Consider the following 72,089-nt stretch of genomic DNA (forward strand, 5'->3'; position numbering starts at 1 on the left):
TCTTCGCCAAGGATGGACATATTCTCAACTTTCTGAGCCTTTGCCTTGGTATGCGGTGCCACCCAATGATGTTGCTCGAGATACATGCATGCTTTTTTATACGAACACCATACATGATAGTACACCTTGAAAGTCTCACTCCTGATTCAACAACACACCCTAGACCAATGGTAACGTCCGGTCCTATCAGACAGTCCTCTCCAATGACAGCACTCTCATTAACCAAAACATTTCCAACAATGTGGGAGCCAGAAGCTAATCTGGATGCCGATATCTTGCGTAGCAAATCCAAGTATAGTCTAAGGCCTGTAATATAATCCTTTGGTTGTACAATATCCATCCAAAATCCTAGTAAGACCATTGCATAGAGATTTTGCTTTGCTGCAATATTAGGGAAGACCTTTTTCTCGATTGATGTGGGTCTTAGTGAATCGATCAAAACGGATGGGCTCAGCAATTAAATCCGGCATTGATCTTGCTGCCCACAAAGATTTTTGGCTTTTCTACGAACCTCTCAACCTTCCCTGTTTCTTCTTCCATAACCACCACACCGTACTTTGAGGGCGTTAGGACCTGGGCACACCTGCCAGGCCTGGGCCTCCGCGCCCATAGGATAACTAGTACTGATATTGTCCCCCACTTAACCACCCATTGGGCTTGGGTCACATCTTGGCCATAGGTGTGGGGTTTTATCCTAAAAGGTCTCGGTACTAGTTAGTGAACTTTCCACTTTATCAACCCATGATGAACTCCTTTCTTGTTCAATATGGGACTATTCCTCTTTTCGGTCCACACACTCTAACAATCTCCACCTTGGACCGAACTCCAAGGGACTCCATTCATTCATCGTCAAGCACGATCCAATGCCAGAGCTCTGGTGTGTCTGGGCCTTTGAGGTCTGGGCCTCTAAGGGAGGTGGCTTTTACTCAACCCGAGAGCCTACTCCACCTCGAACATCATTCCATGTTGTTAGACTCACCTCTTTTACTCAACCCCAGAGCCTACTCCACCTCGAACATCATTCCATGTTGTTAGATTCACCTCGAGTTACACCCTTTTGAATTGAATCTCCACAACATCCATGGGGCACCAATCTTTGGTGTAATGGGCACACTTCGTTAAGCAACTCCACCTGAGTTGCGACCTTCACTGGCGCTTCCAGCTTGAATGATTTCATCTCTTGATTCTGCATGATCAGTGCCTTCATCCCTGCCGAGCCATCGGCTCTGATACTAGTTGTTAAGACCTGGGCACACTCGCCAAGCCTGGGCCTCCACACCCATGGGATAACTAGTACCAATATTGTCCCCCACTTAACCACCCATTGGGCTTGGGCCACATCTTGGCCATAGGTGTGGGGTTTTATCCTAAAAGGTCTCGGTACTAGTTAGTGAACTTCCCACTTTATCAACCCATGATGAACTCCTTTCTTGTTCAATATGGGACTATTCCTCTTTTCGGTCCACACACTCTAACAATCTCCACCTTGGACCGAACTCCAAGGGACTCCATTCATTCATCGTCAAGCACGATCCAATGCCAGAGCTCTGGTGTGTCTGGGCCTTTGAGGTCTGGGCCTCTAAGGGAGGTGGCTTTTACTCAACTTGAGAGCCTACTCCACCTCGAACATCATTCCATGTTGTTAGATTCACCTCTTTTACTCAACCCTAGAGCCTACTCCACCTCGAACATCATTCCATGTTGTTAGATTCACCTCGAGTTACACCCTTTCGAATTGAATCTCCACAACATCCATGGGGCACCAATCTTTGGTGTAATGGGCACACTTCGTTAAGCAACTCCACCTGAGTTGCGACCTTCACTGGCGCTTCCAGCTTGAATGATTTCATCTCTTGATTCTGCATGATCAGTGCCTTCGTCCCTGTCGAGCCATCGGCTCTGATACTAGTTGTTAGGACCTGGGCACACTCGCCAAGCCTGGGCCTCCACACCCATGGGATAACTAGTACCAATATTGTCCTCCACTTAACCACCCATTGGGCTTGGGCCACATCTTGGCCATGGGTATGAGGTTTTATCTTAAAAGGCCTCGGTACTAGTTAGTGAACTTCCCACTTTATCAACCCATGATGAACTCCTTTCTTGTTCAATGTGGGACTATTCCTCTTTTCGGTCCACACACTCTAACAGAGGGTTCATCCACCTGTCCAAGTCAAACATAATTTATCATCTCAGAGTTAACCTTACCTTGGGGAAACCAAGCATAAGAATGTAAGTTCTTCTATCTGATAAGGAAAATAGATAATGCTTAAAGACAAAAATTTACCTTGGTCACCATAATGGAAGCCTCTCCTCCATGAGATTTGTGGAACCTAATAATTTCATTGAAAGGGTATTCACTAATAACGTCACTGTTGAGGACGAAGAATGGCTCACCAGAGTCATCATTCAATTTGTCCCTTGCCAAAGCCAAAAGACCAGCAGTGCCAAGTGGCTCAGTCTCCTGTGAGCAGGTAATCTTGATCTCTAGCCTTGTCTCATATTCCATTAAGAAATTCAGCATTACCTGCACAACAATGTGTTCCATAAGTAACGATAACACTGATTTAAATAGTTGTCCCATTGCTACTAGAAATGGTGATGTGTCCTGTTTTACCTCTGGCTGGTAATTGATGGCCAAAATAACTCCGTCCTCCAATGACTTTGAGAGCTTCAATCGATAAACATTTGAGCCTTGATAAAAAATTTGAGCCAGCACATAGGAGAGGGTACAAATTTAGTACAATGAGGATTCGTTTAAATGATACTAAAACAGTTGACACAAAATAAAAAAAGAGCCACAATAACAACCATTAACTTATTGGCGATGGGCAAGAAATAGACAAGAAACTAATACAAAATAAGAATTTGTGAAGTAAAACCTGATTCAGAATCATTGGTTTATTAGCAAAATCGACGAAAGGCTTGGGTACACTGTTTGGACTAGAAATTCCCAAACACAGTTAGGGTTGTGAAGAGTGGATTGATTGATGAAGGAAATGAGACTGAACCTTAGAAGGCTGCCTACGCCCGGTCGAGGAAAGCGAGGGATCAAGTCTCGGCCAGTTTTTGCTTTGCGTAGTTACGAAAGTGAGAGCGGACTCTTTATAAGAAAGATCCGGATTCCAAGATCCGGATCCCACTCTAACCCCAAATCTCACGAAGATTTTGGTTTATCTTCTTTTCCTTTCTCTCTCGTTGACGGGTGCACATTTTTCTCTTTAAACACCGTGCGGATGCACTGTAAATATTTGGATCTGGACCTAGTTCGGAATCATGTTGGGTTGAATCTAGAATGTTGGGCCAGAGTCCGGAAAGGTGATGGGCCGGATCTGAGTCTGGGAACACACCGAAGGTGAGGCCCAAACATCGCCCCCTCTTTGTCATATGGATGAAAACCATGTGGCAAAGAACGAAAAAAAAACGCAAAAAAAACACTTTTGTAAAAAAATAAAATAAAATAAAATAAAAAAATAAAAAAAAAAATAAATTAAAAACCAATCCAGAGCAGACATTGTTTGACTAAAGGGCACAAAAAACACTGTTGTAATAAAAACAAAACCCAACATCTGAAACTAAGAAAGCCTTTTATCTTTCTTCTTGTTTATTATTTGAGAAATGGTAAATCTGACTGCAAGGCGATGGAAAGAAATCGGTGGCCAATTTCCTCGTGTCCGCGGGTGTCGAGAACTTTCTATATCAGCCATAAAAGCAAATTTTCAGCTTGGGGCAGACCTAAAACTCCGAAAGTTGAAAGATGTTGCCCAACCAGTTGGCATTGATGATGTTGCCATGTGTTACCACCAATTATGTTATGGGTTAGAGCTTCCAATGTCGATGACAAATACCAGAGTATTGTCAAATTGGGAGCTTGCACCTGGTCAAATGTATGTTGTATATTACATTGTGTTAAAAAGGATGCAAGTCTTAAAAGAAGTTTTCAAAATACCCTTTGGTTGTAACGAAATGATGGCTATCTGCAAGCCACAAAGGAGAAGAGCTGGGAACCGATGTTTTTATGGTTTGAGTTTTGTAGATCCAAAGATCCAATTTTTTGAAAAACCTGAAAGCTTTAAAAATTGGGAGAAACCAGCCTTTAAAGTCTCTGGCAGTTGGAGGCTCGAAAGTTTCGAGGTTCGCAACAACTTTGTGCGTAAGTTTTCTTTTTCAAAACCTCAACGTTTTCCAAACCGTATAGCCATACTTATACAAAATGATAATCTGAAAAATGGAAACAGGTATGAATGTGAAGATTAACCATCAACAATAGATACCCGATGAAGCAACGAAACAACACCTGAAGTTTTACTATGAGCTTTATAAAAAAGAGAAAAACCTTTTTAACTTGTCTTGTTTCGATACTATAGTTGGTGAAATCCACCAGAAAGCTGGTGAGAGAAAGATTTTGCAGAATGGAAAATTTGTAGATGTTGTCAATGTGGAAGATGAGCAAAATAGTGAGAATGGCGAGGAGAGTAAAGTGTCTGTTATGAACGCATCTCCAATCGCTGTCAGCTTTCCTAAAGAGCAATTCTTGGATCTTGAATATCGTGAAGAGGAAGGTGCTGAAGAGTTGGAGAGTCATGAATATATTCGAAATGAATGTGATGATCGCAATTTTTTTGCAGGTATGGATTATTGGGCAGATGGTATTCCGTATGAGTTTAAGTTTTCAGAAGAGGCTGTAATTATTGATAGTTATGGTAGAATTTGTATGCAAGACGTCAGTCTTATTGATTGTGCATCTGTTGTAGGGAATGTACCCGTGGCAACACGGAAGCGTAGACGAATGGTTTTATCTGATTCTGACGAAGAATATGAAGGTGTGAACGAAGCTTTGTCTGCACACAGCTCTGACTGTAACATAGACGCTGATAATGTGCGTACACCTGTTTCAACGCCTATAACCGACCTTATTTTTATAGCCGTAAAAGGTGATGTTGAGGAAGGTATGGATGAAACCGTTGGTTATGAAGAGGTAACATCTTTTGAGGAACCAAACTTGAACAATGATATCTGTGGTGTGAACAATGGCGAATGTATTCCAGCAACTTGCTGCCGGAATGCTGAGGAAAACATTATGAATCTTAACGCAAATGCTGTAGGTAAGCGCAAAGTAGGTGAATATGAAACAAGGAATGAAGGAGTTCTGGGAATTGAGTGTTCGAAAAGGCGTGAAACGGAACATGCTGTAGATAAACTATCTCTTTGTCCTTCAACAGTTGAACCGTCTAAGTGCCAAAGTGCTAAGAAGCATTTGTCAGGTGATAGAAGTCTATTAGATGCCAAGATAGATGAAGTTAGGCGTCAAGCAGCCATGGTTAGTACCTTGTTGTTTTATTTTTTTGTATCTTTCTGAAAAAATTGTTTGTGCTAATAAAAAAAAAATGTTGCGCGTAGGTTATGTGTGCCGCAGATGACTTGGTAAAGCTTCGTGCAGAGGAGTTAAGTATGCAAAATGCAAAAGAGATTGGCGACCAAGTCAGATTAGGTTGGTTGGCTAAAGAGTTGGAAAATCTTAAGTGTGTAAACCAAGGGTTGTTAGCTGAAATAGATTGTAACAGAAAAGCAATAGGAGAACTGGAATTGAAGTGTCACGAAGTTAAAGGTGAATTCGATGCTCTTGTTAAAGAGGATACTCAATTGAAGGAGAAAAACAAAGTTATGGAGATGAATTATAATCTAGTTGAAGCAGAGTATAAAGTGGCACTTGAAGACAATGGTAAGCTGTTTAAAGAGAAAACTGAGACTGAACTGGAACTGGGAAAAATTTCCATGGAATTGTATCGAGTTAAGAAAGCAAATGATGAGCTTAAGAAGGATTTCAAGCAGTTACGCGAAAAATATGTAGGAAAAGTTAGTGAGGTTCCTTGCTGTTAGAAAACTCTGTCAGAGGGATCATGGTAAAAAGTAAGGATATATTTGGAACCGGATGCTAAAAAAGCTTTGTAGCTTTGTTTGTTGTTTTTAGCAATTTGTAAGGTTAAGACCGAAACATATGAAGGAATATTTAAAACGCCATGTGTCAAGGTTAACAACATGCATGTGCTGATGCGTTTCAAACAAGGTGTGGTGTGTATGTTAAAAAACTAGACTATGAATATTTGAACTTGAGGTAATTATGTGAACACGAAGTTATACAGTGTATAAAACTAAAAAATGATAATGACTTATCTGTGAGCCATGGTAGTGTCAGAGAGCAAATACCACTTGCTTTGTTGTCTTCTCGAGTCCGAAATAAGTAGTATTCACTAAAATTGCTGAAACAGAATTATTATCAAGTCCATTTAAGCTGTTAAATTTGCCTTTGCAAACAGTGAAATTGTTATCCGGAAACAAAACAATTTGTGAGTGTTTATATTTGGCTGTATAGGTGCGCATAAGCATGTGCTAACACTTAGATTCTTGTCCGGAAACAAATTTATGATGCGAGTCTGCACTCAGCTGTTTAAGTGCTTTGCTACCACTTAATTTTTTGTCCGAAAACAAAACTTATCTTTGCGAAAGTAATGCGCACTTTCGGCTGTTTAAGTGCGCATTGCTAGCACTTAATTTTTTGTCCGGAAATAAACTTATGATGCGAGTTTCGTCACTCGGCTGTTTAAGTACACGTTTGCTAACACTTACAATTTTTTGTCCGGAAGCAAAACTTATCTTTGCGAAAGTATGCACTTTCACTCGTTTAAGTGCGCATTGCTAGCACTTAATTTTTTGTCCGGAAACAAACTTATGATGCGAGTGTCGTCACTCGGCCATTTAAGTGCGCATTGCTAACACTTACAATTTCGTCCGGAAACAAAATTGTTCTACAAGTGTCTGCACTTGGTGACTAAATACGGGTCAGTACACAGATGTCAACTTTGTTCTGAAAACAAATGTTAAAGGTTTGCGCCGAGGATTGCACTTGCTAGATGATGTAAAAAAGTATTAAGAAAAAATAAAGCATAGTAGATGGATAAATTTTATTATTAATGAAAATCAAAATAGAGTTAAATAAAGACTAGTGATAAAATTTACGAAGCCTTGTTGCATTCCAAGGCTTTGGAAGAAAATCTCCGGAAAGAGTTTTCAGTACATAATAACCCTTAGGCCCTGTTTTCTCCACAATAAAAGGACCTTCCCAAGCTTCGACGACTTACGATGGGTCATCCAATTTTCTCCGAAGTACCCAATCTCACGTTTGGAATGTTGTTTTGAGCGTTCTTGTCATAACTTTTTGACACTCTGTTGATACTTTTCCAAATGCCGGAGTGCCTCTTCTCTCTGCTCATTGATGAATTGTTTCTGGGACGACAAAAATTCTTCATTATCATCAGAAATGACATTTTCAGTTATTTGGGGGAGCCATGAGTTCAGTTGGCAAGGCCGCTTACATCCCATATGCCAGAGAGAAAGGAGTCATTCCTGTAGAAGTTTTGGGCGTGCTGCGGTATGCCCACAAAACAGCTGGTAATTCCTATACCCATTTTCCTTTTACTTCTTTAAGCCGCCTTTTCAAATTGGCTAGGAGAGACTTGTTAGTTGCTTCAGCTTGTCCATTCGCCTGTGGATGGTAAGGAGCCGAAAAATTATGTTGAATTTTGAAGGTGTCACAGAATTGACGAATTTCATCAGAATCAAACTGTTTTCCATTATCAGATACAATTACTGTTGGTATTCCATATCGACATATGATATCTCTCCAAATGAACTGTTTGACTTTGGATGATGGAGTCTGCACAAGCAGACTTGCCTCAACCCACTTTGTGAAATAATCAGTGGCTGCAAGGAGGAATCGAAAATTTCCTGGTGCTTTGAGCAAAGGTCCAGCAATATCTAGACCCCATTTAGCAAATGGCCAAGAACTTCGAGCTGGAAACAATTCATTGGGTAGATGGTTTGAGTTCGCATGCATTTGACATTGTACACAAGTTTGATCAGTATAACTTAGCTTGTTTACGCATTCCGGGCCACCAATAACCCCGAGTGAGTGCTCTATGTGCCATACCACCCTCAATATGATTGCATATAAAATGCCCTTATGCAACTCTTCTAGAATAAAGTGACCTTGTTCGGATGTAAAGGCAACGGAGCAATGGAGATAAATTATGCTTCCTATATAAGCTGGATCGTCACCGCCAATGGAAGAATGGAAAACTTGAATGATGTCCGGAGTATGTAATCAACAAGTTTCTTGTCTTCAGGGAGAGTCTGGTGTTGCAGGTACTCTATGTAAGGAACGCGCCAATCATTCATACTGAGAATATGCTCTACATCTATTAGGGATTGTTGTTGGTCAGGATCTAGCGATTCATCATGGTCTGGACTAATCATTTCACTGTCAATGTCGTCCCCAGTGATTTCTACTTCCCCGCGAATCCTTTTATTTGACCGGACTGCATAAGAGGCTTGTGCAGAGTACAATACTTGTAGTGCTAAACATTCATCAACATATATTTTTCTGTGGTTGAGAGTGGTGAAGTCGATGCTTGGTTGCTCCTGATATTCAACTTGTATCGTCCGTGCTTCCTTGCAATTTGTAGCTGCTGAAAGATAAGCTAAAGCATCTACATGCCTCACATCATGTCTTGATTTCTTTGTGATAGATACAGATCTTAATCTTCTTGCTAAAGAATGAATAACATCTAGATACGTGGACATTCTTTCATCCTTAGCTCTATATATACCTCCAAATTGGTTGGTGATTAATTTGGAGTCCGTGAAAAAATGGCAATATCGATTAGCCCCCAAATCAATATTTGTCTTCATACCGAAAATTGCGGCTTCATATTCGCTTCATTATTGGGCGCTTTAAATCCCCCTAACAGATTTTTTCTATCGTAAACCATTAGGACAGATAAGTACACATCCAATTCCAGATCCTGATTGATTTCGAGAACCGTCAGTGTAGATTTTCCAAGAAATATGCTTCGAGGATGGGTTTTCACCCCCGAGAGATGTTTCTTCAGTTTGAGTTGTGGCTGCAGCTCTATTTGGTCGGCCGGAATGATAGCAAAAGAAACATCATCATTTGGAAAGTCTGCAATTAAGGATGCGAGCATGTCCTTTTTCGCGGCGTGGTTCATATATGATCTCATATGCACTAAGATAAGGCGCCGGAGGGCAAGTCTGCTTGTGTCCTAAGCATTAGCTAGAGCTTTTCGAAGAGGGTGCTCTGTATGAACCCGGATGGTCCTACCCTGAAAATAAGGTTTCGGTCGTCTAGCAGCATGTACTAAAGCTAATGCTATTTTCTCAATATTACTGTATCGAGATTCCGGACCTGTTAAAGTCTTACTTATAAAAAAAATTGGCCTCTCTCCGGACTTTCAACGAAAAAAGCTGCTTTTTTCTTGCAATACCGATTTGCAGCAAGATATACTCCTACTTGGTGACCGGTTTTAGGACTTACCAATCTTGGCGGTGAGGGACGGATAAGTTTAAAAGGCTATCAAAAGCTCTTTGGCACTCGAAGTCCAAGTGGAGTTTGATTTAATCGTGATTGAAAAATGGACAACACTTATCCGAGAATTTAGAAATAAATCTCATTAAGGTCGCCAACCGCCCGGTAGAAGTCTTTGAATCTCCTTTTTGTTTTTTGAGTCGGCATGTCTAGTATGGCCCTTATCGATCGGGGGTTAGCTTCAATGCCTCTATGGGTCATAAGATAACCCAAAAATTTCCCGGAGGAAACTCCAAAAGAACATTTCTTTGGATTCAATTTGAGATTGAATTTTATTACCCTATCAAAGGTTGTCGAAGATCTAGAAGATGATCACTTGTTAACCATGACTTAGTGACCATGTCATCAATATAGATTTCCAATTATCACCTATTAGGCCTTCAAAGATTGTGTTGCCTAATTTCTGAAAAGTGGTGAGGCATTTTAAGGCCAAAAGGCATGGTTTGTAAAACAATAAATGCCTATATCTGTTATAAAGGTTGTATGTTCTTGGTCCGGACCATACAAAAGTATTTGGTAAAAACCTGAAGAAGCATCCATGAATGAAATTCTCTGATATCCTAAAGTAGCATCAACTAAATCATTTATCTTAGGCAAAGGGTAAGGATTAAGTGGGCAAACTTCATTAAGTTTAATGAAATCTATACACATTCTTAATTTGCCATTCTTCTTGGTAACTACAACTATGTTTGATAACCATTTAGGATATTCTACTGGTCGAATAAACTTAGCCTTGAAGAACGACTAACCTCTTTATTGACTTTTAGCCTTTTATCGGGTGCCATGCGCCTTGGTCTTGCACGGCGAGGTTTTCTTTGTATGATCCACATCAAGATGATGACATGCTATATGCGGGTGATGCGGTCATGTCATCATGCTCCATGCAAAAGTTGTGCTATTTTTCTTTAACAATTCTGTCATGTCTCTTTTCTCAACTTCGAAAGCTTAGTTGATATGAAAGTGGCATGTTCGGACTCATTCAATCTGAACTTCCTCAAGTTTATCAACGATTGGGAAGGTCCTTTTGTTTCTACTTTGAAATGGATGTGGAGGCATCTTGTAATTGCTACTTACGTGGAGTGTCTTGAATGACTCTATTGGCATGAATTCCGGAAGGTTTGTAGTCATCTAGTGCTTTGTCATGACATCGTGGGATTCCATCCGATCACTCCGGATTTTTCTGATTCCTTGACTACATGGAAACTTATTTGGTGGAAAGTAGATATAGCGCCTACATCGATGGATCAATCTCGCCCGAGAATTGCATTATATGGAGAGTGGCAATTCATGAGCAAAAATTGATTTCAACCCACTTGTTTCGATTTATTCTTGGTAGGCGTCACGACTCTATCGGAATAGTTCTTTGTTCCATCGAACCCAACAATAGGGTTTTCTTCGGAATGATAAGCTCCACGTGGCAACTTCATTTCTATATAAGCTCTAGAAAATAACACTTCTGAGGCTTCCGATTATCTAGCATAATTTTTGAACCCTCCACATTCCAATGAATGCTGATATCATAACAACATCATAATGTGGCTGAAATACTCCATATAAGTCACGATCACTGAAGGATAAGGGTTCAGGTTCATATATTTCTGCGTTGTCACCTTTAAGAAAATCAATGCCGTTGACTCTGTTCCAATCCATTAGAAAATTGAATTTTTGTTTTTTCTCAAACTTGCGCTGATTGTTTGAAATGGAATCTAGACGGGCATGTCCAGCCCTGATGACCATATGTTCGGCAAACTTCACTTGTGCAGCTTTCTGTATGAATCCATCCAACTTCTTGTCATCAACTAAGCGTTGAATAGCACTGCGAAGAATTCTGCAATCGTCAATAGTGTGGCCAAAATCATCATGAAATTTGCATCGTTTGGATTTATCTCTGATATTGGCTGTATCTTCAGGTAATGGCCTTGGCTTATAAAGAAGATTTCGCCCTTTTATTCTTTCGTAAACTTCAGAAAGTTTCATCGACAAAGGAGTGAAAATCTTTTCCTCTTTATTTGGCTGGGTAGGCTTAGAGTTCTGTCCGGACTGGAAGTTGTTCTGCTTGTTTTTGTCCTGTCCTTTATAGTTGTTGAAGTTCCGTCCGGGACTTTTTTTGTTTTGAAGATTTTTCTTCGAGAAGCTGCCTAGCTTTGAGATCATCCTCAACTTCGTGCAAACTCTTCAAAGACGATCAAGCATTTCGGACTTGGAGAAAAGTACATGTCTAGTGAGCGAATTGTATAGACCACTACGATCATAACCTATGGCATCTTTGAAAGCTTGGATGATAAACCGGGTCGTGAGGAGGGAGGATCGGTAACATTGAGTAAAGTTTGAAACCTTTTGCGAAAATCCACGATAGATTCTCGAATTTTTGTGAGATTAAATAAGGCAGCAGAATCTGTTTAATCTCGGCAGTTATCTTGATAGTGATCAACAAACTTCTTAGCTAATTCTGGGAAGTTTCTAATTGATTTGGAAGTAAGAGAGTTGAACCATACTAAAGCATCACCTTTGAGAGTGGCTGGAAACAACTTACAAAGTAGTGCATCATCATTTTCCATAGCCATTTGTGACCTGTAGTAAAACAGATGAGTGTATGGATCTCCATTCTCTTCATCATACATTTCGAAGTCGGGCTTCTTGAAGTTCGTAGGGCGACGATAGTTACGAATATAATCTGAAAATGGATAATGTTGAAAACCCATTACGGCTAAGTCTCTGATTTGGTCATTGCGAGTACTTCTTCCTCTGATTGCTCTTGCTACAATATCTTCGACAGTCCTTCGATCGAGTCCAGCATTACTTTCTTCCGGGAAATCATGTCGGTGTGAATGAGTAGGCCGATATCTGTGAGCATATGGGGGAGGAGTCAGAACTCGATGTCGATGACCGCGTGAATCAAAATTTACCCATCCGGAATGACGGGATAGGGAGTAGTCAGGAGTCCGGGCTCCATGTCCGGAATCTGTCCTTCTGGTTGAATGATGATCATGAGTCCGGACTTTGTCCTTCTGGGTGAACGATGATCATGAGTCCGGACTCCATGTCCGGACTCTGTCCTTCTGGTATTATGGCGAGAATCTAAACCTAATTTGTCCTATACATTGGATTGTGCTGGAGGAACTGGTTCTCGCCTATCATCAGTAGCATTTCGATGCCTTCGTGGTGCTGATGAATGTTGTTCAAAACTATTTGGAGAGGGAATTCTAGGCCTTTTCCCCCTAGCATTCCGGAGTCTTTCATTCTCTGCAATAAGCCTCAGGATTTCTAATTGGAGTTCATCCGGATTGGGTTGAACTTGTTGCGGATGGCGTGAAGATTCCGGAACATCCTGGACAACATTTTGTGGGATGTGATAAGAGCCCAAAACTGTAGTTTTAACTCTGTAACAGTCATACTTTTAGACCAATTATGTGAGTAATAATTAAGAGTTAATACTGATTACGTGTTTTTCTATGTTTCAGGCTTCAAAGTCAATTATGTGCAGAAATGTGCCACTTTGATGAGATAAATGAGCAATGGTTGGTTGCTAAGGAGTTCTGTGAGTAAAGGTCAAGATTCAAGAAGACAAAGCCTTTGTAAAGCCCGTTCAAAAGCTGAAAAGTCGACGCGGGCAGAAACAGCACACAAAGTCAGCAGAACTTCCGAAGGCCGTATCTTTGAACTAGAGCTCGGAATTGGGCCTACCTTATGTCAAAACGACCGGCTCGGAAAGAGCTTTCCAATGGTTTAAGCCTTGACCCAATCAGAGGAGCAAAAGTGGACGAAAAGTCTGTTGAAGCCAGCTGCAGCTGAAGAGGCCTTTTCAGACTGGAAAAATTAGGTTTTGGGCCTGATTCTCTGGCCCAAAACATGGCTCCAAGCCCATGTACAATTTTTGGATCTGAAAGTATAAAAACAAGAGCTTGACTCTTTGTTAATGGTAGATAGTTAGACCTAGATTAGTTAGCCTCCATTAATTAGTTTTAGAATTTCAATTAGTTAATTAATTAGTTTTTCATATCTTGTTTTAGATTTAGTTTCATGTTTAATTAATTACTTTAGAACAAAGTAGATTATTAATTTAGTATTTGAATCATTGTTTTATTATTCATTAGATTAATAAAATAGTGTTCTTGGTAATCTAGTTTCATTTTCTATTTACATATTTAGTTCAATTCTTAGATTCAATTATTGCATGAGTAGTTTTGAATTGAGTTTAAACAAGTAAAGTTCAAATCTTTATATCATGTATTGTTCAAATTTGATTGGGAATGATAGCGTGATGATTCTCGGCTAAACCTACATTAGAGGGGGTTGAGAAGCCTTGATGAAAGCTTGATTCTGATTATCGTAGAGTCGTCGTAATTTTCTTTCCACTCTAGAAATGATTAGTTCACCATGAGAATGGGTGTAATCGTTCACATGCTAGTTATGAATTGGTAGAAATGCTATGTGTAATTAGGGATTAGGAGTAACCAGATTGTTCTGCAAAGCAGTTCAATTCGGATTACAACGATTCTTTGTTAGTAGGATTAAGTCGAGTTAAGGTGGAATCAATCCCCCTCTAACTCCTTATCATAGAATCGACGTAGCATTCCCATAGTTGTTCAAATATTCGACTAGTTGCATCTTGTGGGTAGTTGCATCATAGTCTAGTTATCATTTCGTAATTCTCTCATTAGACTTTAAGTTAAGATTACTTATACGTAGAGAACATTACCATGCGGAAGGACTAGGAGTGGAACGAACTTCCTACTCCACTATATCTGTTCAATAGATCGAGAGTAGAACAATCTTTGATAAATTAGACACGTAATTAAGTTTTAGTTTACTTACGTTTTGAGTTTTATAGTTCATTTTGTAGGTAAACTATCATTTTTATATTTATCAAATGGCGCCGCTGCCATCTTAGTTTCACTTTCGCATTGTTTTCGTAGTATAAGTACTCTTCTTAAAGTCCCATTTCACCCACCCACCCTTTGTTCGATTCTAACTCAGGTTGTCTTTTCAGCATTAAACTTCCTCGAACAAAAAAAAAAAAAAATTTGACACCGGCACTGCTTCCAAAGGGCGTGCTCGCTTAAAGTTCTTTGGAAGTAGAGCGACCAGCAAAACCCGAAGGCGACCAGCTCAAACAACTGTAACATGAAGTTTTTTGCGCCTGCGCCCAAAGTGAGCCGCATACCCGACCGAGCTAAATTTTGCGGATTTCCACTGGGTTTGATTCGAACCGATTTTTCAAGTTTTTCGGTGTTCTAACTTGTTATATACACTCGAACACGCCGTAAACAAGACGCTATTCATAAGCGAAGCAAGGGCCTTGAATCAGGTATTCCTTTCTTCCACACCTCGCGTCTCTGTTAGAGGTTTATACTAGTATATCAGGATTGTTTGGAGGTTGTTGTGTTTAGTTAAGTTTGGTCTTAACCTTGTATGAGATTAAGGTGCGGTCGAACAAAACACCTAACATAATTACGGCAACATCAACAAGCACGCCTATCTAGTATACCACTCACTACACCTCTAGCTACTATTTCACACACACCACCGATATAATGCTCAAGAAGAAGGAGACTCCTCTCTCGACTTCTACAAAAAGCCTTGAGCGATAGCCCCAAATCTTGCATCGTTCTAGCGGACCGATTGGGGGATTTCGAATCCCCAAATATTTTAATTTGTTACCCATTTTTCATGGTTTAGACCATGAAAAACATTATCAGCATATGCGTAGGATTGAACAAGTCATAACAACATTCCACAATCCTACGGTTGGTGCAGAACAAATTAAATTGAGGGTATTCCCTTTCACCTTAGCCGATAAGGCGGCGTCTTGGTTAACTGCCCAAGCGCCTAATTACGTGGACTCGTGGGCTAAACTTGTTCAATTTGTTTATGGAACATTTTTACCCACCCCTAAAGACGGATGAGATGCTTTCCAAGATTCATTTCTTTGGAGAAAATCCTCATGAATCATTTTCAGAGGCTTAAAATAGTTTCACCGATCTCCTTATAGAGTGTCCACATCATAACCTAGTGAAAGACACGTTAGTTCGGTGCCTTTTCAAAGGACTTCTACACCACCATAAAGAAGTCCTTGACATAATGAATGGGGGTAGTTTCTTAAGTAAAGGAGCCACCGAGGCTTATAAATTTTTAGAGGATCAAACTAAAGCGAAATAACAACTGGGGGTAGACGATATCCACCGCTCGCTAGTTCTTCTAATCTGATTAAGGCCGCCCGGTATGTTTGAAATTAAACACGCATCCCGAGCTTAAAACTCTAATCAAATCACTCACTAAAAGATAGAGGCCATTTACGTTCAACAAAAGCATATCCCCGTCATGAATGTAAATTCAAATCCATGTAGTTTTCGTTGGAGTCCCGAAAGCATCCGACTTCCCACCGTCCTATAGCCTCCATGAACAAAGTGTTCCATTAATAGTGAACCTAAGCCCTTGGAGACAAAATCCCAACTTCGGTTGGAGAAATACCCAATACGTCACACCTCCAGGGTACAATAATCAATATGTTAGGCCAACGCACAGTTTTAACCAAGCTCCACCACGACAAGGACAGGGTCAAGGTAATTATAATAATTATAACAACCAAGTGCAACCTCGACAAGGTCAAGCACAAGGCCAAGGTAGTTATAATAATTATAATGCTAATAGAGGTATCATTCCGGTAAATAATAACTATCAAAATCCGCCCATAAATAATTCACGCGAGATAGTTCCAGTCACACCACCCGTGACTACTACACCCACACAACCGGATCGTCTTGACACCTTCATACAAGTGAGCCAAAAACTTTTCCAAACCATGGCTCAATCTAACTAACAGCTTCTACAATCCGTTAATAATTTAAGCCAACAGTTGGCCCAAGATAAAGCCCAACCCAAAGGTGTGTTTCCAGGTCACGCAATACCTAATCCTAAAACAACAAACATAGCCTTTGAGGTAACCGATAATACTAGTAATAAATATGAAAATGTAGGTGAGCTAAATGCCATCACCACTCTCCGTTCTGGCAGAGTGGCTGATAACAAAGTAACTATGCCTATAGTTACCCCACCAGTAACCCCTACACCTGCTATTTTACTAGATACCGAAATAGAAACTGAAGAGCCTACCACTGTAGAGGTACCAGTTACAACACAACCTAAGAAACAGAAAGCCAAGGTTAAACATCCAGGTGATACTATTGCTAAATATAGAGAGAAACCACCGTTTCCACAAAAATTAGCCATGTTAACTAGGGATACAAATTATGAGGAGATTAGGAACGTTTTCAAGAATCTAACTATAAACCTCCCCTTCCTCGAAGCTATTAAAAGCTACCACACCATGCTAAGTTTCTTAAGGAGTTGTGTACTACTAGGCGTAAGACCAATATACCAAAAGGCGCTTTTTAACGGAACAATTCCCAACTCTATCGAACATAATGGAATTGTTAAGTACAAGGACCACGGTAGATCCCCATTGCACAATGCACCTTAGGAGATTCCTATCGACGACGGCGTAATTAGACACGGGGGCTAGTGTTAACTTACTCCCGTTTTATTTGTATAGACAAATAGGTCTAGACGATATGCAACCCACTAAAATGACGTTGCAATTAGTCGATCGGTCTATTAAGTATCCTAAGGGTGTGGTCGAAAATGTCGGTAAAAGTTCAGGATTTCTACTATCCGGCTGATTTTGTCATCCTCGATCTGAAAGTAAGCTAACGACTCTGTCTCGATCATCTTAGGGTCCTTTTTCCCTGCTGCCAACGCGCTCATTAATTTCAGCGATGGTTCGATGTCCATGTCTTTTGGCATCATCTTGTCATTTGAAGTAAATGTTTTTAAAACAAAGACACATTTACCGATTCGCCTATGGATGGAGAGGTTAGCATGATCGAGAGCTTAAATTTCGAGATTATTTCAACAACACGTTCCCTGATAATCATATGCCCAAATTTCTTTCCTTTGGAAGTTCAAACTCCAACATTTTCATCCCTACACTAGTCGATACACATATTATGGATGAGAACGAGATAGATGACTTTCTCAAAGATATAGAAGACTATCATAGTAATGTGGATATGACCAATCTAGATGAGAAATTCGATGAGTTTCTTAGAGCAGGTGATGATTCACCCTATCAAGAACTACTTTGCACAACATCCACCTCGACTCCCCTCTTTCCACCCTTTCAAAGGAATCTCGAGTTTGCACTCGATCCTTTTGTTTCTCCTATACTTCATATTTTTTTAAATCCACCTAGTAAACAAATACTTCAAAAGGACAAACCATTTGACACCTTCATTTTCAGACTTGAGACAGTCCCTACCTACACTATGAATAAGTTTGGTGCTGAACCCACATCCTTATTGTTTACATGCTTTCCTTCTACAACTTATCCATATCCACCATATCTTCCACAACCATTCACTTTTCCACACTTATTCACTAGGACACCCTCTCGTTCAAAAATGAAAAAGAAGGTGAATGCTAGGTTACGTTATAGGTCTATCCGACCCATTTGTCATTTCACTAGGTTGCGTCATAGGAAATCTTGGTGCTTGATTGTGTTTGGATATGTTTTTTCTGTGATATTTATTTATGGAATGATCCACAACTATTTAGGTTGTTGATATATGATAAACCTGCATGTTCATACATATGTTTAAATAAAGTCTCGAGTATCGACTATAAGCGACTCAACTTTTTGTGTTTGGTGCATTTCCTTTCATTTCCATATATTGGTGAGTGCACCATTAAGGTAACCGGGCCCTCCCTATGGAGTGTGTGGATGTAAGTACGGATCCCAAGACCACGCGTTTAACATAATTCACGTTTTTCCACTCTTGCATGTTTTTCGGATTTTTAGTCATGTTTCTCTATGGAGTGAATTATGTCCTTATTGCTTATTATTTTTCCTTATAAAAGTAAAAAAATATTAAATAATAAACATAGTAATCTAGGAAGTCTCGGGAATCTGACTTTAAAATACCCACTTTTTAAAAAAAAAAAAAAAAAAAAAAAATTCTACACTCTGTTGTAAAAAATTTTATTTGGGGGTGGGGTGTTCGTGTTCCGTCCTAGTATGTTTTATGTCCCATTAGAGTTGCTTAGGCCGTTTAATTGTAGTTCGATTCGGATTGACATAATCTATGAATTTAGAGTTCATTCATTCGCATAACGTACGTCATGCATGCACTTCGAGGCGTTTTCCACTATCTTATATGTCATCCATAGTCTGAATAGAGTTTTTTATGGATCATTGGATTGGAAATTCTCTCATGATCATTTCCATATCTCATTCGCAAAAATCGGACCGGTAACGAAGCGACAATATTAGTTTGAAGTCGCGCTAAAAATCGCAAAATTTGAAAAATTCGAATTGGGCTTGGGCCCAACCCGCACGCACCGGCAGGGCACCTGCGCCCCTATGTTTCCACCAACAGTCGCGTTCTTCATCTTCTCAAACCGCCATAACAAACAAAAACAAAAAAAAAACCCTAACTAAAAAATAAAATTAAAAAGAAAACCAATACACCCACGCCAACCATCAAAAACCCACTCCAAATCTTCTCAAAACCGTACCACCACTACCTCCACCAATTTAAATCATCAAAAACCACCGAAAAATAAAAAAAATTCAAGTCTGCCACCACCACCACCACCATTGTTGTTCAAGTGAGGTTGTTCCTCATTGCTTCCTACACCTTCTACAAACCCTAAATCAGTTCAAACTCCAATGGCTCAACAATGTCGAATTTTGCCGGAGCAAGCATTTACTGGCGACCATTTCGCGCCGTTTTACGGTGACGAAATGATTAGTAGAGATTGGAATAGCTTGTGGTACTCGACCGAAGCCTTTTACCACGAATAGTTAGTCCGACGGTTTTACAACACGAGGGAGTTGGAGGGGAGTAGAATTTTTGTTACGGTGGCAAAGAGGAGGAAGGAAGTAACTGCTGGGTTGTTGGCTGAGATTCTAGGTATTCCGCCTAGAATCCATCTGGATGCCACGTTACAGGAGTCCCAATATAATGGGGTCGAGCCATTGATGAACGCGACAGTTACCGAAGGGAACTACAATGCGAGCTCGCATTGTGTTCGCCAGTATCTCGAATCCAACCAACCGGTAGCTGCAGACTCGATGGATTGGTCTAACGCCCTAGGGAAGGAGAAGGTCAGCGACATCAGTCTGAACTGCCTCCACATTCTATGGATACTCCAAGAGCAGAAGTACGAGTTCTGTATCTTGGAGTTTTTGCTTAACATGATTAGGGGAGTAGGGAAGTCTATTGCACCTCTCCCTGTTTTGATAACCAAGATCATGCTGAAGTTGAGAGCGACTCCGACGTCTGATAGGATTTACCTCACCCTACACCGAAATCCTCGTATTTATAAGGATTGTGTCCAACAAGTTTGGAGGTTGCCTGAGGATAGGGTAGAGGATGAGGAGGATGGTGGAAATGAGAATGACTTGGAGGATGAGGAGGACTTGACTTGTTTTGATGCTGATACTTTGGAGAGGTGTTGGTCAGATGCAGAACGCATGGCTGTGATTCATCGTGGCATGCGTTCACTCAATACTATCTGCGAAGACCTCCGGACTCGACAGGCTACTATCCACCATAACTTCGAGATCCGTACCCAGCGAGAGGATGAGCGGTGGGAACAGATGAGGGCTGAGCTAGAAGCTCAGCGCCAGTTCCAGGCTGATATGCTTGCACGCTTCCCACCTCACGGGGATTCTCCTTCTGAGGATACATCATCGAGGCATGAGCGTCATCGCCGAAAGACGAATGGTGCTGGCCCATCAAGAGCTCAGGAGCCATCTCCTGAGCGTGTGCTCTCCGCTACCAGTACCGACGTGTTTAGGGATAGTATAGCTTGATGATTTTTATTTGTAGTTTTATTATTGTTAGTTATTTTAATGTAAGTTTTAATTCCGTAATTTGAATTTTGTAGTGAAAGGGCATTTAATGCCAATTTTAATATAATGCGGTTATTTTCATTGTGTGTGGTTGTTTAATATTGATCCCATCTTATCAAATTGTTTGGGGGTGGTATTATCTATTCCAGCATGATTTTTATATAACCCTCATTTTTAGAAGTTATTTCGGAGTCAAGGTGAGAATATTGCCGATTAGGCATATCTGTGAATAAATATCATGGTAGGATGAAATCTCGATAAAATAGGTAGGTTCTATCCTAAATTCAACCTAAAAGATAATAGGGTTGTTTTAGAATCAAGAATATAAGTTGTTTCCGTTTTCGGGTTTGGAAATTTTAGTATTTCCGGAAACTGCCGTAAATTTTTTTTGGCAATTTCCCGATCCGTTTTAGCAACTTAAAACCTATATAAACTTCATTCATTCTACACTCACAACCCACACTACACCTAACTTGCATCAATCACCTTTCACTCCCACGTTTCGTCTCATTTTTCAACCATCAGCACCTCGGAGCGCACCTGCGCCCCAGAGGAGCGCACTCGCGCCCTACTCATTTTTCTAAAATTTTGCACAGAGCGCACCCGCGCCCAAGGTGAGTGCGACTCGCACTCAAACACTGGAACTCAAAAATCATCAGAGCGCACCTGCGCTCAAGTGGAGCGCACCTGCGCCCTGACCTCCGTAAACACAAAAATTTCCAGTTTTCTGCGGGTTGTTTCCGGATCATTTGCAGCTGTTCCAGAGCATCGTTTTGAGATGACATCTCCTACAATAATACCGGAACAGTCTTTCGAAGATTTGTTCCAAAGCACTACTTATAGTGCTTGGTTTCGCGAGGCAATCACATACGTAGGCTGGTAACCGCTTATGGTAAGACCTGCTGAACTTTATTCTCCAACACTAGCATCTTATTTTTACGATAACTGCATGTTCTTTGAGAGACCATCAACATTGATGATGAACCAATGGAAATTACCAGGTTCTTGCTAGCATTTGTTCTTGGACTTGCTATGCCCGCTGAAATACAAGACCCATGGTGCTATTGGGTAGATAATATGCATGTCTACACTTATGAGTTTTTGCATGAGTCGTATGGGGCAGGCATTTTCCGTATCGAGGACCAAAAGGAATATAACGTCGCCTTTGGTAGCCTGTCCATGAACATAAGAATTGTTAAGTTTTGGATCATGCTAAACATTTTAGGGGAGTGACGTTTTTCTTCTGTGAATGAGGCCACTTGCGTTTTTCCTTGCTTTTAGCCGGGGACGTATGTGCCATGACCTTCCCTTAACCTTGATGTCTAGTTTAGCTCGAGCCCATAGCATGAGGCATAAATACCTTCTTATGCCCTGTTCTAATTTCTGTATTATGCTATATGTTTCTTTCCTGTTTTTTGTACACGTTTCACGGATTGGATTACGGCCGATTAATCGCACGACCCACCAATAGTATTATTCGATCTTTCCGTGCAATGACTTGGCAAGGGTGGAGGATACAACCTCATCAGGTTGCATGAGGCATAAATAGCATTTGATGATGAACCAATGGAAATTACCAGGTTCTTGCTAGCATTTGTTCTTGGACTTGCTATGCCCGCTGAAATACAAGACCCATGGTGCTATTGGGTAGATAATATGCATGTCTACACTTATGAGTTTTTGCATGAGTCGTATGGGGCGGGCATTTTCCGTATCGAGGACCAAGGGGAATATAACGTCGCTTTGGTAGCTTTGTCCATGAACATAGGAACTGTTATGTTTTGGATCATGCTAAACATTTTAGGGAATGGCTTTTTTTACGTGAATGATGCCACTTGCTTGCGTCTTCCTTGCTTTAGCCCGCGGGACGTATGTGCCATGACCTTCTTCTTAACCTTGATGTCTAGTTTAGCTCGAGCCCATAGCATGAGGCATAAGTACCTTCTTATGCCTGTTCTAATTCCCCGTATTATGCTATGTTTTTTCCTGCTTTTTGTACACGCGTTTCACGGATTGGATTACGGCGACCGCATGCGACCCACCAATAGTATTATTCGATCTTTCCGTGCAATGACTTGGCAAGGGTGGAGGATACAACCTCATCGAGGGTTGCACCCTACACCCGTCCGGACCACCAAGTGACGCTTTAATAGGTTAGCAATAGTAGATGATAAATGGCGGGAAGCCTGGCAAATTATCATGGCATGGCAGGACGCGAAGGAACCTCACTTCTTTATAGAAGAAGAGGGTGAGGAGGCTGATGAATAAAGCGGGAGATAAGGTAAGTTTTCATTCTAGTTAGTGTCTGCTTATGTCCCAAGCAATTTGATTCTTGTTAACCCCATAATGGGTGGAACTCTTATAGAGTTCGTCGGTTTTATATTAGTATGTTTTAACCTTGTTTTGCGGATGTTCCGAATTCCACGCGTTTCCATGATATTTTTCTACCCTCTTTATTTAAATGCTTTGAGGACAAAGCATGCTTCTTGTTTGGGGGGCATAGAAACACGTGTAATTAAGGCATTTGTTAGGATATAAATATGTATAATATGCATTTGTTTTCTAGTTAATATTTCAAAAATTCAAAAAATATAAATAAATAAGTTCATGCTATACACTTAGGAATATTGGTATTGTTTTCCTTCTCTATGCTCTTAATAATCTAGAAGTCTCACGTAGCTTTTGCATTAGAATAATTTTTAGAAACTTAGGCTAATATGTAGGTAATAATCTTTGCATCTATTTATAAATACATTACATGAGTATCTATGATTGTTAGCATTAAGTTTCTGAAATCTATGCTAGAGTACTTTTTCTACAAATCCTGTGAGAATATAGCCTAAAGCCTTATATGAGCGAAACATTTGAGAAATGACACAAGGGAGAAGTAAAATCTGGAAAGAGAAATCACGTGTCCACTTGCTTGATCACTAAACCATATCCTAAGCGAGAATTTAGGCCCTCTTTGGATCGATATAGCCAGAAATTCAAACCTATGAATTATTTTTCGCTAGTCGCCCCTCTAAGCCTTTCTTTAGCCTTTCATAAACCACAAATCCTTTACCCTGTTACAAAACAAAACAAAATAAAAATTCAACCTACCCAATTTAGATAAGTCTGAGAATAGAATGAGGAAGAAAGAAGAAGAGAAAACACGCGGTAAACAAAAGTTAGTTAATTGCTTGGAAAATAAAGAAAAGAAGTTTCCATCCAAAGAAAAGAAAAATAAAAATAGAAATAAAATAAAAACTCCAAAAAAATAGAATAAAAGGAGTCAAAAGCCAAAGAAAAAGAAAAATAAATATATGGCTAAGGATGGAAACAAAGTGTACAAGCAAAAGTAAATAACAAGGTTTTCTCTAGTTACATAATATGAAGACTCTATTATCTCAGACTTGTCCTTTTTGAATAACCATTTCCTTCCTTCTTAAACCATCTCCTAATCCCCGCAACACCTAATAAAGACCTCTAGCTCAATTAGGAATAGGTTAGTGTGATAGTAAGTGGCAGATGTGTTTGATCGACTCGGCTTCCTTGTTGTCATTGAGATTGTAAGGTAAAGTGTGCCCACCGCATTAATCGGAGTAAATAAACTTGAGTGGAAAAATCAGAGTGTTGTATCTTGACTATTATTGTGAGAACCTACTTAAGGAAGCTATTCCGAGTTTCAGAAACGAACCTGCTAGGCATTTCATAGTATTAGTCATTGTATATATGTTTACTGTAGATGATTGATTATTATGCATATATTAGCTTAGGTTTCGACTTGATTACTCTATATGTATTGCTAGTGAGAAGTATAGTTAATTTAGAGCATGAATAAGGAAACAATAGTTTTATTTCTTAGTCGTTGTAGTATAGATGAAGTTTGTGAGTACCTTCATCGGAAAACTCTCACGAGGCTATAACTCGTCCACTAGGGAATTCCTAGTGGTTTAAGCGCCTTGTCATGTATGGTCAATGCAATTGCACTCAAGTAAACGCTTGAGTAGATAGAACTCCATTTTTGGTCACTTATTCTAATTTCTCATCTTTGCTTGAGGACAAGCAAAATGCTGTTTGGGGGTGGTTTGATAAGAGCCCAAAACTGTAGTTTTAACCCTATAACAGTCATACTTTTAGACCAATTATGTGAGTAATAATTAAGAGTTAATACTGATCACGTGTTTTTATGCGTTTCAGGCTTCAAAGTCAATTATGTGCAGAAATGTGCCACTTTAATGAGATAAATGAGCAATGGTTGGTTGCTAAGGAGTTCTGTGATTAAAGGCCAAGATTCAAGAAGAAAAAGCCTTTCTAAAGCCCGTTCAAAAGCTGAAAAGTCGACGCGGGCAGAAACAACACACAAAGTCAGCAGAACTTCCGAAGGCCGTATCTTTGGACTCAGACCTCGGAATTGGGCCTACCTTATGTCAAAACGACCGGCTCGGAAAGAGATTTCCAATGGTCTAATTCTTGACCCAATAAGAGGAGAAGAAGTGGATGAAAACTCTGTTGGAGCCAACTACAGCTGAAGAGGCCTTTTTGGACTGGAAGAATTGGGTTTTGGGCCTGATTCTCTGGCCCAAAACATGGCTCCAACCCCTATGCACGATTTTTGGATCTGAAAGTATAAAAACAAGAGCTTGACTCTTTGTTAATGGTAGATAGTTAGACCTAGATTAGTTAGTCTCCATTAATTAGTTTTAGAATTTCAATTAGTTAATTAATTAGTTTTTCATATCTTGTTTTAGATCTAGTTTCATGTTTAATTAATTACTTTAGAACAAAGTAGATTATTAATTTAGTATTTGAATCATTGTTTTATTATTCATTAGATTAATAAAATAGTGTTCTTGGTAATCTAGTTTCATTTTCCATTTACGTATTTAGTTCAATTCTTAGATTCAATTATTTGTCATTATTAGTTTAATTCAATTATTGCATGAGTAGTTTTGAATTGAGTTTAAACAAGTAAAGTTCAAATCTTTATATCATGTCTTGTTGAATTTGATTGGGAATGATAATTGATGATTCTCGGCTAAACCTCCATTAGAGAGGGTTGAGAAGCCTTGATGAAAGCTTGATTCGATTATCGTAGAGTTAAGTAATTTCCTTTCCACTCTAGAAATGATTAGTTCACCATGAGAATGGGTGTAATCGTTCACATGCTAGTTATGAATTGGTAGAAATGCCATGTGTAATTAGGGATTAGGAGTAACTGCATTGTTCTCGCGGGGCAGATTCAATTCGATTACTTAATTTGACGATTCTTTGTTAGTAGGATTAAGTCGAAGTTAAGGTGGAATCAATCCCCCTCTAACTCCTTATCATAGAATCGACGTAGCATTCCCATAGTTGTTCAAATAGTCGACTAGTTGCATCTTGTGGGTAGTTGCATCGTAGTCTAGTTATCATTTCGTAATTCTCTCATTAGACTTTAAGTTAAGATTACTTATACGTAGAGAACATTACCATGAGAAAGGACTAGGAGTGGAACGAACTTCCTACTCCACTATATCTGTTCAATAGATCGAGAGTAGAACAATCTTTGATAAATTAGACACGTAATTAAGTTTTAGTTTACTTACGTTTTGAGTTTTATCGTTCATTTTGTAGGTAAACTATCATTTTTATATTTATCAGGATGTTACTGGCGTGTGTGGCATTGACAGGAATCATTCTACGCTGAGTAGATCTTTGGGAGACTACCGGATGTTGTTTGCCATTTTGGCCATTGGTTTGTGCTCTTCCCATTGGTGTGGATTTGAAAAGCACAGACGGCGCCAAATGTTTGGACTAGAAATTCCCAAACACAGTTAGGGTTGTAAAGAGTGGATTGATTGATGAAGGAAATGAGACTGAACCTTAGAAGGCTGCCTACGTACCCCAGTCCGGAAACAGGGATCAAGTCTCAGCAGTTTTTGCTTGCGTAGTTTTGAAAGTGAGAGCAGACTCTTATAAGAAAGATCCAGATTCCAAGATCCGGATCCCACTCTAACCCCCAAATCTCTGAAGATTTTGGTTTATCTTCTTTTTTCCTTCTCTGTCTCTCACTTGCTGACCGTGATGCTGTTTTCTCTTTTAAACACGTGCGGATGCACTGTAAATATTTGGATCTGGACCTAGTTCAGAATCATGTTGGGTTGAATCTAGAATGTTGGGCCAGAGTCCGAAAAGGTGATGGGCCGGATCCGAGTCTGGGAACACACCGAAGGTGAGGCCCAAACATACACTAAGTGCCAATGGCCTCAAGCGCATTCTGAAACCTCCAACAAGAATAAGTGCCTTCATCTTTCAAACTCTGGGTTAAAAACAAACAACAATTCTAGTACACAACCGCAACAACAACAATAAAATCTAAGAAGAAACTGCAAATGTAAGAAACCAATTAGAAAATGTATCACATCTATTTTTTTAAACACATGAAAAACGAGACTAAAAGTCTAAAACCCTTTATAGTAGCGTGTTGGAACAAGTTTGACACATCACAAAGACGCAAGCGAGAAAACGAAAACAAGTAAGGTTAACACAAGTGTTGCATGCATAGTTTTTCAGTTTATGGACGAAAACAAACCAGGTTTCAAATAAGATGGGCAATATATATGAAATTACGCTTGTGACAGGATCAAATATGTGTACATAAAGTGAACGAATTAAAACTACCTTTTAAAGTAAAAAATGGTATATTTGTGTGTTGTAGAGATGATACCAGAATAATATTGAATCGTTAGTTGTTGTTGGGGATGTTGGTGCGTTGAGAGTTTTTTTTTATTATTATATATATGTAGTTTTGATGAAGGGATTTGAATTGTAATTGGATTTGAAAATTGTCTTCCACGCGGGATTAGGCCTTCAACGTGCATTCCAAGACACCAGCATTTTGGAAGCCGTTTTCTTTGTGGTTTGAAGTACTATACTGCCCCCATTTTAGTAGACCTAGCTAGTATTCTTTGAACGTGCTTTTATGCCTCTTTTCATAATCGAATTTCCCTTTTTATTTCTAACAACTAGTCCACCAACTTAAAAAAGTGATACATCCACATATTTTTCTCTAGCGACAAAGAATACTTTGTCAGTGAGAGTTGTGGATTCGGCCTCGAGGAAGTTCATCCCCTTTAAGTTCATGTGGGAGTTGCCTTAATGCACTATCAGTGGGTCACATTTTTTAGGCTTTAGAGGGATGGCTATCTCTCTTGTTCAATCGAGAAGGCTCATGATCATGCTACTTTCCTAGTTCACTCACTCAACCAACATTAGTTTGAAGAACAATATTGTAAGTACCCTCCATTCTCAAACATATCACTACAGCACACGTGTCCATACCCCAGGTCGTATCTTCACAGCTCGTACATCACCAGCTCATACCACGCCACCAGGACATAATAACGACTCAGACTCAGGTCGTCCCAAATATCAAACACAGCCATATATGAAAGCAAATGATCAACCGCGATCCTGAAACTCAGTCAATGCACCAATCAAAGAAACATTTACTTTGTAGCATCAGAAGTAATGACGAATCATCAAGATAGCACAAAATATGGATCTATACTTGACAACGGCCTGGAACAAATAAGGAAAGTCAACTAAAATATCTATAAGTAGAGAGAGATAAACTACATAAGGCTAGATTCAAATTAACCCAAGAAACTTGATACGTAGGTAACTCTTAACCCCAAGAAAGAGTGCAACCATTCCCTATCAACTTCACCATCAGGTCATAGATACAAATCCACACCTCTACATTGGCGCCGTCTGTCGGTTCGTTTCCTTAAGAAAAACACAACATTTCTCAAGCCCACAAAGCTAGTTAGAAAACCACCATGGAAGCACAACTACAAGCTATAGTAGATCAAGTCAAGTTTCTCCACGAATCATTTACCACGTGTAGAGGTGTGGATTTATATCTATGACCTGATGGTGACGTTGATAGGGAATAGCTGCACTGTTTCTTGGGGTTAAGAGTTGCATACGTATCAAGTTTCTTGGGTCAACTTGAATTAAGCCTTACGTAGTTCATCTCTCTCTACTTATAGATGTTTGAGCTGACTTTTCTTATTTGCTCCAAGACGTTGTCAAGTGTAGATCCATATTTTGTGTTATCTTGATGATTTGTCATTACTCCTAATGTTACAAAGTAAATGTCTCCTTGATTGGTGTGTTGACTGAGCTTCAAGATCGTGGTAGATCATTTGCTTCCATATATGGCTGTGTTTGATATTTGGGACAACCTGAGTTTGGGTCGTTATTACGTTCTGGTGGCATGATATGAGCTAGTGATGTACGAGCTGTGAAGATACAACCTGGGGTGTGGACATATGTGTTGTAGTGATATGTTTGAGAACGGAGGGTACTTACACATCCCCATTTATTTTATTTATTTTTTTGGACAGCTGTGTTGTGAAAAGAAAAAATAAAATAAAGCTTTCAACACGTGTGTCACACAGCTGGTTTTGTTTGAACAAGTTTGGAAAATGTGTGGGAACTGTTGGATCTGATCCATGGGCCCAAATTATGGCGGTTTGTGGGCGAGGTTATGATTGTGTTTTGTAGGGAAGGCAAAATGTTTTGACTTTTTCGAGGTTTGTGCAACTAAAGGGTTTAGGGTCTGTCGGTCTTTCATTTTTTCACTCTATCAACACAAAAGAAGGAAAAAAAGCAAAGAGAAAAGAAAACCAAAATCTTTTCGACTTTTCGTCTTTAGGTGCGTCTCTTTCAATCTAAAAAATTTAATCTTTTGTTTCCTTTTTGCTTTTGCCATGTCGATTACTAGTGACAGTTTGAGTAGGGAAGTTGAGTTGGATCAGTGGAGATAGAGAACTGTAAGTGATGAAGATGGTGATGTTAGGGCTCATAGTGGAGGTGAAGCGTCATCGTCTTCCTTATTGGAGACGATGGCTGAGGAGGCGGTACTTAGGTCGGTAGATTGTATTGCTGCGTTGAGGGAGGAGTTCGGTTAGGTGGACTCCGATCTGACTGTATACAACTTAGGTGAAGAGAGGAATGTGTTTGGATTAGATTAAGTTCCTCGAGATGGGGGTGTTATGGTTTGTTATGGTCAATTAAAGGCTGGGATGAGGTTGTCATTCTCCCATCTTACTGCGGAGGTTTTGAACTTTTGTGGAAAGGCTCATTGTCAGTTCGTGGGGAATAGTTGGAGGGTTTTTTATGTGTTGGATTTGTTAAATGATGAGGGGTTATAACATCTGTTTATCAGATGTGCTTGAGCATTTTTCTGTGAAGAGGTCGTCTGCTATGAATTTTAGTTTGCAAGTGGTGAAGGGGAAATCCACTGTGATTGTGGGTGTGAGTAAGGAGGATTGGGGGCATAGGCCTTTACTGGTTGTGGATAATTACAGTCTTTCTGATTGGGAGTTGGATAATCGTACTATAAAGTGGGATGGCAGGTCATTATGTTATAAGTCGTAGTGTATGTATGGTAGTTGATATTTTGAATGTTCTGACCACTTTATTTTGTTTTTGCAGAGGTTTCTATTCATGGGCGTACGAGTACCGGGACTATAGAAAAGTTTGCTTGTTTGAGTTGGGAGGAGAAACGATCTGTCTTGGGAGAGGTTGTGCATTACTTCAAGAAGCGCGGAGGTGAGAAGATCAACCGAAAGAAAGTTGAGCAGAAGAAAAGGGCCCAAAATTAAAGTTAGTCTTTGACATCTCTGATTTTAGCTCGGATACTGAGATAGAAATAGAGGATCAAAGGAGGGTGCCTGTTTCGAGTGAGAACGGTTGGAGGAGGCTCTGGTAGCCGTCCTGTGTCTAGACGACCTAAGGGGGGTGAAGGTGATAGGGCTGGTCGTGGAGGTGGGAGTACTGGGGGAGGTGGTGATGCTCTCGCTCCTTTTCGTAGGCCTCAGCTGAAGAGGCAAGCTAAGGTCAGTGAGTCTGAGGGGGCGAAGAGGACCCGAGCTGAGTCGGAGGAACGACCTGTTGTAGTGGAAGGTCATTCTTTATTAGGTCGGGCTCCTTTGAAAAGGATGAACTTGAAGGAGCTGGCGGTGGATGTGGGGGTGGCTGATGCTAGGGGCAAGAAGAAGGCTAGTGAGACTGAGCCAACTGCCCAAAAATGTAAGAAGTCTGGGAGTGCGGTCCCAGGTGACAAAGCAGGTGATTCTGACGTTCTGGATAGAACTGTCACCTACTATGACCTCGTGAGTGGGTTAACGCGGTTGGTGAAAAATAGGGACTGTAGTTTCAAGTCTTCACTAGTTGCGAATGGGTTGCTAGAGAATATCACCCTGGATGGAGATAAGCATTAGTTGGAGACTGGGAAGGACTTGGAGGCGAACTTGAAAGACATGGATCGCTCACTGTGTTTTGTAAGTGTCTTTTCGATCTGAGTTTTTGTTTTGTGTTTTGTGATGTTGACTCCTGACTTACTTTGATGGTTTGTCAGGTTCTGGCTATGTACATGAAGCTGAGAGAGATGACAATTATCTCCGACCTGTACAAAAAGGAGCTGGAGGTTGCCAATGAGGCTTATGACAAGTTGTTGGCTGTGCAAGTGGTTGAATGGGCTGAAGTGGTAGGGCTGAGGGCTCAAGTAGGGGATTTGGCTGGGAAGGTGGCCTTGTTGCAGCCATCTCTTGATGCTTCAAGTGTGGAGGTAGCGCATTGGGTTGCTGAAAGCAAACAATCGCAGATCGTTGTTGAGCGAGCTCAAAATGAATATAACAACCTGATCGATCTGGTAGAGAGTGGGGATGTCTATATTCTGGTGGATGATTACATGGAACTAGAACGTAAGTACAAAACCCTCAAAAGGTTTGTTGAAAGTGGGGCTGCAATAGTAACTGTAAAAAAGTGATGTTGTAAATGCTAGTAGACGATCTGATCTACCAACCGGTCCTAGGTGCTGCTCCAGATGCTCAGCCCACTGAAGATGCTGCCACTAAAGTGCTGAATGCAAGCGGTGCTCCGGCTAGTAGCTCTGTTGGTGAAGAGGGCTGCCAACTGGACCCCTTGAATGTGGAGAATCTGCCCCATGTTAACTGATTATGCTCTTCTTGTAATTTTGCTTGATAATGAATTAAGTTTTTGAATTATATTTTATTTTGTGTTGATACGTACTGATAACTTCTATTTTTGATGGGGATGCTGAGGTCGTTTTTCCAGGATAACTTGGGGGGCTCTAGTATCTAACCAAAATTGTATTAAGTAAAAATATTTGAATTACTTACTTGTGTTGAAATGAGATTGTCTGTGAATTTTGTATGAATGTGATTGCTTATCTTGCTTTTTGTTTTGTTATTTGACGACCTGTGCTGCATAGTAGTAGGCTCGACAATCTGTCATACTTTGGTAGGTCGTTCGATATTTGTAGGTCATAAGTGTTTGCATACGATCTGATAGATGTGCGTAGTTGATTGGCACCTAGGTTTCTTCGTGTCCTTAGGTGTGTGTATTGATTGAGTGGTTCCTTTTGGGGGAATTTCTTATTGATTTTTGACTGATAACTAGCCTTTGAGTGGTAATTATAGTTGAGTCAAACTTAACCTTTTCAAAGGCCTTAAGTTGACTTGTGGTCCTTTTGGGGGTACCTTGGATTGTATTTGACTGATAATTAGCCTTTACGTGACAATTACAATTGAATCGTTCTTAACCCTGGCGTTGGTGTTAAGTTGATTTGCGGTCCTTTTGGGGGACCGTGGATTGAATTTGATTGATAATTAACCATTGCGTGGTAATTATAGTTGAGTCGTGCTTAACCCTGGCATTGGTGCTAGGTCGGTTGCTTTGATATCCCAGATCGAGCAGCGAGTGCAAGATGTGTGGTACTCATGTAATGCAAGGACAACATTTATACGCGAAATACTGATGAAATTTTATTCATATTGATTGATACATCTGGAGAAAAAAATTATTGGTAAAAGCGCTTGAGCATAGCTGTATTCCAAGGTCGGCGAAGCATATCACTGAGCTGAGTTTTGATCCAGTAAGCTCCATTTCCAACGACTTTGTGAACTATGTAGGGGCCTTCCCAAGTTGGGTTAAGCTTGGTTGGTGCTAAGGTCTTTTTGAGGACTAGGTTGCTAGCTTGGAAAGATCTTGGGACGACCTTCTTGTTGTAAGATCGTTGGATGGTTTGGTGATATCAAGCTAGGGATATTGCGGCAGTTTCCTTCGCTCCTTTAGGAAGTCGACTTTTTTGGCTAAGATGTTGTCATTTTCTCCTGATTCGACGATGTCAGAATGTGTGGTTGTGATTGTAAGTTCTGATAGTATGATTGCTTTTGTTTTGAAGCAAAGTGTGAAAGGAGACTCGTTGGTACTGGCTCGGGCTGTTGTTCTGTATGCCCATAAGATGTTCTCGAGTTGTTCTGGCCATTGGCTTTTCTTGCTCTCCAACTTCTTTTGGAGATTTTCTTTGATGGATTTGTTTGTGGCTTCTACTTGGCCATTGCTTTGTGCATATCTAGGTGTAGAAAATGTTTGAGTGATGCGCCACTTTTGGAGGAATGCCTTGACTTGTGTGCCAACAAATTGGGTTTTATTGTCCATGATGAGGGTGTGGGGCAGACTAAATCTTATGATGATATTAGTCCATATGAAGTTGATGACGTTGACTTCCTTGACTTGAACAAGTGGGGTTGCCTCCACCCATTTGGTGAAGTAATCTGTGGCTGCAAGGACGTATTTGAGTCCTGTTTTCTTTTGTGGGATAAATGGTCCCATGATGTCTAGCCCCTACATATGAAAAGGCCACGGGCTGGCTATGTTGATCAACTCCCGTGCTGGACTTAGGTGGTTGTGACCAAATGCTTGACATTGGTGGCATTTGAGAACATATTTCTTTGTCTCGATGTGCATGTCCGCCAATAATACCCTTGGGCGATTGCTTTATGAGCCAGAGATCTTGCTCTTACATGGTTGCCACATTCGCCTTTGTGAATTTCGTCGAAAATGAGTTGGCCTTTGTGTGGAGTTATGCACCTTAGGTGGGGTCCTCCTACGGATTTACAGAACAATCGTCCGTTGATCACAGTGTATCTGGGAGCTCGAAATTATATGGCACGAGCATTCCTTACCTCTGCTGGGAGCTCGCCATGTAAGATAAATTTTAGAAATGGGCCTATCTAAGATTAAGTGATCTCTTCTTCGGATGAGGGCTGGAAGTCCGTGAGGCTGTTGACACTTTCTTCTTGGTAGGCGGGCCTCTCTAGGATGTCAATGTAAACTGTGTTGTGACATGCATCTTGGGTTTTTGAGGCTAAGAAAGCCAGGCTATCGGCATCTCTGTTATCCTCTTGGGGAATGTGTTCTAAAGAGAATGTTGTGAATGAGCTGATGATATCATTAACGACCTGAGTGTACTTGGCTAAGATTGCTCCATTTGTCACATACTCTTTGGTGATTTGTTTGCTGATTAGTTGTGAGTCACTGTAAACTTTGAGCTTTCGGACTTGTAGTTGTTGTGCCATGCGGAGGCCTGTGACTAACGCTTTATATTCCACTTCGTTGTTGGATGTTGCGAAATTGATTATGATTGAATTTTGTAGCTGGGTTCCTTCTGGTCAAGTTAACACAGCCCCCAGTCAACTACCGCTGTTGTTGCAAGCTCCATCTACGTAGAGGTGTCATGTGTCTGGGGTGGTTGGTTGATGGAGTGAAGTAATGGGCTCGGGTTCCCAATTGATATCTTCGACAGGGAAGTCAGCAAGGAAGTCGGCAACAACCTGACCTTTGCGAGACGTTCTGGGAAAAAATTTGATGTGATGTTCTCCAAGTTCTTCAACCCATTTGGCCATGCGGGCTGTTTTGTTGTTAGAACTCAAGATCTGCTTGATGGGTACATCTGTTATGACCTTGATGCTATGAGCCTGGAAGTATGGTCGAAACTTGCGAGCAGAGTATAACAAAGATAACATTGTTTTCTCAATTTGAGAGTAATGCTTTTTTGAATCTGCCAATGTCTTGATGGTGAAATGGATTGGTTTTTCAATTCCCTCGCTTTCGCAAAAAAGGACCGAGCTGATAGCAAAGTCGGTAGTCGCAAGGTAAAGCCCCAGTATTTCTCCTTCATTTGGTTTAAACAGGACGGGCGGAGTTGATAGGTAAGCCTTTAGGTCGTTGAAAACTTTGTGGCATTCGTCTATCCATGTGAATGTTGCGCCCTTCTTTAATATTTACAGGAACGGTTTGCATTTGTCTGATGCACGTGAGATGAATTTGTTGAGGGCTGAAAGTCTGAAACCATGCCAGATAGCTTGTGAATTTGTTGTTTGGAAGTTGGCTCTGGCATTTCAAGGAGAGCTCGTATTTGTTCCGGGTTTGCTTCAATACGTCTTTGTGAAACGAGGTGTCCTAAAAATTTCCCTGAGGCTACCCCAAATACACACTTTGATAGGTTGAGCTTCATCTTGTTTTGGCACAATCTTTCAAAGGCTTCTTGTAGGTGAGAAATGTGATCGCCTGCCTTTGCGCTTTTGACTACCATGTCGTCTATGTAGACTTCCATAGTGTCGCCCAGCAAGTCTTTGAACATTTTTGTGACAAGTCTCTGGTAGGTCGCACCAGCATTCTTCAAGCTAAATTGTAGGATGTTGTAGCAGAACGTTCCTTGTTCGGTTATGAAAGACGTTTTTTCCTGGACTTTTTTTGCAAGTGGTATCTGATTGTATCCGCTATATGCATCCATAAATGATAGCAATTTATGACTGCAAGTTTGATCTACTAGTATGTCAATCCTAGGTAGGGGGAAGCTGTCCTTTGGGCAATGTTTGTTGACGTTGGTTAAGTCTATGCAGAGTCGTACCTGGCCATTTTTCTTAGGAACGACTACAATGTTAGCTAACCAGGTTAGGTACTCGACCTCTCTGATGAATCCAACATTTTTTAGCTTTTATATCTCTTCATTGATGACTTTTTGAAATTTGAGTGCTAGTTTTCTAGGTCATTGTTTGATTGGCTTTATAGTTAGATCTACATTTAATTTGTGGCAAGCGACCTGAGGGTCGATTCCTAGCATATCGATATACGACCTAGCGAAAACATCTTTATTGAGAAATAGAAAATTGATAAGTTGCTCCTTGAGCTTGGGTCTAAATCAGCCCCTACATAGACCAATTTGGGGTCATCATTTGTGCCTAAATTGACTTTCTCTCCAGGTTCGATTTGTGCTTGTTTTTACTTGAGCTTGTCTGTTGCTGATACTAGAGGGCTGGAAGTTTGAGGATCTTGCAGCTTTGGGATGTCTTTCATCTGGATGACCTGAGTTTTAGTCTTGGTTGTTTCACTTACTTGATTGCATCGATGGGCTTCTAGTTGGTTGCTTCTGAGCTCCATGATGCCTTGGGGTCCGGGGAACCGCATGACTTGGTGTAAGGTTGATGGAACTGCTTGGATCTTGTGAATCCACCTGTGTCCTAAGATGACAGTGTATGATGACCTGACATCAATCATACTAATAGCGTGTTGAGGTCTTGACCATGTCCTCTTTTTCTCCAATGGAGATTGGCAGGATGACGTCTCCAATGACATCTGTGTGGTCTCCATTGAACCCGTAGAGTGGTGCATTTGACTCTATCATCACCGAGTCTGGCAGGTGCATATCCTTGTATGTTTGGTAGAAAATGAAGTCACAGGAGCTGCCTGGATCGATTAAGACCCTTTTAACTGTCCATCCGTTGATTTTGACGTGCACTACTAGAGCATCATTATGAGGTAGGCACACCTTATCGAGATCTTCCTTAGTGAATGATATCGAGGTTGTAGACTGAGCGCTGGTAGGAGTGATCACTTCGGCTTTGTGAGATAAGTGGTAGATTTTTGCAGTGCTCCTACGCGCCTGCGCTTTTCACGACTGGAGGTCTCGTTGCTGGAGGTGTCTGTAATCATGTTGATTATTTTTTCCTCATCATGGTTGGAGGAGTGCTGTCTTTTGTTGTGCTTCGACCGACCTGGAGATTTAGATCGTCGGGCCATACTACTTCTACTCTTTCTGCGAGTAGGTCGCTCATGACTACGACTCCTGCTTCTATTGCGGTTGGCATTCAGTTTATGCCTGAGGTCGGTTTCTGGCAGGAACTTTTTCAGGTTTGCCTCTTTGACTAAGTCTTGGAGGTAGTGCTTGAGGCTCCAACATTCATCGGTGTCATGGTGGTGGAGTTTGTCGAAGTGATAGTATGGACGTCCTGATATGGCGCGCGATCACCTTGTTGATGTTTGGTTTGAACTAAGGTGTTGTATATATCTTCTTAAGGATATAGCTTGGCGTCCTGGAGAAGTTAGATAATTCTCTCTTGGTGTACGATGGCTTGTGGGATTGGTGCCCTTGTTGTTGCCTGAGTACTGGTTGCTTTCTTTGGGTCCCTTTTTGTCGCTGACTGTGAGGACTTCTTTGCCTTTGTGTTGGGCCATCCATTCTTCGTACTTCATGTACTTGTCAACTCTGTGGTATAGGTCATCTAAACGTTCTGGCTTGTTGCGCATGAGAGACCCTCCTTGGTCAGAGTCATCTAGGAGGGTGTTGGTGAATATAAAGGTTGCAAAGCTGTCCTTGAGGCCTGGTTGATAGGAGTTCCTTTTTTAAACGTCCTAGGAAAGCGTGGATAGTCTTGTCGTGTGCTTGCTTCAGCTGGAACAACGATACTAGGTCTGCTTGTTTTTTCCTGTTGTGGACGAACTCTGCTGCAAACGTCTCGGCCAGCTTGTCGAAGTTGTTGATTGAATCAAGAGTTAGCGTGTAGAACCAGTCTAAAGCTCTGTTATAACACCCCCTTTTTTTTTTTATTTTCCTAGTACAATAAATAATAATAAAAATAAAAATAATAAGAATAGATAAAATAAAAAAGGATAAAGATTAGTGGAGATAGGAAAGGTAAAGAGATAAACCTTCATCCCTGTTTTCGGGGGGTTTAAAAAAAAAAGGACACAGAGAGGAGTTTACACAGGAGTTCACACGGATAGTTTTTTTTAAAACAGATCGAGGGAGTTTAACACAGAGAAGAAAAAAGAAAGTTTTACACATAGAGGATAAAAGAGGCTTCTTGTTGAAAATCTATTGATAGCTGATAGCATGAGTGTATCACGAGTGAGTAGATATTTTTTTATCTTTCACTGAACCTAGATTTTTACTTCTGTTTAAAAACTTTACGGTTAAATATATATAAGGTTTCTGCACAGTATTCTTCTATTCATTTATGTGTTATATGTTATCGAATTTGGAATGATCATATGGTCGAATATATGGTTTAACCAGTGTTCGTGATTCCAAACGAAACCTCAGAATTCCGCCTAATATTTTGGTTTTTCAAAAAACAGGAATTCCGAATATAGAGTCGAAATATTGGTTATTCTTAAATCAATCGAAATTCCGAATATGATAGGGGTCGAAATTTGATGAATTTCGGTTTTTGGATTTGTCGAAATTTCGAGAATTCTGAAATCCCAAACTATGGTTTTAACTACTGTCCCTATTACCATTTTTGGTTCTATTGTTAAGATTTGGATCAGTTGGTCTTTGAATGACTTGGCGTGCTTTAGATGTCTTAGCGTTGGTCTGATTTCAAGCTAAATTTTGATTTAGTTAGAGTTTGAACTAGATTTTTATGAAAACATGAAAAAGTAAGATTTGGAAGTCTTCTTTCTATTTCAATTGGCCTCATCGCATTTTGAGGCCCGTGGAAATAATTATGGCGTCTAGAAATTTGACTAGCAAAGAACAGTGCGTCAGAAATCAGTTTCTGCGCACTGTGTTCGAACCTAGTTTTTGTACATTTAGAATGAGATTTAGTATTTTGTGTTAAACATAAGAAAGTAAGTTCTGTGTGTTAGCTTTTCAACACAAAAAGCTTCAATATATTTGGATACTTGTGGAAAGAGTTATGCCATTCGGAAGATAGTCCGTCAAAAATCTAATTTGTTGAAATTAGGATTTTTACCGTTTTCAACATAAGTTTTCTTCTAGATGGGCTGAGGTTGGGACTTCGAGTTCTACATGAAAAAGTTATGTCTACATACCCTAGTTTCTAAATAATTAAGTTACATGTCATTTGGATGAATGTAGGAAAAACTAAAGCATTGACAAGTTAGCTAGAAAACTTACCGTGTTACCCTTTATGTGCATGAACCTATTTTGGGAAATATGTCTAGGACTGAACTAAGTGATAGGGTTATATACTAAAAGCATTACTTTTGTATTAACTCTAATTCTTTATATTTTGAATGAAAATCATATGGGCAAATGTTATGCATATTATATATGTTATTAGTTATATGCATACGTCTAATACTTTATGTTGTAGATGATATGGTGTGTGGTGACACACAGAAGATCATATCATCAGTACTTTATAAAGTATAAGTAAATGTTCACAACCTAGATGGATTTGGACAAACCATTGGTACGATTGTAGTATAATCTGGTATTAGTCTATCTTGACTACAAGATTACACTAGTACACTTTGTGTGTATTGAACAGGACCAAGTGAGGTTGTTTCTCTTTATACTGACTATATAAGAGAACAAACACCTCTGTTATTATGGATGCTTGTCCTCTTAATCTGGATATAATAACGGGCACTTGCATGCATTGTACATTGCTTTAAATCATCAATGAGTGAGATTCATTTGTGAATCAACAAACTCGATGGATTGGGTAATGACATTGTATGCAAGGTGTGTTGTTGATTATAGAAGGAATCCGTGACCCACAGGAAGTCGGACTGATGATGTCCCCTTGAGGAGCTCATAAGGATTATCATGTAAACCCTGCAGGTGGATTTAATCCGACATGACAATGAGGTTGAGTGGTACTACTCAAGAACATAAGAAGTTGATTAATGTAGTTGTCAGTAACTTGACTTAATCAACGGGCATTCGATATCTTAAACACAGGGAGATCAACAAGCATATAATATGGAGCCCATAAACGCAACACGTAATTTGGGATTAGGGCAGTAGTGCAATAATGGCCTTTAGTGGAATAAGCTGTTTATTAACGGACTTGGGCCGTGTGTTGGGTGAACATGGGAAGCCCAAGCCCGTCAGGAGACCTAACCCTGATTTCTCCTCATAGTCCCTATTGTAGCCTATAAATAGAAACCTCTTTCTTTGGCCGTTTTTTACACAAGAAAAACTCAGGTTTTGCTCAAGGAAAGATAGATCCAAAATCTGTTCTAACTTTGTGAGTGAGAGAGGCCAAGAGAGAAAGAAGAGGCTGGAAGATCGTTGTCCACACAACGTCCATTTTAAGGATAGAAATATAACAGAAGATCAAGAGGTTGCTGATTCATAGATCTTGTATTCTCAGAGTTATCTTAGCCAATCTAAAGGTATGAATTTCTAACCAAACCGTGAACACCCTTTATCCCGCTGCATATGGTGTTTCACGGTTTGTAAATCATTTAGTGAAACCATAACGGTTCCAACACTAAGAGCCTCTTAAACTCTTTTTGGGTGTTTTATATAGTGTTTGCAGTCTACTTTTAGACTGTGGTTTTATTTGGAACCGACATGGTTCATAAGATCGTTTTTTTAGAATAAAAAGTAGAGAAATATTCATTTGTGAGTTTTTGAATTTAAAGGTTCATAGTGTATCTCTAGGTATGAAACTTTACGTATATGATTGTGGGAGTATTTGAAACTTATTGTATGTGATTTTATATAGTATAAATTATTGTTTTCCTTAAAGGTACATACAAGAATGTTGATATTTATTGGTTAAGAGCTACATAATGCTTCATTCTAATCTTGAAAGATTGAATACGTAGACTTATGTACAGGTGTAGCCACTATATTATATATTATATATTAGTTTTTAGTGATAATTATATGTATATAATATTAATATTTAATTGTGTACGTGATTGTCAATCAACATGTCCGTTTTGACCTTCTTTTCCGTCCTAAAGTTCCGGGTTGGACCAGATATTTTAAAACCTGGGCTTTTAACGGATATCTGAAAACCTTTTCTTTTGATAAATCAGAACAGATACGGAAGCCTTGAGTCTAAAAACCTCATAACTCCTTCTCGTTAATGCTGCTTAAACTCGCTCTCTAGGATCTATGTTTACCCAATAGTTGAGGAATTATCGACCAACCCGGGAAGAGCAGGGATAGAAGACTAAGCATTGAATCCAACCTCTTGCCTTGATCGACTGCTCCATTCATCGCCTACCACGGACACCTCAACTCCCCCCCCCCCCCCTTTTGATTGGGTTTACCATGAAATAAATATTTTGTAATGCCTCTGGGGGCGCCCCATCTTACTAATAATAATGAAGGGCTTTGAACTCGACCTTCCCCTGCCTCTGCAGAACCTATAGGGAAGTCCAGAACAAGCTATCCAAGAATCAATGTTTTGAGAGACGACTGATCTTTTAGAACTATTAAAGCAGGTATCCAAGAAGGTTCCTTCATTCCTTCCTTTTAGTCTTTTGCTTGCCTCTGGAAACCCCAAATGCAAGAGATGGACGGGCATGAGCCTTCTTCATTCACTGATCAACCTGGATTTTAGATCCTTTGTTTTCAACCTCAGATGGATAATGTTTTTGAACTGCTGCCAAATCAAGATCAGGAGAGAGACCTGAGAAGGATTCTCTTTGCTCTTGCTCGGGCTTCTTACCCAGAAAAAAGAACTAAATCATTATTGCGTAAATAAGTGGTTATCTTCAAGAGAGGAAAGAGAGAATCGAAAAACCACCGCCCCGCGCTGATTTATTGGCAGAAAATCCAATATCAGAAGATTTATTGAAGAACTGCCAGATGAGAAAGTATTCGTAGCGGAAGCCTCTTTTTGGGTGATGTTTTTTGATGGGTCTCCAAGAAAAAGAGAAGATAGAGCTGATAAGAGAAAGGTGAAAAGGAAATCTGCCTGAGTATTCTGAAAAAACTGGTGTTGGTTTGTTTTCATGTCTCCAGAAGGGGAAGTAGTTTCATTCTCGTTTAAGTTGGTATTCGATTGCACGAACAATTTGGCCGAGTATTCAGCACTATTGATTTGCACTAATAAGAAATAAAAAAAGACTGACGTCAAGTAGGTCGAAAAAGGGCCTTGATGTACTAATGTCCCCAAAAAACTACGAAAAAGGTTCTATCCGCCCCTAAACAGCGGTCCGTGATATGATATAAAAGTCTGTATAAACGGAAATAGCGTTGTTTCCCGAAGCAGTGGTCTGTGACACTTGACTGAATCGACCGAATGAAGTCTTGCATTCAGCTATTATACCAAAAGAAAAGAAATCACATAAGTAGGCGGGTATGAACTTCGATTGATCTCTTCGCTATGATGAAAGGACGGTGTGAACCAAAGGCTAGGCTCTCCGGTAGCTGTTGGAAGTCTCCTCTACTCAAGGAAAGCTGTATAAATAATAGAATATAGAAAGATGTGCTACCAAACAATAGAGGTTCTCACCAAAGGTGAAGCTCGAAACACACAGTCTGTCGTTCTACTGAACTTAAGGGGAGCTTCTAAGATAAGAAACCGATAACACATCAATACCAGTTGCGGCACTGTAATCGCTATTGCCTCCCACCTCCAGGAAGAGCTTTAATAAAATAAAAAGAACTCGAAAAAGACAAAAATACCAATTCGCTGCTCTGCAGCTCAGGAGAGCAAATCTCAATTTGGAACATGGGCAGACAGAGTTTTCCATGGGAACAAGTCTAAGGCAGAATGATTGGAACCATTTCGAGCTAGGTTCGGGTATATTGGATGTATGATATGAGGGGAACGATCAAAGAGATTATGGTGTTGAGTCTAGGGTTCAGTGTCCCTATCGCGGATGAAGTTATTCTATCAAACCCCCTATTTGCTTTCATTCCAGAACATTACAAAAATGAAGATTTCAAAATGTAAAAACTTCTCAATATGGATGAGCAAGATAATGTTAAGGTTTATTAACAAACGGGCATTCTCAGAGCAAGCCTTGGCCATTGGCCTGTCCAAGAGAGCGTTGCAACTTCACCTGGTCGAAGAGAAACTCATAGAGGAAAGGGCCAAGATCAAAGGATCAAAGAAACCCGATAGGCTCTTACCGGAAGAACTCAACGTCCTAATCGGATTCCTACGCTCTAGCGGATGTAACTGACCAAGGTGCTCTTTTCTCGCCTCGCACAGGGCAATCCGCAATTCTTTGGCTCTTAGTGCGGGTGTCTTTCTCTGACCAGCGCTTTCTCTACTACACCTCATAGACGGAACTTCTTCCTCTCGGCTGTCGAGATAGGTCCTGCCTGTTCGAGTTGTAAGAGAAGAGGAGCTCCTTCCTTTTTGCACATATAATGGTTATGTGTCTTTCTAGGAAGCCTGACGGTACGGAATAGAACTAAAGTTCGGAACAGAACTATAACTAAGTCACGGAATGAAACCTAAGTGTGCGCTAGCTAGCCCTGGAGTGTTGTTTTGAAGCGGGACACAATGGCTGATAACATAGCCATAGCTCAAGAGCGGATCCATTCAATGAAGAAAAGGAAAAAGGCTTCTAAGGGCCGGATGGCTATTCAATTTGACATGGCTAAAGCATACGACAAGGTTGAGTGGAGTTTTCTAACCAAAGTAATGAAGGCCCTAGGTTTTTGTGATGGTTTTGTTAAGTTCATCCTAGAATTTTTGGCCTCTACTTCCTTTTCATTGCTGCTTAATGGTTCCCTATGGCTTTCATTAAAGCCACAAGAGGCCCTCGACAAGGCTCTCCCCTTATTTGTTCCTCATATGTGTATAAACTTTTTTGAGACTGGGGGAGGAGCAAAATCACATTCATGGCATAAAGGTTAGGAGGAGAAGCCCCCTATCTCTCACCTACTATTTGCAGATGACCTTTTTGTTTTCTGCCAAGCCTCACTTGTTGAAGCTAGAAATGAAAAAGACATAATGGAAAACTCTTTTTATTTCTCTGGCCAACAGGTTAATTATTCAAAGTCTAGTATCTTGTTCAGTTCCAATTTACCTAAGAAATTCCAAAGAATCTTAACTAGAGTTATGGGGGTTAGAAAGTTCTCTAAGAATTAAAATATATTGGGGCTTTGGGAATTAAGGACTTTGAATTGTTAGTTAATAGAGTGAGTGACAAAGTTCAGAGCTGGAAAACTAGAGTTCTTTCCCAGGCTGGTCGAACTACACTTGTCAAGTCTGTGGGCATGGCCACTCCCATTTACATCATGTCAAGTTTGATCCTTCCCACAACCACATGCAAGATGGATCAGATTCTTTGTTCTTTTTGGTGGAGAGGTTCTAATGAAAGAAGCAGTATGAACCTCAAATCTTTGGCATCCTTATGCAAGCCGGAGGCATTGGCTTTCGTGAAAGTAAACTGATGAACTTAGCTCTCATAGTCTCATTGCCAAGTTGGGCTGGAGAATCATAAAGGAACTAGAGTCCTTATGGGCAAGGTTTTAAAAATCTATCTACTTTCCATTGGAGTCCCTTTTTAGTTGCAAGACTTGCTCTAACCCATCATGAACCTGGAGAAGTATTAAAAAATATTTGGATACTCAAAAGTTGGGTTGCTTGTGACAGGTTGGTAATGGGGAGCAGATTGACTGCTAGACGGACCCGGGGATTCAGAATGACAGAGTTACAGATCCCGTTCCTCATAATAGTTCTATAATCTTTGTTAAAGATTTCTTTGTAGAAAACAGAAACGACTGGAATTTGGACTTAATTGACTCTTTGTTTGATGTAGTTACAGCACAAAGCACCAAGGAGATCCCTCTTAGATAGAGACCATTTTGATGAAGACAAAATGGTTTGGAATATGCTTTTTATTAAGGGGTGAGACTTTTTCACAGCCTTTAAAGCTTTGTGGAATACTGCTGCTAGCAATCAAGGTATGTCATCAAGCATCAATAAACCAACTTTGAAAGCCTGCTAGAGTTCAGTTATTTCTGTGGAAGGCATGAACATGGTGCCCACTAAGGCCACTATTGCTTTGAGAATGCATAAATGAAACCCAATGTGGCCCTTATGCAAGAAGGAAGCTGAAACTATTTCACATATCCTTCTACTTGTTCATTCTCTAGCAGATTGTGGTATGCATCTCGATCATGCATCAAACCGCCTACTTGGACTTGAAGAGAATGGGTGGATTTGGTGGTACTTTCGGTTCCGGCCTTAAAAGCATGAAAGAGAGAGCTTTATCAAATATAAAGCTATTACGATCCGGGAAATAATGAGGCATAGAAATGATGTTGTCTTTGATCGATCTAAACTAAATCCTTACGTGATCCTCGAGAACACTTTCGAATTATGTGGACGGATATTTAGAACTTTGGTGCAGGCAATGTATATAAACCTATTAAGAAATCTAATGGAGGTGTTGTAGGTTGGTGTCCTCTTAGAATTCATTGGGTCAAAGTGCATTTTGATCAGCAGCTCGTGTTATCAATGGCAAGGGTAGTGTCGCCATCTTTGAGCGAGGAGGAGGATGGCGGTTTGATAGCGGCTAGAGCTAAGCCTTTCTTAGTCGGATCTAGTGAGGAGCCCGAGTTGAAGGCTGCAGAAGTTCTTTGTGGACCTCGCGAATTGACCTTCACTTGGAGAATGTCTTGTTTGAAGGGGATGCGAAGAGTGTGATCAACATGTTTTCAGAACGGGAGAATCATGGGACTCCTTGGATTGGGACCCCTATTATAAATAGTTTTAAGATCCAGATGGATGGGATCTTTCAGTAACTCAGCTTGAACCTTTGTTCCTAGAACCTAGGAAGCACGGATACCGACACGGATACGACATGACACCTGTGTTGCATGGGTACGCCTATATTTTCGTCACGTCGCGTTTCGTGTCGACACCGACACCAATTCGACACAGATTCGTGGTCGAACTTGAGAGAGAATAGAAGTAGAGAAGAGAGAGAACAGAAGTGGAGAAGAGAGAGCAGATCGAACTAGAGAGAGAGAGAGGCAGAACTGTTGGAGAAGAAGACTAGGGATTGTTTTGTTTTCGGGCTTTTTTAATTGGTATTTGGGCTTGTAATTTAAATGTTTAATTGGGCTTTTATATTTCTTTTTATTTGGACAGCAAATTGGGCCAAAAAACTTAGAACATTGTTTTAACTTTTAAACTATGCAACAATTACAAATCGGGCCTTCTTTATTGGGCCTACTTTAAAGGTTTATAACTAACCTATGGTTTTAAAATGGACCAGTTAGGCTTTTAGAGTATACTTGTTAAGACTATGCTTTTTAAATAAGGATTGAAATAATTATTTTTTGAGGATGGAAATAATTATTTTTAATAAAAAAAATTAATAATAATAAAATATTAGTCGTGTCCCCGTGTCTTGATATTTAGAGCTTGCCGTGTCCAAATCTGACATTCGTACCCGTACCCATGCAACACAGCACGACACGGATACGTGGACACAACATTTTTCAAAAATATGGATACGTCATGGACACGTTTTAAATAATATATATATTAAAAATTGTCAAACAAGTTGAATTTTTGTAGAGATGTTCTTTATGGTTAGTAGATCATATGCACAAAAGATTAGGTTTTAAATCATTTTGTAAGTGAAGTTGTGGGCATTTTAGATTTGGTACTTATTTAAGGTCCTTTTAGGAGCCGGGCTGTATATATATATATATATATTTCGCCGTCACAGAAGGGGCACGGAGCCAGCGGAGGGGCTGAAACCTAACTAAGCCGTCCTCTTTTTGGGTTTTCTATATTGTAAACTGATTATTTTCTTATATAAGAAAAGTGTGAGGAGGGGCTGAAACCTAACTAAGCTGTCCTTTTTTCTCTCTCAAAAATTTCTTGTATGCGTGAGATTACTATTTGGCGTGTCCCCGGTGTGTTCCTTGCGTGTCCCCGGCGTGTCGAAAATTAAAAAAAATAATTATAAAATCGGATACTCCAAATCGCGTATCGGATGTGTATCGGGGCGTATCCGTGTCGGACACATATCGGACACCGATACTTCACCCTTAGAGACGCATCGATCCTTCATAGCCTAGAACAGCCCATTCGGTGTCCCACCACCTAGCCAAGTGGGCCTTTATTCATAACCAGTGTGTAAATTGTAACTATGATCCTCCTGATTTGTTTGTTGGTTTGCTAAGGGGACTCTGTATCTCTTTCTTGTGTTTCATTCAATTCCTTTCCCATAAAAAAAAAAAGTATGCCAACAGAACTACTTACTTCACAGCCTATCGACAGGGAACTGGCTGAAGCTAGTTAAGGAGTTAAGAGCGATCCTAAACAACGATAGCTATGCCACCTCTCTCCAGAGGTGGTTAAAGGAAGCCTACAGGAACTACACCTATAAAGAAGCCGCTTTCAAGCGGAGTGTGCAGGTTCTAAAAGATCTCGACGTAAGGGGCCTCGACCAATAGGGAGAGTAACGCTTATCGCATGATAGTGGAGTGGAGTCGCTTCTACCATTCAACCGGATCTTATCGATTTTATTCTATATCCGCCTTGAGCAATCCTTCCGTCGAGATTGTGTTCCGTTATTGGTCCTTGTTTGGTCATAAGGAAAATCATTCTTTTTAGGTCAAAGGGCGGCGGAATACATTGGTAATGACACAACCAAAAGAGGGGTAGGGGAGACAAGGTTACGTCTTTGAGTAGTGCGGTGCATCCGCTGTTTCAGGTATAGCGACGGCAAAGGGACCCGCCACCCAACTCGCCAGGGGGGGCGGACCGGACCCGCCATAGGTTGAATCCAGCCACCTTTCTTGTGGATCATCTTTGTGGTTACCGGATGATGGGAATAACAAAGCAGAAATTTTGAAATGAACACGAAATGTCAATAAATGAATTCTCTCATTATTCGTTATTTTCGGGTCTTTTCGTTGCATTCACTTACAACAAGAAAGAACCACCAACATTTGGTGCAAAGACCTGCATTTTGGTGCATTCTTCTTCCTTTCCTTGGTCTTTCGTTCCGTCATATTCCTAATAACTTATCCAATTACAACGTATTAACCGCTAATGCACCTTTCTTTTATCAAATCTCAGGGTCATGGTCTAATCATGAGGGTAGTATTTTATCATGGTGTTGGATCCCAAGTTATTATGGATTCCTTCTTTGTTACTGGGGTCGACCCCAAAGCCATAATGTCTCAAAACAAGGAGGCCATAGAGAAACTCTTTTTGTTCCTTTGTCTAGAACTTCGTGAAGAACTCCCATTCTATCTCCCTTGTTATTTAACAAAAACGGGGCTGCGGCCCCGGTTGTACACTCCCTTCGTTTTGCGAACCCTTGTTGATTCTGAACTTCGTTCGCGAAGGAACCAAACTTTTGATGGGCCATCCCTTTTTTTATGCGTCGCTTTACCCTGGAAGGGAAATGAGCTTTGCTTCTCTGGGCGCTAGGCCCCGTGGTTCGCAAGAAGGAAAAAGGACTCATATTTTGTTGCATCTGCCACGAGATGAAAATGAGAGAGCTTCGTCTATCGATGAACAGCGGATTGACTCCGTTGTTGGCATTGCTTTGTTTTCTCTCCTTTCCTATTAGCGAGTTCTCATCCTTTTGTTCGAAATATCTTCGTTCATATCGAACCGCTTGCAGAATCAAATCCTGTTCCACAAGATCCTATATCAGCTATACATCATCCTCGCATTTATGCCGGAGACATCGCTAGTGCTATGGGCTTTGGCTTATGTAGATCCAAAATGATGAATGGGATTGTCGCACTCCACTCGCCGCCAATGCATAAGGATGCCGCCGAAAAGAATGGAACGCTGCTTCGCTCTGCTGGATGCGTCGGATCCCGTATAACAAGTGAGCTCTTTACCCTCAAATTCAAACATGTGGACGTAAAATGCTATCCTGTTCTATTGTTGCGTAGCAATAAAAGCCTGATCATGCAGCTTCGGCGACGCTTTTTTGCCTTCTCTTCGCTCGGACAGGGCTAATGGACACGGGAGGGAGCAGCAAAGCGTGTCGTTAAGAATGGAAAGAAAGATACAACCACTTCACCTTTTGTTGGATCGCCGGCGCGAACACGATGGTCTCGACGTGACCGGGGAACCAATTTGAATTTGGATCTTGACATGTCGGTGGTTTTAACCGTAGGCATCTTGCCGAGGAAGTTGGTGGGCTCATCATGAATTAGGTCGGGTGGTTGGTGGTTTCGGGATCCCGTAGAAAATGCTTCTTTTTTATGCCTCGGTATTAGCCACATTTCGTATTCATTCAGTAATTCTACCCCTTCTGAATTCTTGGACCTCGCTTCTTAATATTGTGACTCTTCCATCTTTGGTCTCGGGAACCTCTTCAATATGATCCGGATTGCTAGCTCCCCTCGTTCATAGTTTTGCTTCTGATGATGATACACGAGGAATCTTTTTATGGTGGTTCTTCCTTCTAATGACCGGCATATCTATGATTCTTTTCTCCCAGATGAAGCAGCAGACATCGGTCCGTAGAACCTATAAAAAAGAGATGGCTGTGGCGCGAAGTACTCTTGTGCACCTACGTCACCCGGCTCGCTCTCAACCCCACCTTGTTAAGTTATGTAAGAATTGAGCTTATTGATGGGCTGGTTATTCAGAGCTAGCAATTGGCTGCCGAATTTCGTCCCTGCAAACGTAGGAGCAAACTACGACGCAAATGGAGGTGTTGCGTTAGCAACCGTCAGGTTGTTCTGGCCGGGCCAAAGAAGGAAGAAAACGGCTGCGCGTTAGCGCAACGACTTTCGTGCGTTGGGCACTCAGACGTTGCTTCATGGTTAGGAAGGGCAGGGAACCTCCCTTCCCTTTGCTTTCAATCTATCTTGCGCCACTCCAGCTTTCACTCAAGCCATTCTTTGAACTTACTTAATAGGGGCGACCTTCACTCTTCTTCTCGCTTCCTAACCCTAAAAGCTCACTCCTTTTGGTGTTGCTCCACAATCAGAAAGTGGAACTACGAGATAAATAAGCGGTGGGCTGATCGACTGACCGGCGTCGCCTTTGTTTAAATCACTACGACTTGGTTTGAAGGAAGGCTTTCACTGGACCAAAGACCTCGAAGATTGCCCGCCGAGAATTCACAGGTTCGTTTATTTACCGGTAGCTTAGTTCATACCTTAGCAAGCAAGCCGCCATGACCTCCGGTCCGCAAGCACCTCGGTCCTAAGCACCCCGGTCTCCGGGATCAAGGCAACGGGAAACAAGCTTGAAAGCCACACTTGCACACGACACTTGCTTGTTTCTTTCCGACTTGGTGCGGCCCTGTCGAAATTCTTTTTCCACTAATTTGGTTTGTGTAAGCCTTCAAGCCAAGTAAAATGGAGAGTTTTTCGATTTGATTGGTAGATCGGTCCGGTTCTTGCTTGAGTTTCTTTCTTGCGCGACTCAACCATCCCCTAGTCAAGCTCACGGACGAAGCTCGCTTTCGCCCCTCGGTGACCTTTTCTCTTTCGTTAAGGAGACTTATCAACGGTGGTGGTTCGCAAAGTGGATCGTTTCCCTTTATCTTGAGCGACAAGTGTCACTACCCTCCCGGGTCCACACCTGGTCCGGGCGGAGCGATGTCACGACTGTATGAAAATCACTATTTTTGGTGAGGCACAATTTGGAGGAAGAGATAGATCCAGCTTTTAGGGAAGTAAAGGAAAGGAACGGATAGAAAGAGCTCGTTTAGGGAAGGTAGGTGGGGGAGGGGAAGCGGAACAGCTGTGTTGGTTCAATCGGGAATGGCCGATCATGCTTCTTAGGGTTGAATGCTTCGGGTTTCAGATTCAAGCAGCTCATTGCTACACGATCAGTCAAGCTAAGCTAAGAGAGAAAAGCGGCAGTCCTTCCAATCAAGCAAGCGACCAACCAATTCCAACGATTGCAGTGACAACCATCAAAGCAAAAAGTATAGGCTTGCAGGATCAAGTGGGAAGAGCGGAACTTGACGGGTCTCGTGATCTACTAAGCTAACGGCCACTTTCTAAAATGGCTATCGCATTGCGCTTTGCTACGATTTGGAGCGAACCGAAGCTTAAGAAAGCTTAACACAAGCTACATAAGTAATCAAGCAAAGAATCGAGAGCGAAGGTCTGATTCCATCTAATGGCGAATTCAACCAACAGAGAAAGCAACCGCCCATCTACTTGCCCTTTTTCTCTTATTTCCTTGTACTGCTAGTCGTTGTTCTTCCCGCTAACGAACGAATTTATCTGCACCTTAGTGTACAGTCATACTTTCTTCCCTTTTCCACAGTATCTAATAAGTATTTTATTTCTCGTATGCATGCAAATATCAATTTCAGTTGTTGCTAATGGAGCTGTGGATTGTGATTGAGCTTAGCTTAGCCGACCTTACTCGAAGGGGATTTGTTTTCAATGAGAAGGGGTGTATTTATTTCTGTAAAGAGCGCTCTACATTGATCCATGAGCCGCCCCTCATTTTATCATAATAGAGTTGTCCATATAGAAATTTAGGTCAAGCTCGGTGAATTCAGACTTGTTTATGAACGCACGGAGTCATGGGTTTATGAACAATCAAAGAACAAGGGAAATTCTTATTATTATTATTATTATTGTGATTTTATTATTGATATTGTTAGTTTTGTTTTCTTTGTTTGAGAAAGTTATTATATGTTTATAGCTAACTAGTTAAGTTACATTGTCACGGATATCAACGGCGAAATATCAAATATTAGTTTTCAAAATGTAAGGTTGATTTATAGTGATGAATGTATTAGAGTGTGTTTGGTTCGTTCTTTCAGGGTTCTATTGTTTCTACTTTTGGCCTTCCTATACTTGATACTTGTTAGTGTGAGCCTTCCTTCACTGAATAGAATTGTTCTTTGTTAAACATTGACAAGAACTTTGGATTTGATCACTTTTAAATAGTTAACCATAAGTTATATCTATTTGGTCCATCATATCTTAATTGGATGGTTTCCATATCATTCACTCTCTATTTTCTTGAGTTGAAATATTTGCTATTGCATTTCAAAGTTGTCTCAAACTTGAATGGTTCAATATGCTCCTTTTCATGAATTTCCTTTTGCTAATTTTCTATGATACTTTTAAATTTGGTTTACTGTTTATCTGGTTTACTGTGTATGTATATTTTCCTCATTACCACTATTCATCTTTCCTTGGATCATTCTAGACTTGGTTTTAAATTTTAAGAGATTTCCTGCCTTTTGTAGGTAGCAAAACCGGATGAAGGCAAAATTGGGGAGATCCCTGTCAAATCTTGGGAAAGGCGGGTCTTTGTTCTCATGGTTTGCGGGACATGTAGTAAGAGAGGTGATCTTTGGACTGCACGCAGTGCCCTTTCAAGGATCTTGCTCAACCACCGAAAGCTTTGTCGACAAACCTCCAACTTCTGAAACCGCAGCATCTAGTTCTGGCACATCAAAGGGAGCTTATGTTCCTCCTAGTCAGAGGGCTGGAGCTGACAGAATATGAGGCGTAGGAATGATGAGAACTTGGTTCGTGTTACCAATCTCCTAGAGGACACGCGTGAGCCTGACCTACAAAATCTCTTCAGCACTTTTGGTCCTGTGAGCCGTGTTTACATTGCTTACGACCAGAAAACTGGCATGAGCAGAGGCTTTGGTTTTGTCAACTTTGTACACAAAGGTGACGCAGAGAAGGCTATTGCAAAGCTCAATGGTTATGGTTATGACAACCTCATCCTTACAGTAGAGTGGGATGTGCCAAGAACAAATTAGATTGTTAGTTACTCCTTTTCTAAGTCAGTATGAGGTCTGTTGGTAAACTATCTTTTCTTATATGTATGGCACTATCAAGTTTTGAGAATGTGATCGTTGTTTTTATGTCTTGGAGGTTTATGACTACCTTATGTTATTTGCTTGCAAAGATATTTGAGATGTCTTTTCGGATAATAGATTGAATGTTTTAATTACTTGAACTATTAAAAGCTTAAATGGTTTGCTTTCAAGTGTCATTTAGTTAGTTCCCCTTCTTGCATGAATTGGTGACAAACTTATATTGTTTGGCATCTTGGTCTGAAAACCATCTCTTAATGTTTAGCTCAGATTAATGGACACCTAACGTTAGTCATACATTCTTTAATTTGTTTCCCAAAAGATTAATCCAGTCTAAAATATTATCATTTATTTCTACCGATTGGACCGAAAAATTGCTAAGCTCATAATCATCTCTCCATATTATTAACAAATTATACATTAGGAGACAAAGAAAACCTCACTACCTCACTAATCGTTCTCTTTAGAAATTATATTCACAGTCTACCTCTTCAAAGTAGTGTGCATTGCTTCAATTTGAAGAAGGAATCAATAATATGTGTTTTTAAGTTTCATCTGTACCAGTTTGCTCCTTATTGCCAACTCTGATTTTGGAGACGTTCTTAAATTCCTATTCTGCATTCAAGCGAATGCTTGGAAATATTTATATAATCGTCCCCATGCATTGCTCACATACCCTTTACTTCTTTCCACTTCCAATAATCTCCTTCCTTTTTAGAAGAGATGTTCCTTCTTCACAATTATACTAGAGATGAACTCTCCCTGTGTAAGGACCCTTTCTTCTTCCAATTTCTGAAGCTGCTCAATGATGCTTACTTTGTTGAAAATGGTTATGAATATGACTCGACTGAAGTTTCTATAAACAAGTTCCGAAGTTTTTGTGCAGGTCACAGCTGATGCTTGTTTTTTTTTTTTTCTATAAGAAATGCTTGTGTTTCTAGTTATGCTTGTATCAGTGAATTTGTCGTCAGTATATTGGGGTTTCTTATGCATCAGTATCACAATGTGGTGCATTTGATAGACTGACTTTAATGCTTGATCCCGTGAGACAGACAACAGTAATTTTTAGTCAATCCAGTGCTTTGGAAATAGGGCTGGAAATGGAGCGGGTTCGGGTCGGATTTTCACTCAAAACTCTTTACCATATTTGTATCTATCCGGATTCAGGTTGGATTTCGGATATCCATATCCATTAAAAAACACCAAAAAATATACTATTTTAATGATTTTCATATATAAATGTAAGATATAAATTAATTTTTAGGTATCAAAATATAAATCTTGTTAAAATGATTCGGGTTTTTGGATATTCGAGTCGGATTTTAGTCACAAACATAAAAACCATATCCGTTTAAATGGATTCGGATATGGTCGGATTCGGGTTGCATCCGGTACCATTTCCAGCCCTGTTTGGAAACACCTGTTCACTTATTCTCAATGGCATAAAAAAGCAGGATATTTTTACGAGGGTTCGGTTTTTTCTTAAAATCACGTGTTTCTTGGCATTGGTACCTAGTTCTTTTACAGCGCTAAGTTGTGATGAGTTTATGCAAATCCAAAGGACTTATGGGAGCAACCGTAGGAGCTTTTAACAGTCACAGTGTTCTCCGTGAGACAGTATTAGCTGCAGTGGTAAATCCAGCAACGCCACACTCTCCCTTAATTAGCTGCAGTAGGTAGATCATATTTCCGAAAAATCAACACCTTGACATGTAAGCTCCAAATGCTCCATTGACATCTTCCAAAGTTGATATTAATTGACAGCACTCGGCGCCAGCATTACTTCAGTCAACTTCCAGTGCTTAATCAAATACTTTGGTGGACTTTAACTTTCTTATGTAAAGCAAATCTTTTGTACGCTGGAAGCAACATTTATTTTTATTTTTATTTTGTTTTTCTGCTTTCTGTTTCTTTCAGGCCTTTTTAAAAGTCATAGGCAACAGGCAAGTAGGCAACTTACTTATTTTATGCATCATGTTTTATAATTATTATGCATATTAATATTGTTGTTGTTATCTTATTTCCGGTTGACCCTTTGTAGTTGGTAGAGTAAGTAAATTTCTGCCTTTCACATGCGCACACAGGAAGAAATATGCGGCTTTAACCAAGTTGAATCATTATCCATTGCCTAATCCAGAAATGATGATGTGCTAAAAAATAATACGGAGAAGCTTGAAAGTTGCTACGTCTTGCAGTCATTGTTTAAACACCAGTTTACACAGCTTGAGTTCAGAAAAGGAGAATAATTAAAGCAGTGTAAGCTGCGAATCCAGGGGACGTCTCAAGACTTTCCAATGCCAGATGGGAACGAAATCATATATAAACAAATGAACTAGGTAATGCAATGCCGAATATAGGAAATAAAACAAGGTTCCATAGATTAAATTTGCATAGAATACATCATACATGAACTTCTTTATTGGCCATGGAACTTGGAGATCTGACCCACAAACATCGTCCATGTTCACACCCCTTACCAACCACTATAGTTTTGCTGATGAACGGCACAACTGAGAAGGGCTGCTAATTTAGCTTAGCCCACTCTTATTGATTCGAACTATGAAAACCATACAGTTTTCTACATACAACACTAATTCACACCCCACCAACATTAGTGCGCGCCTTTGCGTTGATACTAATAAAGGCACGAACAATCAACACGACATGCCCATATCGCTATGATTAGCTGACTAGTCGACGAGAAGTGGTACAAGAGAGGGGTGATTGGGCTGTTGCTGAAAGAAGTTGAGATGTAGAAGCTGTAGGCACTAAAGAAGAGGGTGTGGATGAAGAGAAAATGTTATGAGTTCTGAAAAGTTCGATATCTGGCGCCTGCAATCGGCCAGAATCACCAGGCAATCTCATGTATGAAGCTGAAGGTGATTCATCAAACCATGAGCCTGTTATGGGGGCTCGCTTATACTGGACTATTACTTTATAGACAAAAGGTATCAGACCCTCCATTTTTGTGCACAGAGAGAAAGAAGGGCAGAGAGTTTTCTTCAGTTCTTACTTAAGAGTCATTAAAGAGGCATAAGGGAATTGGTTTATAAGAGGAAGGAGAGGGGGATGACGTTGGAGTGTGGAGTTGGAAACAGAGAAACTTCAAAGCAATCCAGATAAACTCCTGAAAGCTCTGTTGAAAGTAATAGCCTACCCATAAGCATTTCACCAAATCTCACTAATCAAACTATAATCTAGTATTTTCTTAATTTGGTTTGGTGATTTTTCATTATCTTAGAGAGAGCCAGTTGGTTGATTACAAATTTTGCCGTCTAATCATATGTTTTATGGCTAATGGCCCTACCTTTCTTGTAATCTCAAAATATTTTTTTCCACAAGAACATCAATCACAGATCTTCAGATGTCGTAAAGCATTTAATTTGCTCTATCCCACGGAATCGATACTTTTATTTCAAACTGTATTGAATAATATAGTTCTAACTTCTAACTACTAACCGAGTCTCCCTTCTAGTCTAGGCTTCTATAAGAGGAGTCTTTTACCTTCGAAAGGGTATAAACATTATATCTGCGAAGAAGAAAATTTCCCACTAGAGCATCGAATTGCTCCACTTCATATTATTTTGCTCTTCGCAAGACGAGGACTTAATTTTTTTTTTCTAGAATGCAATGTTCTAAGTCCTAGTTTGGATGATTGACATTGTCTAACAGCATATATATATTTTACCTTTTGTAATCATTAAGTACATACAAGATATTCACTTTTGTTTTTTATAATTTGAGATGATGCCAGGGATTACAATATTTTATTGGATAAAAATGATAGTGTGGTATTGTTAACGTTATTATCATTAATAATGTTGACTATGACTCAATGAGTATGTCCCTTGAATCGCAATAACCGACTAATAAAAGAATATATGAAATACTAGTACCGGTGGAAAACTAGTGACTGATGAGTAGGCGGATTAGTACTTAGTAGTTTTGTGAATTAAGATCGAAAGTGGTTTGATAAAATGTGGAATAATTCACTTGTTCTGTTATATTTCTCCTCACAACAACAAACCAGCTTTGTCAAAGTCTGCGTAGAACTGTAGAAGTACATTTTTCTTCCCTAGATATATTCTTGGTGTAGACATATCCTTTAATCTGTTTTAGCTTGAAGAATAAGAATATAGGCAAGCAACGAAAGGAAATCTTGCATAGGCTCCCTCAAGAATATTGGTAGGAATAGCTAACGCTGTTGAGACGAATGGCGGAATGGACAATGCTTGGGCATCGAGTAGAGCCATGAGCCCCTGGCATTATGTCAATGGAAGTTCCTTGCGAATAAACGATCTAGGATGAGTTAGAAGTTAAGGGAACAGTCAAACTTCAAAGTGGGATGCTAGCAGGTAGCACACTTGCGATATAGGCATTATATAAGATGGGAACATGGCATAGAATGCACACAATGCAAATTTTCTGAGAATAGCTAAAACAATAGTACAATACCTTGACATTTTCATGATATCTTAGATTCACGAAAAATTCTCTAGGACCACATATTTTAGTTGAGAACCCGAGTGAAATCCATATCAGAAACTTTTATCACTTTGGAACTTAGGAACCACTTTCAACTTCACTGCCACCTCAAGGAGATAATCAGGAGGTGATAAAAGCTCTTGCCAGTAGTGCAGCCAAATGTAACTGGAATCTCATCTCTGTCAGGGATTCTATTTGTATGACTTCACTTTTAAACTTTTCTTTATGCAAGTTAAGTTGGATTAATAAGATTTTCAATGGGGAGGCCCATGACTTGGCTAGATGGGCTAGCCACAACCAAGGGATGGGACCTCTTCCGAAGTGTATGCTGCACTTTAACATTGTTCCTTTTAAGTTTTAAGTAATGGCCAGTAAGAGTTCTAAAAAAAAAAAAAAACAAAACAAAAAACAAAAAAGGAACCACTTTCATGAAATTATGTCTGAGTGAATATGACAATTTATTATAGATTGCAACTTTTCTAAGATAACTCAAACATAGAGATTACATGCCATGTGAAAGTTTGAGACAAAGGACCTGTTCCAACCAGAACAATAGCAGAGTTTGGACTGTTAATTGTTACAGGTTTCACGAATATAGGTCAAACGTAATAACATGAAGAAAGCACGACCCAAATATACTTACTCTTTATCAATTACCACAATAGTACAAAATTTTTTCTTAAATGTACCAAGTACGAAAATATCAATCCGAGCACAGTGAAGACAAATTTTCCTCCTCAGAGTGTTTCAAGGTTGGATGGGAAACTATCTCCCAAAATAGAACGGATTTTTCTTTATATGGAAAACAACACTTCAATTCTACAGAATCAGCGAACTCAACATTGTATTTTGACTAAGAATAGAGATGAGAAGAGATGCAGAAATGAATTTCTTTTCATGTAAAAAGTCTGATATTTATAGGAGAGTAGTGCCTTTTCGAAACAACAATGCAACTTTTCGAACAGTCGCAACTTTTCGAACAGTCACAACTTTTCGGCATAATGCAACGTTTTGAATTGTCACACTATTTCGTTTTTTTTTTTCTCTTTACTGTTTCAAACAATGTTCTAAAAAACATTAGGCGGTAGTAAGGTGGTGGGGGAGCACCTAGGCCTTTTAGACGGCGCTAAGCGGTTTTATTTATTTATTTAGCTTTATATACTTCTTAAAAATACATATTAGTGATCCAACCACAAAAATTAAGTAAAATCAAAACATGTATCATATGTACGTATGGCATTTGCAATTGAAAATAACTAAACAAATAACTTATACTATGATCATAATTTATGCTTTCGGTGGTGCAAATAAAAGGACTTGGAGGAATATGGAAATGAAGTTTGAAGTTCCCTGAAGAGTATAAAGATCAAATAAAAAAGTCCTATTACTGCCGGACCCCAATTTGTTTTGGGCAGACTCCCAAAAAAAAACAATTATTACAAGTGTGCCATTGGTTTCAAAAATCAAAAAAAACAATTATTACAAATATGTCATTGCTCCAAAAAAAGTTGGATTCGAAAACCCTAAACTTAAACGACCCGGCTAGGTCGTTTGGACTAAGTCCCAAACGACTTGGCCACATCGTTTGGGACTTAGTCCAAATGATGTGCCCACACCGGTCAAGAGCCCAAAAAACAGAATTTTATATTTTTCGAATTTCAAATCCCAAACAACATGGCCATACCGTTTGGACTTGGCCACACTGTTTGGACTGAGTCCAAAACGATGTGGCCATGTCGTTGGGGATTTTTCTAAGTTCAAATCCTAAACGATCAAGTCCAAACGGTGTGGCCATGTCGTTTGGGATTTGGATTTTGAAAAATACAAAGTTTTGTTTTTTGGGCTCTTGACCGGTGTGGACACATCGTTTGGACTAAGTCCCAAATGGTGTGGCCAAGTCGTTTGGGACTTGGTCCAAACGACCTAGCCGGGTCGTTTAAGTTTGGAGTTTTCAAATCCAATTTTTTGTGATCAATGGCATACTTGTAATAATTGTTTTTTTTAAAGATTTTTTGAGACTAATGGCACACTTGTAATAATCATTTTTAACACAAATTGGGGTCTCAGTAACAAATACCATAAAAAATTATCATGTTGAATCTTATAAGCCTTATTCGGCCTTATTAACTTAAAGCCTTATTGGGCTTAACAACGTAAGTCTTTATATCCCATGGATTATGTGCCTTCTTGGGCTTTTATTATTATTTTTTTCAAAAAACATAAATGGGCTCGACTTGACAGACTAGCCCGCCCAGAACCGCCTACCCAGCCCACTTAACCCCGCCTAGTTATTCCATTGATTTGTCCACCGATTATAGCCTTAGGTGAGTCGCCTAGGCACTGCTTAGCGCCTAGCCACCGCCTAGACCGATTTTTAGAACACTAGTTTCAAGAGAAACTATTAAGCCTTATAGGCCTAAACAGATTGGGTCTTGTTAAGAAATTGGTTCTCCAAAAAGAATATACACTACACACCACCTAGCCATGCCCATGCCCATGCCCAAGCCCAAGCCCAAGCCCAAGCCCAACCCCAGCCCAGCCCAGCCTAGCCAGCCGGCCGGTCGGATGGTGGCGATGCGCACACGAGTGTGTGTTTCTTGTTGAGCTTGACTATGTTCCATCTCCACGGAAAATTAGTGGTACTCCTTGGGGCCCAACCCAAGTAGTCACAATTAAGCTTTATAAACTCAACAACTCTTTGGTGTTTTTCTTATGTGTGACTAAGTGTTTTTACACTCATGTCTCAACCATTTCATCTCAAGTGGGGTAACTTGGGAGACAAATTAATCATTCATTTCTTAATGAATTTGTGCAAATCCAAGTTCCATATGTTCACAACACTTTGAACTTTCAATTGCACACCCATTTTTCTAACATTCCCCCACATGAATGAAAATTTGGTTTTTTCAATCATAAACATCGGATAGTTGTAGAACAAATGAAAAGTTACCGCATCAGGTCAAGTAGCATGGGAGGCCTTGAGCTTGCATTAGTGAAAAACGATTGGATTTAATTGGGCGATCAGTAGAGACTTCAATTAATGTCCTTGAACTGTCAGCCATTTGTATAACAATCATCTTCACACAATACCTTCTCGAACACAATTAGTTCTCACGTTTGTGTTCATTTTGGCCTTAAACATTTGTTGGGTTCAGATAGTGCTTCTGAGACATTTGCCTTTAAAATTTTCATAGAAGGGGCCCAACTTTGCACTAACATAAGTGATTTCTATATAGAGTATCCTGCAATACTCCACTTGGATAACATAACTTTTCAAGATATAGTAAATCATTAAAATGTTAACTTATATATCTTGGTTCTCGGGACAGATATGCACTGTCTTATCATAGGAATGGGTTAGAGTGTAATATTACTCTCCAGTGCTAACTGAGTCACAGACATAATTCAATTAGCCCTTTGAACCTAGATCTTGGGATCTCCAGTAAACTAAGGTTGGTTTTTCCATTATGAGGACTCTTGGTTTATTATCTCAAAGCATTCAAGCTCATTCCTCTGAATAATCTTTCCACTTTCTCTCTTGTTAAACCTTTTGTAAGCGGACTCACAATATTATATTTAGACCTTACATAGTCGATTGAGATAACTCCATTTGAGAGCAATTGTCTAATGGTGCTATTTATATGACGTATGTGTCGAGACTTCCCATTTTACATGCTACTCCGTGCTTTACCAATAGTAGATTGTCTATTACAGTGTACACACATTGCTGACACATGTTTAGCCAAGTTTGGAATATCTTCTAAGAAATTTCGAAGCCACTCTGCTTTTTCTCCATCCTTGTCCAATGCTATGAATTATGATTCCATAATGGGCCTAGCTATGCACATTTGCTTTGAGGATTTTCATGAAATAGTTGCACCTCCAAGTGTAAAGACATATCCACTTGTGGACTTTGAGTATTTAGTGTCGGATATCCAATTAGCATCGCAGTACCCTTAAGGAATTGCTAGATATCATGTATAGTGCAAACTATAGTTCTGAGTATACTTTAAGTATTCCAAAACTCTAAGTATGGCTGTCCAATGAGCTTTGTCGATCAGGATTACTCGTATATCGACTTAGCTTGCTCATAGAGTATGTTATGTCAAGTCTTGTACAATTCATGACCTAAATTAAACTGCCAAGTTTATGTGAGTACTCTAATTAAGATATGTTATTACCAGTATTTTTGACTAAATGAAGATTTATGTCAACTGGTGTCATTTTTGGAGTAATGTTATATTTTTTAAACTTTTCAAGAATTTTCTTAATGTAATGAGATTGTGATAGAACAAGTCCATCTTGCATCATAGAAATCTAAATTCCTAAAATAACATCCACGACACCTAAATCTTTCATGTCAAACTTACTAGACAACATTTGTTTGGTAGATTTTATGATATCCATATTACTACATACCCAAAATTAGCATATCGTCCATATAGAGACAAACAATGACACATCCTTTTTGAGTGCTTTCAACATAAACACATTTGTTACACTCATTTATTTTGAAACCATTTGACAACATTGCGTTATCAAAATTTTCATACCATTGCTTTGGTGTTTGCTTTAATCCATATAAGGATTTAACAAGCTTGCAAACTTTCTTTTTTTTTTGTCCAAGAGCAATAAAACCTTCGGGTTGTTCCATGTAAATTTCTTCATCTAACTCATCATCTAAGAATACCGTATTTACATCAATTTGATATATCTTAAGTCCATGTATCGATCCGATGCTATTGCAATATATTAACATTCTTATAGACGTTATTCTTGTAAAAGGAGAGTAAGTGTCAAAATAGTACGTCCAATCATTTTTTTTGTCTAAAGCCTTTGACAACAAGTCTAGTTTTATACTTGTCGATTGATCCATTAGTTTTAAACTTCTTTGTGAATATCCACTTGTATCCTAAAGTCTTGGAACCAGATGGTAAATCCACCAATTTTTATGTATGATTTTGCAATATGGATTCAATCTTGCTATTGATAGCTTCTTTCTAATAAGGAGCTTCTGGAGAGGACATTGCTTCATTCCTTGAACGCTTGAGGATCATTTTCCAACAAGTATGTTAGAAAATCAGGTTCAAAAGACATTGACGTCGTTGACCTTTTGCTACGTCTAGGTTCCTCCTCAATTTCTCTTTGTGTAAGATGGTAATTAGTTGTAACATTTAAAGTTCTCTTTGTTAAACTTGGTTTTATACACATGTTATACGGAAATATAGTTTCAAAGAATGACGCATTCCGTGACTCAATAATTGTATTAACATGTATATCTTGAATCTCTTATTTATAAACCAGAAAACGATATGCACTACTATTATTTGCATATCCAATGAATACAATATCAATAGTTTTGGGTCTTATCTTCACCTTGTTAGGTTTTGGGACTTCCACTTTAGCAAGACACCCACACACTTTCAAGAATTTGACGGAAGTCTTATAACCTTTCCGGAATTCATAAGGTGTTTTAAGTGTCTTATTGTTAGGAATCTTGTTGAGAATGTAATTGGCGGAAAGTAAAGTTTTCCCCCTCCCCACAAATTCTAGGGTAAACTAGAACTTAACAACATCGCATTTATTATCTCTTTTAGAGGTCGGTTTTGTGCTCACCAATACCGTTTGATTGAAGTGAATAATTAAAGCTAGGGTCGTAGTTTGATAAATTATTATATACCATGCATGTTCAAAACAGAGACCTTCAAAAGGTGATTCATATTACCATCTGTCACTCCTTATTGCCTTAACCTTCTTGCTTAATTGATTTTCAACTTTATTTTTATAGTGCTTGAACACTTCAATTGCCCCATATTTACTTCTCAACAAGTAAACATAACAATATCTAGTGCTATCGTCAATAAAAGTAATGAAATATTTTTTACCACCTCTAGTTTCTTCAAATTTAATATCACATATATTTGTGTGTATTAAGTATAGAGGTTCAATACTTCTTTCAATGAAATAATGAAAAGATGATCTGATCAACTTTGATTCTACTCAAGTTTCACATTTATGGTGTGGGTCTATTTTTATCTTAGGTATATAGTCCAAATTAATTAATCTATGCAAAGTATCATAATTAACATGCCCTAGTCTACCATGTCATACATGTGAAGACTCAATCAAGTAAATAGAAGATTCAACTTTATTAGCGCTCTTTGGCGCAATAGTAAAACAAGAAATCCTAAAGAGCCCATCACTTAGATAGCCCCTTGCCCATAGATACATCATTCTTAGTAAGTACAAACTTATCAGAAACAAAGACCAACTTAAAGCCATTCTTGCTTAGCAGCGACCCAGAAACTAAGTTCTTGTAAATATCAGGCACATAGAGCACATCATTCAAAGTTAGTTCCTTCCTATAAGTCAACCTCTCATCACCACCTTTTCTTTTCCTTTAACCTTGGACGTAGAAGAGTTTCTCATAAAGAGTTGTTCTTCCTTTTCCACAGCATGATAGGTGGTGAATATTGACTTGTTGGAGCATATGTGGCAAGTGATAAAACATAAAAATGATAGTTTACCTACGAAATGAACGATAAAACTCAAAACGTAAGTAAACTAAAACTTATTACGTGCCTAGGTTTATCAAGTTTTCTACTCTCAATTCTATCGAAATAGAGTGGAGTAACAAATTCGTTCCACTCCTAGTTCTTTAGCATGGAATGTTTTCTAGTCTAATTAATTGGTCTTAAGTCTAATGAGAGATTTACGAGGGGAATTCTATACTACGAGGTGAATTCAATTAACAAGTTACGAATAATCTAAATGATAGAATGCTAAGGGGTTGAATCTAGATAAATAATTAAAGGGAATTGAATCCACCTTTAACTTCGACTTAATCGTACTAACAAAGACTCGTCGTGATCCAAATTGAATGCTTAGCATATCAAAATAGTAATTCTAATCCCTAATTATACATGGCATTTCTACCAATTCATAACTAGCATGTGAGCGATTAAACCCATTCTCATGGTGAATTAATCGTTTCTAGAGTGGAATAATTATCACGATGATTTCTAAGTTTAACAAGGATCAAGCGTCATCAAGGCTTCTTCAACCCCTTTAATGGAGGTTTAGCCTTGATTCATACTACTATAATTTCCCATTGATTTAAAACTAGACATCATATAAAAATTCTATCTTTATGCAACTTATCTAAATAATAATTGAAATCTTAGGTAATAACTAGAAAATGAATAACAAGTAATAAAGGAATTTAGATCTAAACAATGGTAAATGACAAAAATCGAAATTGACAAACTAACTATTTTATTTATCAAACTAATGAAGAATAATGATTCTAAGAGTTTAATCTAAAACAAGAATTGAATTTAAATTAAACTTAATTTTTATTTAATGAAAACTAGATCTAGAATTATCTATAGTTTTAGGTCTAACTAGCTACCCTTAACAAAGAGCTAAGCTTTGGTTTTTATATGTTCAGATCCAAAAATCGTGCATGGGCTTGGATCCTTGTTTTGGGCCAGAGAATCGGGCCCAAAACCCAATACTTTCAGTCCAAAAAGGCCTCTTCAGCTATGGTTGTCTTTCACAGACTTTTCATCCACTTTTGCTCCTCTGATTGGACCAAAGCTTAGACCATTGGAAAGCTCTTTCATAGCCAGTTGTTTTGACATAAGGTAGACCTAATTCCGAGGTCTGAGTCCAAAGATACGGCCTTCGGAAGTTCTGCTGACTTTGTGTCTGCTTTTACGCCGCGTTGACTTTGACTTTTCAGCTTTGACCGGGCTTTAGAAAGGTTTTGTCTTCTTGAATCTTGGCCTTTAATCACAGAACTCCTTAGCAACCAACCATTGCTCCTTTATCTCATCAAAGTGGCACATTTCTGCACATAATTGACTTTGAAGCCTGAAACGCATAAAAACACGTAATCAATATTAACTCTTAATTATTACTCACATAATTGGTCTAAAAGTATGACTGTTACAGGGTTAAAACTACAGTTTTGGGCTCTTATCAGCAAGTAGCACCAGTATCCACCTACCATTCCATTTCGTTTCCAACCATGAGACATTCAGAAACCACAGTAGATAGGTTCATGTCATTCACATTATCAGAAAGCTTCTCCATTCTCACATTTGCTTTAGTCTTTTGTTTCTTGTACTTCTTTGCCTTGCGACATTCACTTGCCTTATGTCCAACTTTGCCACAGTTGAAGCACTTGCCTTTGAACTTGTTAGGCACATACACTTCTTTCGCCTTGATTATCATCTTGGCACTTCCTACTTCCTTTTGTACTTATGCCTTCCACAACATTGGTTTTTTCCACCATGAGATCTTTGCCTTTTTTCTCAAATAAACGGTTATCTTCCTCAATCCTTAGATGGACAATCAGTTCTTCAAGATTCATCTCTTTGCGTTTATGCTTGGGATAGTTCTTAAAATCTTTCCAAGATGGTGGTAATTTTTCAATCATAGCAGCCACTTGGAAAGATTCACTCATGGTCATTCCTTCAACAATAACATCATGTAAGATTATTTGAACTTGGCTTATGACGGTCTTAAAATTTGTCATTTTGAAATCAAGAAATCAGCCAACTATGAATTTCTTCATACCAGCATCTTCAATCTTATATTTCTTGTCCAAAGAATCCTAAAGTTCTGTAGCCATCTTGAACACACTATACACATTGTACAATGAGTTGACCAATCTGCTAAGGATATAATTTCTACACAAGAAATCAGCATAAAACCAATCATCTTTTGCCAACATGTTTTCCTTATCAGTTTCATCATGGCTTACTTCAAGAGTTTTATCCCACAGAAACCTTGTCAAGTTAAGGGTGGTCAGAAAGAAGAGTATCTTTTGTTGACAACGCTTGAAATCAGTTCTAGTGAACTTTTTAGGCTTCTCCCCATGAGGAATAGAATGGGGAACAACAATAGGAACTGCAACAAGAACAGGAACAGGAACAGGAACGTAACAACAGAATTAACTGGTGGTATTTCTGTTTCGGCAATAAACTGCTTCAATACAACGAGAGCAATGGTAAAGAACACACTAAGAAACAAAGGAATTTGATGTTGAGGGCGATGAAACTGAACCAAATAATGGCTGCCTACGTACCCAAGATCTATTCTCTAGGGATCAAGTTTCAACGTAGTTCCTTATGAAAAATAATGTGGTATTTATATAGGTAGAGTAGAGAGTCCTTGTAGCTCAAGTAATCTTGTTGCTTGAGTAATTGTGATAGAATATAACTGTCAACTGATAATTATTTCTTTGATAAGAAATGAATCTGGACATAAATCAATGTACATTAGTGGCAAGCCATGTGGCTAAGGTTCAGCCTTAGACACATGAGTTAATGGCCATGTACATTGATCCATGGTATTGCAAATTGGACATTAGCCTGGCCTGTCGATTAAACGAATAAAATAGACCCCTAATAATGGACGTTTGCCACGTATGTGGGGGTCGAAACACCGCCCCCTCTTTGTCATGCGAACAAAGTTCACATGGCAAAGAAGAGAAGAAAAAACAAGGAAAAAATGGAATACGAAAAGAGTAAATGGAATGTATAACAAAGTGTCATGTGAACGTAAACGATAGGAAAATGGACAATCGGAAAAAATTCATGAATTATCGGGACTATGCCATGTGAACGAAGTTCATATAGCAAATAAGAGAAAAAAAATCAACGAGAAAAAATAATGAGAAAAGAATAAAAAAGAAATAACTAAATTGATGTATCTACCATGGTAGCAATGAATTATGAAGGATGAAGTGACAAATAAATAAGTAAAGAGTCCTCATAACTAAATAAGGAACAAAATACTTAATAACAAATTGACTTGGAGCGCACATGCAGGAAGAGTGTTATATAAGCAAATTGACTTGGAGGCGTGGAGCGCACATGGTAGCAAGAACGTACGTGACTATAAGCCAAACGTTGTGCTGGCTCACAAACATGTTGATGAAGTCAACAAGTCCAATACTCGTCTGCATACATAGTCTAGCTGTCCAGGGCTCAAGGCTTTTGAGTTGGGTTCGACATGCAACTTTATTTCTTTTAAATTAAATTTTAGTTTCCTAAGTCAGTTAGACTGCTTAATTACCGGAACCTTGTTTATTAGTAGCAGTTTCCTAAATCTTTACAATCCTTGAAGTTTACCATCGACCATGTTTGTTAATCCTAAAACCTTGGATGAAGTTAATCTAATGGCAGATGATATGCAAGGCATACCAAAAGAGATCGTCTTAACCATATTACAAAGAGTTCCCCCAAAGGCCATTATCAAACTGAAGTACATATGCAAACTCTGGTCCAACTTGATATCTTATCCTTACTTTACGCATGCATATCTCAAGCGTTGGAATAATTCACAAGAAGAATGTGTTATCCTTCATCTGAACCACGGTCCACGGACGATCTGCCAAAAATCAGTGTTACCTCTTCATCAATTTACAAGTGGAAGATCTCGAACTGAAGGAATTCAAGTTACCATACTAGCAGTAAAGAAGGTGCAGGCAGCGATTGCTGAGAAGCGGGCGGCTGAGATTTTGTTTGGACTTGGGTTCAACAAGAAGATGCAAGCTAAAAAACTTCGGGATTTTCTCGGTGGAAAGTTTAATGAGAATTGCATTGGCGTGCCTTGTTCATGAATCCGACCATACTTCTCCTTAATGAACCTACAAATCATCTTGACTTGGAAGATTGTGGAGTTGGTTGGAAGAGAGATCTTTGAAGAAATTCGATCGCATCCTCGTCGCCGCGGCTGGTATCATTGCTCAGAAACTGTCATAGGATGACAGGGTTTCGATCAAAATTGAATTTGTGTTGCCGAAGAAGACGGAGAAAAGTGCGGAAAATATGACAAAGCGGTGTCAAAGATTTTCGACAGCATGAAACAGGTATGTTAGTATTTTTTATCAGTTATCTTAAAATTTTGGTTAAGTCAGAAAGACTGATGAAAATATTTGTATATTTGTTGCAGGTTGAAATGGAGGAATTACGAGCAAAAGATATTGACGAAAAATTTCGAGCGGAAAGATCACAATGCCGTAGAAAAATAAATAAAAAAGCTGAATAAATTTTTCGCTTAGAAAGTTAACGTAATGCGAATTTTTACCGCACGGAAAAATGACGGTTGTACGAACCTTAGAAAGTTTCGCTCAGAAAGTTCGACTTAATGCCTTAGAAAGAATAATGAAGCTGTCAAAAATTTTCATTTGGAAAATTTCTCGTAGAAAGATCGGCACAATGCCTTAGAAAAAATAATGACGTTGACGAAAATTTTCGCTCGAAAATTTTTTGGTAGAAAGATCGGCACAATGCATTAGAAAAAATAATGAAGTTGACGAAAATTTTCGCTCGGAAATTTTTTAATAGAAAGATTGGCACAATGCCTTAGAAAAAAATAATGAAGCTGACGAAAATTTTCGCTCGGAAATTTTTTCGTAGAAAGATCGGCACAATGCCTTAGAAAAAATAATGAAGCTGAATAAAATTTTCGCGAAGAAAGTTGACGTAATGCGAATTCTCGCCGCACGGAGAAACGGCGGTATTACGAGAAAATTATATTCATAAAGAGTTGACGGAGAAAAGCGTCAATTAATGTCGTAGATGAATTAAAGAAGCTGACAGAAGTGTCGTTGAGAAAGAGCGGCACAATGCCTTAGAAAAAGGAATGACTGCGGAAAATAGTTAACCGAAAAGCTAAAGCCGGGAATAATGCAGATTTCGAAGATGAAAATTAAGATTTAATCGAACAACCGTAAGACAATTGACAGAGACAATTGATTAGGTAATCATGTAAATGTAATACCATAGAGCTAAAATTTCTTTTGATGAAAAATAAAAACAAAGATGGGTTTGTTATTGAATATTGTTGTTGTGTCAGATAACATACCTGCGGAAAAGTGACAATGTTGTAGATTTATGCAATTGAAATGAAATAGAACGAGACGCCCCCATGTAGAGAAAAATGCCCCCAATGCTAACTTAACTCGGCAAAATTAGACTAAGCGAGTGTAAAAACGTTCGAACTTCGACTGACAAAACGAAACGCGATGACTTAGTTGGATATTGTCGTAGTGATAGTAACGGACTAAGCGAGCGTAAAAGTATTCAAACTTAGACTGATAAAGCTAAACGTGGTAACTTTGTCAGATTTTGTTATAGTGATAGTAACGAACTAAGCGAGCGTAAAAGCGTTCAAACTTAGACTAGAGAAGTTAAACGTAGTAACTTCGTCAGATTTTGTTGTAGCGATAGTGATGACTAAGCGAGCGTAAAAAGTGTTCAAACTTAGACTGACAAAGCTAAATGTGGTAACTTCGTCAGATTTTTTCGTAATGATAGTAATGAACTAAGCGAGCGTAAAAACGTTCAAATTTAAGCTGACGAAGCTAAATGTGGTAACTTCGTCAGATTTTTTCGTAATGATAGTAATGAACTAAGCGAGCGTAAAAGCGTTCAAACTTAAGCTGACGAAGTTAAATGTGGTAACTTCGTCAGATTTTTTCGTAATGATAGTAATAAACTAAGCGAGCGTAAAAACGTTCAAACTTAGACTGATGAAAAGATAACTGCAAAAGTGATGTGTCAGGCCCTTCGCTTCTAACGGCGGTGGAGAGATAAGCCAATGAATCTGCATGACGTAAGTCATTTCGGAGTCTTTGAGTGATAGAGATGCTATCAAAATATCGAGCAAGACTATGTATCAAACTAAGATAAGCCGCCATACGCTCATTTCTTCCTTCAAAAGACCCACCAAACTGATTTGCAACAAGGCGAGAATCCGTGTATAACTGGAGCTTTCGCGCCCCCAGTGTCAAAGTTGTTCTCAAGGCACAAATGGCATCCTCATACTCGGCTTCGTTATTTGAAGCGGCGAAGCCAAGTCGCACAGATTTCCCAATCTTTTCTCCGCCGGGTTTAACAAAAACACATCCAATTCCAGACCCAGATTTACTATGGGAGCCATCTGAGTAAATAATACATAGGTCAATGGGATTAGAAATTGCGTTTTCATGTTGGTCTTCGTCACCCCCAGTTGGCGGCGGCAGAATGTCTTCCATAGATTCTTCCCTGCGCAAGAAATCGTCAATAGGATAATCATCAATCGAAAAATCAGCTATCAAAGAAGCCAGAGCATATCCTTTTTCAGTAGTACGACTTTCAAAGACATTGCTATATGCATTAAGATAACTTTCCCATTCGGCTAATCTACTTGATTCTGAAAAAAAGACGGGTCTACCATCATCAATGAAAAGAACAAAGACTAACGGCTTGAGTTGTAGTAGCGCCGGTATATGCCACTAGGTTGACCGTTGAAGGACTTGTCAATATAGGAGGACTGACCAAGTATTTCTTCAGTTGTTACAATGCCATCTCATAATCAATGTTCCAAGTTGCCTCCCTCTTTAAAGTCTGGAAGAAGGGATGACAACGATCGGAATATTTAGAAATAAATCTATGAAGAGCAGTAAGCCGACCAGTAAGTCGTTAAATTTCCTTCTTATTTTTGGGTGATGGCATATCAATAACGGCGCGTATCTGATCAGGATTACCCTCAATACCTCTACGAGTCATGAGGTATCCCAGAAATTTTCCAGAAGAGAGGCCCAAAAGAACATTTGGCGGGATTGAGTCTCATGTTATACTTGTTAAGCCTATCAAAAACAAGTTAAAGATCAAAAAGATGATCACCCGTATCCTTCGATTTAACGACTATATCATCGATATAAGCCTCCATTATTTTTCCCAGCAGATCGGAAAAAATTATATTGAAGAGTGAAATCCATTTCACCCAGAAGATTTAAACAGACAGATGCCCCCGGTCGAGCCTATGTGGAAGATGACACCTGTCATTACCTCTTACAACAGTTAGAGATTTTAGGCGTACACACTTCGGGTCCGACTGGAGATTGTTTTTCTTTGCGTGTAACCAACCTATCTAGCTCGGTAGTCCATGCGGGATTGTGGTCTTCCCCTCTAGTTTCGTGACACCTTCCATCCCCTGCACGGGTGGGACTTATGCGGGATGGCGTTTTTCTCAAATCTGCGAGGTCGGCCTTCCTTCCGGTAGGGTCGGTCCGTCCTAGGATGAAGGTTTTCCTTATACTTTCTTCCGTGGACGCTTTTTCCCTATGCGGACGGACTGTCTAAGATGGCGATTTTTTCGCAAATCTGCAAGGTCGGCCTTCCCCGTCAGTCGGTCTAGTCGGGATGAAGTTTTTCCTTATACTTTCTTCGCGCTTTATTTTCGAGGCGTTTTGTACCGCATGCGTTCGCGGTGTAGCGGCGGCGGTCTTCTTTGCTTTCGAAACCTAGTAACAAAAGTGCGTAACGTTTCGTCCGCGTTGTTGCTTGATGTTCAAAAGTGAGTCGACATCCTTTGGCGTCTTGCAATTGTGGCGGAAACGATTAACAAACTGATTTTCTAGTTCATTGTATTGGTGAATTGATCTTGAAGGCAACTCACTAAACCAGCGTAATGCTTCTCCTTTTAAAGTTGATGGAAAGAGCTTACATATGAGCGGATCATCTCCACTCCATAACACCAACTTATTTTTGAACGATAGAACATGCAAGCCAGTATCTCCTTCCGACTCATCATAAAGTTCAAAATCGGGTTGTTTGAAGTCGGGATGGTGGTAAGCTTCACGAATGTCGTTTAAAACTTATCAAAAGTACGCCATCATTTACTGTCAAGTTTTTCATTCTTACATCCCTTGACTCTCTATCGTTAAGTTCTTTTGCAATCAACTCTTTCAAATGTTGTTCTGTTAGAGTTAAAGTATTGGCTCGAACATCTGGACGCCCGATGCCGTGCCCATGTGGAGAAGGATACCTTCCATTATCTCTTATTGGAGTTAGAGATCTTTGGCGGACATACGATCAACTCCGACCGGTGATTGTCTTTGTCTATCCTCAGTAACCGGCCTGTCTGTAGGTCGATAGTCACCCCTCGGCGGGTGGTCGGTATAATTATACCACTTCTCCATGTTTTGTTGCTCTTATGCGGGATGCCCCCTTCCTTCGGTCATGTCGGACATATCTCGGATGGCGGTCTTCCCGAAATTGCTTTCTCGAGGTAAATCTTCCATTTGAGATCGGACATGTCTAGGGTAGTAGTTATCCCCGCCAATCGATTCTCCCATAAGTACGGGTAATAGGGTCATTACTCTTAGAGTGTGCACTGGTTGATTGTGTTTGAGAAATAACACGTTGTTGAGGACGATGAAGTGGATCTTCAAGACGGTCCCATACACTGGAATGGCCTGCATCCCTTCGTGGTCGCCTGATGTTGTTGAATTTGCAGCCTCGTCCACCGGCCTTTGCCTCTTTGCCAGCTTCCTTCTCAAGTTCCTATTTTAAATTTTTGATTTGTCGTAACTCACGCTCAACCGTATTAGGAGTGGCGGTAGCGGAGGCGGTGGTGGTGGTGGTGGCGGTGGCGCTGCTACGGTTGGATGTTGAGAATTGATCTTACCACTATGAGCAACTTGATTGTTCAACGGTTCTTGCATTGGCCGATTTGAATTTCGAGGGTTGCAATTCCTATTAGCAGGAGGAATATGTTGACTATTTGGTCTGCTTCTTGTGCTTACCATCTTGATTGTTTCACGTGATAATGAATTCTAAATTCCCCACAGACGGCGCCAAT

The 72,089-nt window shown here is 39.6% G+C and overlaps 2 protein-coding genes, 1 long non-coding RNA gene and 2 pseudogenes across 4 annotated transcripts in view; 2 read left to right on the forward strand and 3 right to left on the reverse strand.

Annotated features, from left to right (window-relative positions):
• LOC147481403 (mannose-1-phosphate guanylyltransferase 1-like) overlaps positions 1 to 3,213 on the reverse strand; it is a 3,311-nt pseudogene extending 98 nt beyond the window's left edge. The window contains exons 1-4 of the transcript XR_015205465.1: positions 3,150 to 3,213; positions 2,618 to 2,694; positions 2,288 to 2,527; positions 1 to 573 (exon numbers count right to left, since the gene is read on the reverse strand). The exon at positions 1 to 573 is cut by the window's left edge and continues 98 nt beyond it. The product of XR_015205465.1 is annotated as a mannose-1-phosphate guanylyltransferase 1-like (transcript). The remainder of the gene's footprint in view (positions 574 to 2,287; positions 2,528 to 2,617; positions 2,695 to 3,149) is intronic.
• A 39,075-nt stretch (positions 3,214 to 42,288) lies between these two features.
• LOC147481404 (uncharacterized) lies at positions 42,289 to 47,459 on the reverse strand. The gene is made up of 2 exons (XR_015205504.1): positions 46,258 to 47,459; positions 42,289 to 44,991 (listed from the first exon to the last, which is right to left on the reverse strand). It is a non-coding gene; the product is annotated as an uncharacterized LOC147481404 (long non-coding RNA).
• A 106-nt stretch (positions 47,460 to 47,565) lies between these two features.
• LOC147481405 (uncharacterized) lies at positions 47,566 to 47,865 on the reverse strand. The gene is given in 2 exon segments (XM_086579477.1): positions 47,566 to 47,742; positions 47,745 to 47,865. Coding segments are annotated over 2 exon segments (216 nt in total). The 3' UTR covers positions 47,566 to 47,647.
• Positions 47,866 to 47,978: 113 nt separating this feature from the next.
• Positions 47,979 to 50,621, forward strand: LOC147481406 (Cytochrome C assembly protein). The gene is given in 3 exon segments (XM_086578925.1): positions 47,979 to 48,017; positions 48,361 to 48,415; positions 48,418 to 50,621. Coding segments are annotated over 3 exon segments (450 nt in total). The 3' UTR covers positions 48,774 to 50,621.
• LOC147481407 (uncharacterized) lies at positions 48,782 to 51,905 on the forward strand (annotated as a pseudogene).
• The last annotated feature ends 20,184 nt before the right edge of the window (positions 51,906 to 72,089 follow it).

Source organism: Coptis chinensis, chromosome 8 (genome assembly GCF_015680905.1).
Source record: "Coptis chinensis isolate HL-2020 chromosome 8, ASM1568090v1, whole genome shotgun sequence".
In the NCBI taxonomy this organism is placed as follows: Eukaryota; Viridiplantae; Streptophyta; class Magnoliopsida; order Ranunculales; family Ranunculaceae; genus Coptis; species Coptis chinensis.